This window comes from Acyrthosiphon pisum, chromosome A1 (assembly GCF_005508785.2).
Source record: "Acyrthosiphon pisum isolate AL4f chromosome A1, pea_aphid_22Mar2018_4r6ur, whole genome shotgun sequence".
Classification (NCBI taxonomy): Eukaryota; Metazoa; Arthropoda; class Insecta; order Hemiptera; family Aphididae; genus Acyrthosiphon; species Acyrthosiphon pisum.
In genome coordinates this window covers 141,648,969-141,717,892 of record NC_042494.1, presented here as the reverse complement: position 1 = coordinate 141,717,892, position 68,924 = coordinate 141,648,969, and the positions used below count along the sequence as shown (strand labels likewise).

General features: G+C 28.6%; 3 protein-coding genes across 5 annotated transcripts in view; all 3 read right to left on the bottom strand.

The window, feature by feature from the left end:
• Positions 1-12,315: 12,315 nt before the first annotated feature.
• On the bottom strand, positions 12,316-30,283 carry LOC100167279 (eukaryotic translation initiation factor 4B). Its single transcript, XM_001948930.5, has 12 exons — positions 30,037-30,283; positions 25,550-25,660; positions 24,685-24,866; positions 19,849-19,959; positions 19,428-19,590; positions 18,447-18,932; positions 17,957-18,236; positions 16,388-16,630; positions 15,976-16,307; positions 15,846-15,906; positions 15,754-15,787; positions 12,316-13,177 (listed from the first exon to the last, which is right to left on the bottom strand). Exons 1-12 carry the CDS (start codon positions 30,041-30,043, stop codon positions 13,130-13,132), a joined length of 2,058 nt encoding a protein of 685 aa, XP_001948965.2. The 5' UTR covers positions 30,044-30,283; the 3' UTR covers positions 12,316-13,129.
• Positions 30,284-35,946: 5,663 nt separating this feature from the next.
• On the bottom strand, positions 35,947-40,259 carry LOC100169431 (ribokinase-like). 3 transcript variants are annotated; one of them, XM_016807592.2, is made up of 7 exons: positions 40,010-40,259; positions 39,787-39,860; positions 38,128-38,260; positions 37,916-38,039; positions 37,625-37,798; positions 36,339-36,628; positions 35,947-36,265 (listed from the first exon to the last, which is right to left on the bottom strand). In XM_016807592.2, the coding sequence occupies exons 2-7, from the start codon at positions 39,831-39,833 to the stop codon at positions 36,071-36,073; spliced, it is 963 nt and encodes a 320-aa protein (XP_016663081.1). In that variant the 5' UTR covers positions 39,834-39,860; positions 40,010-40,259; the 3' UTR covers positions 35,947-36,070.
• A 10,790-nt stretch (positions 40,260-51,049) lies between these two features.
• Positions 51,050-68,924, bottom strand: part of LOC100165346 (carbonic anhydrase 2) — a 32,689-nt gene continuing 14,814 nt past the window's right edge. Inside the window, exons 2-6 of the mRNA XM_001945697.5 lie at positions 63,824-63,892; positions 60,678-60,842; positions 53,492-53,630; positions 52,447-52,780; positions 51,050-51,746 (exon numbers count right to left, since the gene is read on the bottom strand). Of these exons, the coding sequence (XP_001945732.1) occupies positions 51,525-51,746; positions 52,447-52,780; positions 53,492-53,630; positions 60,678-60,842; positions 63,824-63,892 (929 nt within the window). The 3' untranslated portion in view covers positions 51,050-51,524. The remainder of the gene's footprint in view (positions 51,747-52,446; positions 52,781-53,491; positions 53,631-60,677; positions 60,843-63,823; positions 63,893-68,924) is intronic.

The window sequence follows — 68,924 nt, the reverse complement described above, 5'->3', positions numbered from 1 at the left end:
TATTTTTTGAAGTACAGCGCGATCTACCGGAAAAGAATATCGGTGTTAGACTCCTCTTTTTAGGGATCAATGACCGATAGTTTGGCTTCAATTCTGTTACGTGCCAGTGATAGGTAACGCCGCCTCTATATTACTCTATGACCATACTGCAGTGCAAGGTTTATAGATAATAAAGGTTGCCTCATAGTCACGTAAACAAAGCATTCCCCCCGCAGCGTCTTATTATGCATGACGTCATCCGTAGGAGAGTTTCGCGGGCGGCCGTGGTGTCGTATATTCATGCAATGCTTAATATTCATACTTACAGCTATACTTGTCTGCTAATTAATGTAAATTTGTGATTTATACTTGTTTATTATTATGTTATTAGTGTACCTACCTATAATATCTTAATCATATATTAAAATATTTTCTATTTATGATAGTACAAACCTATAGTATTATACTAATATACTATGATGTAATATATATTCAAAGAATACTATTCATAATATACTTAATACAATTTACAAATAAATTGTTGACTTATTATAAACAATAGTAATTATTACTAAATGTGTACAACTTTAAACCCAATATTAAAATATGATACTTTAAATTCATTGTATATCATTATATTAATATAAACTAATTTTTAAAGTTTTCAGTTTTCTCATGAATGAGAAATATATTCCAAATCATAATCAAAGTCAGAATCAATAATATTATTATTTATTAGTAATATATTATAATACATAATTTTACATTTTACATTATTTGATAGGTGCTTCAAAAAAATCAATGTTTTAATACGCATATAACATAATAAATAATATTATAAACAGTTTATTAACATAACATTTTTTTATCGATACGCAAACAATTTACAAAATAGATTGTGAAAACGTTAAACATTAGCAAAAAAATTACAAAATTCGTAAAAACGCATGTGAAAACAATATACTTCAGTATAGTCACTAGTTGTAAACAAATAATGTCTCCTACGGGTGACGTCACGGTCCGATTTCTCCCACTCCTACTTTTTCAGATTTTCTATAATGAGGCAACCTTTATTATCTATAAACCTTGACTGCAGTGTTGTATACTATCGAAAACCACTACAATACATTGATAATAGTCACATGTCTTATCACAACACACAGAAGTATTCAAAATTCCAACGGTGGGCCAAAGTTACCACCCGGAGACAAAGTATAAGACTTCAATTTTATAAAAGAAAATTTGAATAAAAAAGTATTTCCAAATTTATATTTAAAGGTACAAGTAGCCATTACTTTGCCGATTTCATCCACCACATCAGAACGCTCTTTTTCAGCTATGAGGAGGATAAACACATATTTACGGTCCACAATGAACCAAGATCGGTTTAGTAACCTATCAATACTCCATATTGAAAAAGACATTGAGATTTCAATTGGACAAATATTAAAAATATTTATTGATAAAAATAAAAGAAAAATGAAACTTTGAATAAATAAATAGATTTTGTTGTTGTGTACTTGTGTTATTATATTTTTTAGTGAATTTTTAGGGGGTATGGGGGCATCGCCCCCATGGGTTACTTTTCATATAATGTCAGGTGGGGGCTACAGCCCCCCAATATTTTAGCCCTAGTTGCGCCACTGATTATATATATTAATCATTGACAACATAATTTATTATTGAACCAGTGTATAATAAATTTCACGTCATTACGAACTTACTAATATAAAATATAATAAGTACGCGGTCAGGTATCGACTATCGACTGCGGGCCTGTCGATAACAAAATTAGCAGGCGACCGTAGACGGGTCGTTCTGCATACACATATATATGTATTATATAATATACAGAATTATAAGATAGTGTAGCGTGTGCGTGTTTGGTCGGTCAGTACGATAAGATGACGACCGAAACAGTCGCACAGCTGTACATAGAATTTTAACGAAAAAATAATATAAGAATAAATCATACAGTTCGGCCATACTGACATTTTGTTCGTCTCGAACAATCATAATAATATATATTATCAGTAATGGTACCATAGCAAATACCGACGTAAAAGTAAAAAAAAAACAAATAATTATATAGTAATACATGTGATACAAATAATAATATTAAATAATAATAAAAAAAAAACAAATTTATACAATGACAATTTTCCCTAATTAAATTTATTTAACCCATCTTTTCATACGATCTGGTCCTATAATGCCTTCGTACGGACGTCGCGTGACCTGAAAACCTTCAATTTCACTCACGACATATCTATCCCGATCTAACACTTTTTTATAATATACGGTCCTCGAAATTTCGGGATTAGTTTTTTATTACGTCCGACTGTTACGTCTGTGTTGGTGATCATTACATAATCGTTATCTTTATAAATAGTTGCCTCTTTATGTTTCGCATCATACTGTATCTTATTTGCTTCCTGAGATTTAATAAATAATACGATTCGCTGCGTCCGTCCTCATACTCTCGAAATCGATTCCGTCCTCAGACACTATGTTATCCAACATTCTACGTATTTCATCGTTCACTTCGCCTATCTGATTTATTCCAAATAATAACATACTTGGACTTTGTCCCGCGGACCTGTATACAGTGTTATTAATGGCAAATTCGGCCTTGTATAAAACCTGATCCCATTTGTTTATAGAATCTGTTAGCTTAGCCAGCATAGGTACGATGGATTTGTTTACGATTTCGACCTGGCCGTTTGCCCTAGGAGTGCCCGACGCTACTAATATCAATTTTACCGATTCATTTTCAACAAATTCTGAAAAAGATTGTGACGTGAAACACGTACCTCGATCACTTATTATTCGAAGTGGCTTGGAATATATTCGAAAATAATCGCGTAAGTGTTTAATTACTTCGTCAGATTTGGTAGTACGACACACATAAAGACGGACGAACTTAGTGAACGCGTCAATGACAACTAAAATATACTTATTTCTGGATCCTGTTTTTTCTAATGGACCCAAATGATCGATATGTATGGTTTCGAATGGTTTTTCCCCCTTTGGAATATTAAAAAGTAAACCTTCCTTTTTACCACTGGGACTTGAAAATTCAATACACTTCAAACAATTATCGATAAAATGTCGCACTTTGGCCTTCACACCAGGAAACCAATATATACGCGAAATGTTTTCAATTACTTTAGATAATTCTACATGGGCCATGTCGTCGTGACAGGATCGTATAACATTAGTTTCCATAGATTCCGGAACATAGAACCTAATGTGCTTATTTTCTTTCCGATAAACTACACCATTACGTAATTCGTAAAACTTATCGTCGCCGGTTTGTAATTTATCTTTAATCTTGACAATATTTTCGTCGGTATTTTGTCTGATTGCGAGTACCTGTTCGAAAGTATTTGATTCTAAAATTAATATAGCGTGACAACGACTAAAAGCGTCAACATGTTGCATATTTTTATTAGATCGATGAAAAATTTCAAAATCGTAATTTTGTAGGAATAATGCCCACCTAGAAATGCGTGGATTAATATCTTTCTTATTTAACGTGAGTCTAAAGCTATCGCAGTCTGTCATTATCTTAAATGATATACCTGATAAATATATTATGTGGAACCGTTTAATTGCGTACACGACGGCTAATCATTCGAGTTAAAAGCTATGGAATTTCGACTCATTAGACGACGTACGCTGGCTGAAATAGAACACGGGTTTCATTTTATTATCGGCGACAGCTTGCCCTTGAAATAATATTGCACCAAAACCGGTCGAGCTCGTATCACAGTGCAACTCGGTATCGGCTGTAGGCGAATAAATGGCTAATACAGGTGATTTTGTTAGTGCCGAATTTAAGTACTCAAACGCGTTCCGTTCCTTTTCGCCTAACGAAAAATCGACGTTCTTTTTACACAAGATCGTATAAAGGTTTTGCGATTATTGAAAAATTTGAAATGAAACGTCGGAAATAACTTGCCAATCCGAGATTGTCGGACTTGTTTCGAACTTTTTGGTACGGGGTAGTTTAACATAGCGTCAACATGTTTCAAGCTCGGTCGTACACCATGTTCATCAATTAAATAACCTAAGTATTCAATTTCATAATAACCAAAAAAACATTTATCTAGCCGAAATTGTAGACCATATTTGGCAGCCAAAACGAAAACTTCTTTTAAAATTATAATGTGTTGTGGAAATGTTTCGGTCGCTATTAATAATTCCCCCGGCTAATTAATTCTCGAAAAATGAGTTGAATAAAACGATTAAATACTCGTGGAGAATTTGTTAAGCCAAACGGCATTTTTAAATACTCGTACTGTCCCAATGGAGTAACAAAAGATGTGTATGGGACAGATTTTTCATTCATACGTACATGCTGAAAACCGTTCTTTAAATCTAAAGAGGTAAATATTTTTTTGTTTTTTAATCGATCTAGCTGATCGTCAATTAGTGGGGTCGGAAAGTTATCTTTAATCGTAATTTTATTTAGCTCTCTGTAACCTATAACCACCTGATTTCTTACGGACCAACACTATCGGACTACTGTACGGGTTATTGCTTTCTCTGATAATACCTTCAGTCAACAATTCATCAATAATAACTCGTAAATCACGTTGTTCACTGTAGGACATACGTCTGGGTCGAAAGGTAATTGGTTGTTCGTGTTTTAAAATTATTTTCATATCAAAATCAAAAACCTCATTACATAACTCTTTATTGGATATATAATCGACATCATATAATTCACTAAATACATTCCTCAGTTCTAAATTTAGTTTGGGATTCACATTCAACGCTGTATTATCGTTACTTTTCTCGGCACAATCATCGTAATCGATACACAATATTTCCCTAAAATTAATATCGGTTATGTCTGAATTCCCCGTGTTTAATTTTATTATGTCTACCGTATTATTCTTAAATTCGATTTTAAATCCTTTCTTATTCAAAAAGTCCCTTCCCAAAATGGCATTCACTTTCATGGTATAATTAGACACAACATACAATTTTAAATACATTTCAAAATTATTAATTATTACGTTCGTTTCGAATATACCGAGTATTTCCAACCTCGCACCGTTAATATCACAAAAATGTTTTTTACTCACCGTTTGTGTGGTATATAATATAGTTGGAACTAACTCACTCTTGATTATACTGATTGGACTTCCTGTGTCAACCACAGCGTTGACATTGACGCAGCAAGATTCTGACTCTTCTACTGGAACATTTCGCCACCAACACTGTCCTAAATGATATCGATATGCTTGAATTTCCACATTTAGGAATACCTTTCTACATGCTTCACGAGCGCTTATCTCAAAGTCTAAATGTAACTTGCGAATAACAAGTCTTTTGGAAATTAGTTTTTCACTTAATTCTTGAAGAAATATCCACATGTCAATGTATGTTTGTTTGGATTTTTCAGGCAAGAAAAAATAAGCCGACGACTGGATTTTACCGTCCGATTTTTATATATAGAGTTCGATTATGGTAAACTGACAGTACCGTTTTTCGCCGGCATTGGTCAGTTCACAAAGTACGCCAGGCGTTGGCTCCGGCATACTGCGTTTGGAGGGACCTTATGGAAATCTGGCAACATTGCACTAAAATCTTGGGTACAAAAGGTACGGAATCGTGTGCCTTAAAATGTGTACGATTCCGTACGCTGATAAGGACTGTACGGAATCGTGTTCTGCCCCATACAGGTAAGTAACCCATTTTTTTGAGAGATAACAATAACTAAATAATGAATACATATATGTAGAGCCGTATAGAATTAAATATATTACATATTAGCTACTATATAAAGGCCCAAAACTAGCACATACCCGACCCAACAGCGGTCCGCTAATGACAAGGGGCGGGGGGGGGGGGCAAATGCCCACCCTGCCACCCCAAATGACGCCACTGTCAGTAACGAAATACAAACCAACGCGAAGTAAATGATTCTACAACAATTGCCTTATTTACAAAGCAAAAATTCAAATAGATTAATTATAGGTACCTGTGGAAATAGTTTATTGGAGAATTGTATGCGTCGTCAATTTCTTGCAATATTTCGACTGTTTCGAGAATAATAATTGTTGATGTGTATCTAATACGGGTATTTTATAAAGTGGTAATACATACAATACAAGGAAATGTTTAGTTGCGTGGCGGCGAGTTTCTGAGCGCATGACCGCGTCCGTCACCTAATTTTCAACTATATTTCATATAAATATTTTTTGTCACCGAAAGTTTGGTTTTCGACCACGGTTAAAGCGTTCGAAAGCAACCTTTTTCCGTCAGGCGGGCGGAAAAGAGGAAATCCCCAAAAGTGCCGGGCGCCGGGCGCGTATCCCCTGCACAACCAGAAACTAAAACGTGTACCTACCACGGTCCTTCCAAAACATAAACTTTTGGTTACATCTTAAATTTATAGTATAACCTTGCATGACGCATTAACATTTAAACATATTTTGTAGAATAGTCTATAATTGTTGCATAGATCCCTGCATAACCTATGAACGCAGGGGCGTGACAAAAAATAGTATGTGTGGCTCACTTCCCGCCCTTACCACACAATATACTATTGTTCACGGGAAAAAACCCATGTCCTTGCGTGACTACATAAATCGGGGTCTGCAAATATGTAAGAATTTTTAGTTTTCTTTTTTTTTTTTTTTTTGGAGAGGTTCTGAGGGGTCTAGCCCCCCTGAACCCCCCCACCATCGTAAATACGCCACTGAAAACACGTTTAGCTTAACTATAGGGAAACTATTCATTACTTGTCGTCAATTATCAGGAAAATAGTCATCTTATAAAATCTCTATATATGTAAATCACTCATACAAAGAGTATACTCAACATATTTTGATAAGAATATGATGCTAAATGTGTGTGATTTGATCAAACTTAAAATATTGAATAGTTGTTATCTCGATAAGTTGCCCTTATTTTTTTTTTTTTATTATTATTGAACATGCTATAAGAAAGGATTTTGAGATTTACGATTGAAATTTTTGTTTAAAAATGGTTTCTAATGGTTACTGCAGCTTACAGTAATATTATAAGAAATTGTTTTAAAATATTTAATGTAATATTATAATATCATTTATATAAAAGATTTTTAAACTCAATTTCTAATTTAAGTAAAAGTATATAGAGTTGGCATTTTACTACTCACTCACTCACTCAATAATCGCTAGGTACCTCCAAAAACTACAAAACGTAGGTACGAACTTGAAATTATGAATCGTGGTCTTTCTTATGGTCTGGTTGTGTAATAAGAAAGGATTTTCCGATATTCAAATTTTAAAGAGGTGGTCAAACACGGATCTTGAGATTTGCGGTGGAAATTGAAACTTTTTTTTGTTTATATATGGTTGCTATTGGTTGCAGACTGAGGCGGATCTCCCATTAGGGCAGCTGTCTAGGTCGGAAAAGTGTGTAATGCTTTATTAAAACACATCAAACGTATAAAAACAAATGGAGATTAATTGCCTACTCTATATTTTCGAAATATAATTCAATAATAATGATGCCCCCCCCCCTCTCAAAAACTGAAATGACGCCACTGGTACAAGCATGGAATCAAATTTTCGCGCGTAATAATAACTATAATAATACCTTAAAACCAAACGTTTGTGTGTAGCTTAAATAGTCAAAAACGACTGAATTGAATTTGACGAAAATCTCAGAGATTATTTTTAAAGATGTCAGAAAGGTTTAGTATGCATAGTCACAGGGGCGGATCTAGGGGGGGGGGGTCAAGAGGTCAGCTGACCCACAGTTAATATTTGCCGATCAAATTGGCCTCTTTTCAGATATTGGGCAGTTGGACACTTGGCCCCTCGGATTTACTTAAAAAATGAATAAAAATTCACATTTTATCAATTCATATGTATACTTATCGTTTTAGTAGAAAGTTGAGTAAATCATATTTTATTATGTACGACGTACCCCGGATACCCGATACCCATACCATCACTGCGTTAACCAACAGACGACAGTGTTTTTGTTTAATTGCAAATCTCAATAAAATATTATATTGATGTTTTTGGTCACGTGAACGCATAGTAATTACCTAGTAGTTTACCGCGGTGTTGTGACCATTATAAAAATTAAATGAGGTATATTTACCCACTAAATATATATATATAGTTATATATTATAGTATATTATTATATATAATATATTTAACAACAAGATAGATGCTTTTTCTGATAGTAATAATTAATAGTATTTGGCAATAATTATGTAGTTATAACTACTTTTTTCAATTAATTGATCCTCAACTTTAGTCAAAGAATGTACCACCTAACAGTGTAAGAACCATATCTACATACTTACGGACAAACGACTGCAGATATTATTATGTAAATAAATCGTTTATTGCAATTTTCATATAAGACGAAATATGTAAAACGTATAAATACCTATATATTATAAAACTGTTCAAAAACTACAGATGCATTTTAGATATTATCGGTGATACACTGATACCTATTTGCACTTTATCGACGTCCACCGTAATAATATTATTGTCGTAGCAATAGTCAAGTTTCACTTGGCTCGGACGCCGTGAGCCCGTGAATAGTACCTACCATTGATTATAAATACTATTATTTATAAATTTATAAACAATGATAGTACCTGCCTATATGGCCATATATAGGATTTGCCATTTTGCCACAAAAAAAAACTTTCACTCGGCCGATCTGTCGAAGATATTTAGCTAGTTATAAATTTGTTATAATAATAGTAAAGACGGAACACCTAAAAATTATTGTATAGAACAGCTTATATAGATTTCAATTTTAGAATAGGTAGGGTATGGGCATGACATTTTACTCTGTAGGCGATAAATGATACCTAAGGTATGTGAATTATATACAATTTCCTGCCAATGCCTGGTGTTTGGCAGGGGGGGGGGGGGGCATGTCCCCCGGGTCTCTGTGGTTAGAATTTGTTTAGGGGCTTCTGATTCGTCCATTACTTTGTTCGTTATAGGCTGCATAAATCGCCTAAAAAAATCGATGATTATTTAGCAAGGAAACAATTTATAAATAAAGTGATACATTATTCATTATTTATTGCTATATACCTAATATCTATATATTATATTTATTATAACAGCCAATTAACAGGTGCCTAATATTAAATAATATTAATATTAAGTACCTATACATTAATATTTTTTTTTCGTACAGGGCGGGGCCTCATTTAAAACGTTGGCCCCTAGGCCTCAAAATGTCTTAATCCGGGCTTGGGCAGAAGGCATCAGGCATAACACATAGGCGTTGTAGGAATAATCACATTCCGAACAACAGCGGGAGGACAAATTATTTTTTTCAAATCAATATATTCATCACGGACTAAGATTTATACGCGTCTGTGATGGGCGATGGATACCTATTAATAATCCGATATTATTATATCAATCATTTGAGTGATTTTGTTTTTTTGTACTGCTCCCACGTTTTATATAATATTATAAACAGCTAGCGACATTCGGTAAAATACTCATACCGAATACAACATAGATCAATAAATCTATTGACATCAGTGGCGGATCCGGGAGGAGGGCAGAGAAGGCATTTCCCCCCGCCCCCAATCACCGTAGTTTTCCTTTGTTTTACACTGTGTTTAGCCAATTTTGGAACTTTTTATACTTTTTCCCCTGATGCCCTTTCCAAAATTAATCCCTGGATCCGCCACTGATTGGTATTGGTTTGTTATAGCCCCGACTGAGTTTAAACTTTATAGCCCAGTCACTATTATTGTTATCTCCCCGCCATCCATCACAATAAATTATAAATATATCAGAAAAAACGGCCAAAATAATTAATTAATAATTAATTAGGTAATAACAACAAATAGTATATGAGTGGTAATAATAATTCATTTTTTGAACGCGTATTAAATTTTGTAAACATAATAATGAGAGTATGAGGGATGATAATCCAAAACGACGTTTTGAAAAGTACTATGCCAAAATCGAGTTGGATATCGATTCTTATGCGAAAAACATCCATAAATCAATATTGACGCCATCGATCAAAACGTAAAATGTCCTGGTCAAATCCACTATTCAAAATGACTAGTTAATCCAAAACGAACATTTTCCATGCATAAGTGATATCTATAAAATCAAAACATAATGTTTCCACCTATGTTAAAAGAAAAGGTACCAATCATTGACCATACAAAAACGCTTAGTATTTTTTTTATGCCAAATGGACACGTCCATTTAAATATCTCGGGAGCTGTATTGTTGGATTCAAAATGATACGTATATCTATAAATTGTTTGTTTCTATTGGAAATGTGTTAGCTGGTTACAGAAAATCGCTTCTTCTGAAAAATTAGTATTTTGCCAATAATACCTTTTTTTTTTCCAAGAGAAAACCTCTACACGAGAACCGTACTGCTTTCACATTGCTTGGCCCCCATGCAGCATCGTTTATTAATAAAAATATCTACAACTTTAAACTTGAGCTCTCACGGAGGAATGATGCACCTTCCTCAGCGATGCTGGTGTGTATAGTGCACCACGACCCCATGATGCCTCACAATAATGTACAAGTGGCCGAAGCCGCAGTGGGGATAGTCGGGACAGGCCCCTCTCTATTCCCTCTCGTGAAAATATTTAGTATTTATATTTTTTATTTCCCCCTGTTTACATCTTTGGAATGGGCTCAAACGGGGGGATGGTACACTTTCCTCAGTTACTAATACCCCCATGGTGCCTCGTGTTATATTGTGCTTAAATTTATTTCCCCTATGGTGACTTCGCGGGCCGACAAGAGCCCGCCGCAATAGTACCTACGTTCTGGATTTCCACCCTTCCTCATAAGATATCAAGCGATTACAATAGAAATAATAATTGAGCACTATAAAATAATTTTCAAGATAGATACAATTAAAAAATTTTAAGATTTCAGCGATTCCTGCAATTTTGGAGTTTAATGAGATAAACACCGGTTGTGGTAAGTAATTAGTAATAGTCCGTTTTTTCCTTAAAATATTAGATAACTAACGCGATACATTTAGTATTGATGGAGTTAAGATGACAAACTCTAACAACGTGGCTACAAAGCTTTCAGCCGGCCGTCGGGGCTAACCTAACCAGTAGGTACCAATAAATCAATAAAGTGAAAAGGAAATAGGTATCAGGAATGAGTCGGAACATTTTAAATCTACAAATTAATATAATATGTTTCAGATTCATTCAACATAATATTGTATTTAACACCTTTTATTCAGAAAACTCGCAAGAGAATTATTTAGTATAGTTTCATGCCAAGACGACAATAACAATTGTGGGAAAAAAACGATAATATATTCAACACTTAATCACACAATGTTTACAAATAAATAGGACTAGCACTAAAAAATGTCATACATTAATATATGTATATATATATATATAAAATACATAGAGTACCAAATACCATTCTGCTATATCAGACGATAATTAACAATAAATTACATAATTTTCTAATCATAAACAATTATATAATTCAAATACAATTATTATTATATTGTCGTATTATATTTATTACATTTGTTTAAATCGTTGCCATTCAATGCAATACTTACAAAGTTAATTCCCATTTCTATTATTCATAAAAAAATTTAAAAAGCAAGGGAATAGTTTTTAAAAACTAAATGTCAAATAAAATACTATATGAAAAAGTTTATTACACGCAAGATTAAATAGTTATATTGCACGACCAAAAACTTGAACTGGAATCAGTTGATATAAAAAAAGTCCCACAATATATGTATGTATAAAAAAATTGATAGATAATATCACATGTATTTCCAAAAATAATCCATAGTAAACCAATGTTTACAATATTACAAATAAAGTACATACATTCAAAGAATCACTAAGGCAGTATAATGTATTGTCCAATTATTACACATTTTACATTAAAATTTTTATGGAATAGGTTTTTGTATTTCTTTTGAAAAACTAACTAAATAACAATAATTTTCGGTTATATACATAGGTTCAACAAAAAATTTAAAAAAAAGGGATACTAAATGTAATAACCAATGAACAACACTTTTATATAAATAATGCACAATAATAATATTATAGTTAACCTAAATATTTAAACTGCTCGGGCAGATTCTATAATCAAAGAATACAATAATATCGATATTGTAAATTTAAAATATCTACTAGAAAGTAAAAATATTAATTTAATATTTTACAATTTATTAATATTTACATAATACAAATGATTAAATGAAGTTTAAATCATATTTTGAAACTAAGTCAGTATCAAAAATTAATTAGCTCACAAACTTAAACATTTAAGTATTTTAAAATTAAAACAAAAAAATATAATAAATACATCACAAGACTGCATACGTTCAAGAGACAAAATGTACAATTATATCTAATATTTCTTTTATAAATTATAATACTTACTTAATTTATGAATATAATATATAATATAATAGATATATTTATTAGTTAAAATCCAATAATTATGTAATAGTCTGTTGATACACAAATCACAAACAAAATTTAAAAATGTTCACAAATTAAGATGCTAAAAGAAAACTTGGCAGTGGCTTGTCCTTGGTCAAAGTCTTGTTAACATAAATAATGAGCGTCTGTTATCATAATACCTAATATTTATATATATAAATACAAAAAAAATTATAATTCACTTATTCAAGTAAGCAGTCTTATGAATTGTTTAGACGACAAATTGCAAAATAAATAAATAAATTTAAATCACAAAAAAAAAACGTATTTGTACTGTGGCATATAATTGTGCAAGCCACAAAACTTTAAAAAAAAAATGATTCAACAGTTAAGTTAAGATGAAATTCTTAATTTGTATCACTTTAAATTTGTATGGATGTAGTGTAACAACAGACGTCAAGTCACGTTCACTGTAACTTAAAATGTGTAACATACGATAAAATTACATTTACTATTAAACGCTTTTTTCAGACATTAATGTAATGAATATAACATAATAATGAGATTATAAAGAAAGATAGAAGTTGGCTGTCTTGAATTTTACATAGTATAAGAGCTCTATCTTTCTCTATGTATATATATATATATATATATATATTCTTAAAAATAAGTAGTATAACAATTTAATGAAAAATAATTAAAAAATAATATTAAACATGAATTGTATTTTCTATTCATTGGAACCATCATCAAGAAGTGCAGCAAATTTATTACTAGTCTAAAACAAAATAAAGTAAATTCATATTTATAATAATGAAAATTGCAGGTCATGAAATATAAATATGATGTAATAAATAACTATAATCTGTCGAGAGTACGTGCCAATTCTGCACAGTGCACACCCTAAGCTACCTTCAAACCCTGCCATAATGAAACTTATCTCAATGATTAGTAAGCGCAGATGAACCGATTTTTATAGGACCATGGCACGTTTTTCACTGGACAAATTATAGATATTTTAATAATGTTTTTATAACTATTAATTTAATCCAACATTTAATTGTATAAAGTTTATTACTCTGCCACCGGGTTAACCGTCCATTGTACTAGATATCTTATATCTTTTAAATACTGTTACAATACTTACAAATAAAAGTAAATAATAGAATAATTAATAACTATTAACTACACGTAAAAAGATAAGATAGTTAAACTTAAATGTCGCACATTTTATTTAATTAAAGGAAACCACAAATTGAATCAGTAGCGGTAAAATTAATCTGGACCCAAATTACAGCCACTACGGCAGCAAATGAAATTTACTGGCACTACTGCAGTGTGTGGCGTCTTTAAGAGGACGTGATACCCGCATGTGTTGTCTCTGTCTTACAAGTGCATAACATAGCAAATTATACACAAAGCAGAACACGTGTAGTAACTCTGTTAGCTTAAAAATTAAGAGTGAATTGACCTCTTATAAAATCTAAAGGTAAGATTATTACCTAGGGAATCTCATGGACTTTTCATTATATTATAATTTTAGAACGAATTATGAGTATTTTAAAATTGTAAATGGTTTGTACATCTTAAAATACTGATAACTCGCTCGAAAATTAAAATATAACAAAAAGCTTAGGAGATGCTCTAGATAATAATCTTAACTTTATATTTTATAAGAGGTAATTTCACTATAATTTTTAAACTAACGGAGCTAAACATGTTCTGCTGAGTGTACAATTTGCTATGTTACGCACTTGTAAGACGGTCAACAAATGTCTGTATAGCGTCCTCTTAAAGATATATTGCGAGAAATTACGCATTAAAATGTATTTTTAACAACATTTTAAAAATAACCTAATAACTTTGTATTAACATACAATATAAAGACAATAAATTTGACTACATACTAACATGATTAAAATTTAATAAAATAGAATTTCAAATATCATAAGTAGTATTTACTAGGCTTTTTCTATGATATACTTTTGAGTATCAATATAGTCTTGTTTTGTGTGATATCAAAAAAAAAAAAACAAATTTAGGTATAGATATCTCAAATTATTGTTAACTCGAAAAATGTGTTTAAATATATTATATTATACAAAAATTAAATTTAAAATTAATTTTGATTACAATGTATTCCATATTGTACGATAAGTTTCGATTATCATAGTATTTTCAACGTGTTTTTTGCCAAACATTGCAATTGATCTATTGAAGCGATTCTAATTCTGATAACAGATTTGAATTTGTTGTCAAGTATACTTCAAATCAACTTTCCTACATGTTTGATATTATTCCCCAAATTCCTATAAATGTCATTTTAAAAAAGAGTAGTTAAAAAACCGGTAAGTGAATGTCGCTCTGCTGTACAGTAGATTGCAAGTGGTTCATTGTATAATGGATTGTATTAAACTTGAATTCAATGATATAGGTAATATTGTTGTACAAGAAAAACGATTCTGAGTAGAAACGGTTTGTCAGTCTGGATATTTTATATTGTTATTATTTATTATTTCATGCAAGTTGAATTAATATTATAATAATATTATTATTATTTTATTTATTTCTATGGTGATAAACAAAGCATCAGAAATTAAAATCCCATTTTTAGCGGTTTTTCATTATTTTTTGGTAGTTTTTCCCATGGCATTAAAAAACTATTGACTATTAACCTCTCTAAAGTAGCATTTTGATCCAATTTGCTAAAAGATAAGGTACAATATATTGAAACGAACTAAAGCACTGCTTCTGATACAAGATATAAAAAAATTTTTTAAAAATAAATAGTAAATACCATTTTAAAACCACTAGCTTCCTCGCGCCGCTCAGAATCTAAAATTGACGTATTTTTATTTTTGAAGAAGTTAAAATCAAAAAATCAAAAATGTGGGAAAATCAATTTCGAGTAGATTTGACGACAAATTCAAACCAGTTTTTAGAATTCTTATCGCTTCATTAGATCAATTGGTATGTTTGGCAAAGAACCAGTCTAAAATCCTATGTCGCGTGTGTGTTAGACAAAAACTCAAAATCACGGTAACGAATTCCCTTAATATAAATTTATATATTTAAGTTAGGAGTTTTACTAAGGTGGTATTTTAACAGTGATATCAAACTTGGAAGTAATTATAAATAATTGTTGAGGAGTGGTTAAAATAACACATATTTAAATTTTTTCAACATCCACTCAAATTAAGTTGAGTTAGGAAACTTAGAAAATTATATTTTAGGAGTACTAATTTATTGATATTGCTGTACCTTATTCTACACAAAAAAATGTTAATTGTTAAAAATTGTATTAAATTATATGATGATTTTAATTTTAAGTACTAATAGAATAGTAATACTTACAGATTTCTTCAGTTCCTTGGTTATAACAGGATCTCTATAAATTATATAAATAATTAGTATATTAATTATTACATTTAAATTATTTAACTTACTTCTTTTTAACTTCTATTTCTGGTAATTTTTTTATGACTTTAGGCTTCTTTTTTGATTTATCTAAAATTTAGTTAATATTTTATTTTAGTGTATTTGTTTTATAGTAACATTTAAATAATAAATTATTACATTTATCAGAACTATTTTTTCCACATTCAATAAATCCAGAATCATTTGTATCTTCTTCGGTAACTGGTTGATCTTTCACTACATCAGGTTCACTAGATTGCCCATCAGGGTCAGTTCTAACATCGATTGGCGCTTCTACAACTATGGATTCAATAATTTCTGACCCATCAGCTGCTCTATCGGGTATATTTTTATCTAAATCAGGGACAGTTTCAACTCTAATAGGTTCAGATTCTTCTGTACCTATTACTACAGTTTCTTCACCTAAAGGAGTTTTTTTACGAAGATTTGGTGGAATGTAAACGTTTGGTCTCGGTTTTTCATCTTCCACTCTACAAATAAAAATTGTTAAGCATATTAATATTGTTATTAAAAAAACATTTTGATTAATGTAAATGTTTTAAGTATGTACATTGACGGGGTTCCATTGCACACAGTAGTTTCTTCGGAAGACAAGGATTCTTTAATTAGAGAATGTTTTTCCCAAGCATTTTCTCGTGGAAGTGGAGCTTCTTCATATCTAGGGTTACGTTCAGGAGAAACTCTTCGCCGAGGTACACGATCATCATCACTTTGTCGACGTGGGCTCCTGCGCCTCCATGTTTCAACTGGTTTAGGCTGAGGTGGTGGCTTGACTTCTGTTTCTTCTTGACACCTTATATAATAATATGTTTATTATAGGTCTAGTTTAATAGATTCACCTAATACGGTTAATTTAAAATCTAAAATATTCCACAGCTAATTTCTCAAAACTCCACTTAAATTATTTTTAATACATTATATCCTTCAGTTGTTACTTAAGAATTAAGAACATTTAAAATAAGTGAATTATCCTTTTTTAATTTATCGTGCAAATTGGAGGTCAACTAAATAGAATTAAATTTAGCTAGTACTATGATTGCTCTTATAATTTTGGCTAAATGCTCAATCCAGGTAATAAAAACTATATTTCTGGTCTATCAAAAATCAGCCTTGTTCAACTTTCAGTTCCTAGAATTAATTTCCTCTAAAATGAAATACACTTTCATGAATTTAATTTACCTACAGATTTTACAGATATTTGTTCTCATCATATTATAATCATTCCTGACAACAATTTTCTAGAAAATCATGTCACAAAATAATATACGCATTAATTTGCTTAGTTGTGAGTTTTTGTAAAAGAACTTTGGATAGAACAAAATATTTAGTAATAAATAAATTATAAATTTAATAGTTGACAATAGTATAGGTAATACAGTATATAATGTGGTGTTAAAACTTCAATAGTTAAGTTCATTAAAGTTTCATGTATTTTATTTTTTTTTTTGAATTTATTGAGCAAATTGGAGGTCAACTAAATAGAATTAAATTTAGCTGGTACTATGATTGCTCATTTAATTTTGGCTGAATGCTCATTCCAAATAATAAATAAATTACTATTTTTGGTCTATCAAAAATCAGCCAATTTTTAGTTTAAATCTTTAAGAAGTATTCAAGTAGACTTATCTTCTTTAGCAATTTTAAAAAATTAATTATTATATCTCTAATGTTTTATCCTCAATTCACACCATGCATTGGAGCATGATTTATTTATTTATTTATTAATTAATTAATTTTTGTTTTGTTCTTTAAATAATGTTCTTATAAAATACACATGGATGTCTAAATAAATAAAATATTAATTATAATCTTACAAGAGCTAAAATATTATTAAAAAAATAATATCAGGAACACTTATACCATTAATACTTGAATAAAAAACCTAGGCGGCAATCCCTTACACCCTTTGCTAACAATTCCTGGGATAGTCAAGTCCCAACTTGGTCTGCCCCCTGGCAGCTTTTAATACGTTAAAAAATATAATATTATTAAACAAAACTTTTTTTCATAAACTATGAGAAATATTTTAATTGGTTGCCACAGAAACTATACTATTATGTGGAAAATGTAAAAAATATACAAAACTAGTTCATTTATAATATAAGAGATAAAAACTTACTTATTATCAGAAGTCTCATTTAAACTGGTTTCTGAAGAAGCACCAGACAGTTCTGTTTGAGGTTTAGATAATTCTGGTTGGGGTTTGGATTCATTTTTGGCTAAAAGTTTCTCTTCAATTTCTCTTTCTTTAGCTGCCGTGTCTACAGGTTTAGCTCCACCAAATATAGATGGTGCAGCTACATAGCTAGGTGCTTCAGTCTTAGGTGCATCAGGATCAACAGTCTTTGGTTTGAGTATGAGCTTTGGACGTTCTTGAGGCGCTGAAGTATTCTCTCCAGCTAATAAATAAATGTTAAATATTAGTTACAGCTTATTAACTATAAGAACAATGAATAATCGCAATTTTTAATTTAAGAGTATCTCATTTTATATTTTGAAATAAAAAAGTATAAAATATTTAATTAAGGTGAGGTAAAAATGAATTCAAACCGGATATTAATGAAAATTTCATAAATGTGGTAACCATTTAAAAAATAATTAATAATTACCAATTTCGGGTAATTCATCATCTCGTTTATTGAAACCAAATCCTCTTCTAGATTCACCAAATGGTTTTCGTCCACCCTCAACATCATCACGGCGCTCACCAAAAGGTCTTCTTCCGCTGTCAGAATCATCATAACGACGATCACCAAATGGTCTTCTACCACTATCAGAGTCATCTCCTCGACGATCACCAAATGGTCTTCTACCGCTCTCAGAATCATCTCCTCGACGATCACCAAATGGTCTTCTACCACCTTCAGAATCATCTCCTCGACGATCACCAAAAGGTCTTCTTCCGCCCTCGGAGTCATCACTTCGCCGATCACTAAAAGGTCTTCTTCCACTTTCAGAATCATCAAAACGACCACTAAATGGTTTACGTGCCACATCATCATCAACATTACACCTGGCACTTCTCCAAGGACCATTATCTCGTTCACTATCATGGTCTTTATCAAAAGCACCACCATCTCGTCGCCTAGTAAATCCTATAAAATAATATAACTTATAAGATTATTGTGGTAAGGTAATAAATTAGGGCTCAGAAGTTATGGAGATCAAAATATATAAAATGTGCATGTACATATGCAAATAAAAGTCTTCAGTTTGAGAAGAAAAAAATGTATTATTTAGTTATAACTTGTAACTTCATAAGAATAGTAAGAAAATGGTGTCGTAAGTGATCTACCATAATTTGTATGATCTAAAATTTGTTTTGATAACATTAACGACTAACTTGGAAGATCATTTAAAACACTGGCAAACTTTTGTTGATCGCAAAAATTATTGTAGATTACTTACAATACCGTTACCATTCGTACTTATAGACCATGGTAATATTAAATAATATTTTTAATTAAAAATGAATTACCTATGATATAAGTGAAATGTGATAGAAGTGTTAGGACAATAAAAATAGTACATTGTTATTTAAATGTACTCCTACAACTTACAAATTCTACTAAGATACTTAGTATAATTACCTCCTCTGTCATCAGTTGTAGTTGAAGTTCGGTTAGTCGATCTCCAATCACCAGGTTCATCGCCACCAGGAAAATCCATACCCATGCGACTGCCTCTTTGAAAAGCATTTCTAGAATCTTGCATTCCACTGGCAAGTTCAACTCGTACACGACGTCCACGAATCTAGATTAAGTAAATATTTTATTAAGACCTATTTAATATACAATTAGATAAATCTACTAATTAAAATAAATTGTAACACCCTGGATTGAAAAATTGATTATTCAAATCAATTTTCCACAAAGAATGTAAAATTGCTATACTTCCGTTGACGACCGATATATTTATTTAATATACTATATTGGTGCTTTTTTAGAAGATGTTTTTTATTTAAATGATCAAAATAAGTATACATTAGAGATGACATATTTTTTAGCTTACCAAATTTTCCATTCCAAGTGCAGTAATAAGTTCTTTTCGCTCTTCAAACTCCACATATCCAAATCCTTTATTACGTCCATTGTCATTGCGTGGTAATTTTATGTTGTTTATCTATTTAAAAACATAGAAGCCAATTTTCAATAATTTAATGTAATAACAAATTATTTATAGTTGTACACACATAAGTAAATAAAAATATATCCTAACTACATTATTTGTATCCATAAAGATAGCAAAATCCCAATAATATTATGAGATAAAGCAACTTTTTGATCTTAATAGTGACTCCCCACTTAAAAACAATGTTTATTTATACTTAACGGCGTTTTGATATAATCACCAATTGTAGTACAGTGAATATATTATTACAGAGATAATCTAAGATTATCTAGATAATCTGTGCGTGTTCAATACAGATTATTAACTAAGGAACGCACTAGTGAAGCTTTTAACAGAAACCATTTTTAGACAGATGATACTGGCACAGACTATGTAGAGGTCTAAGTATTTTGAAGAGAAAACAAACAAAACAATGAACAATCTGGCAGACCCACTACCTCTATAACAAACGGAACCATGGTTTGGAATAACTACCATCAAACATCTATTAGAGAAGTAAAAGAAGATTTCTTGTCAAAAGATATGAACCAATTAAGGTCAGGAAGTTAAAATTAATTCTTTAATACTACATCATCATAATAATTGATGCTCATTCATCCAATAATTCCAAAACCCTCTCACACCCTTAAGATTTATGACCTCAAACAAAATCTTAGTGCCAAACAGAAGCGTTTTAAAGTGGAAGAAGATGACATCAGTATAATAATGCTTCCCATATTGCTTAGAAAACTTATTTAAAAACTTAAAGGTTATTTAGTAATTGTTCTTGGTTAGTTACTTGAAAAAAATATTTATGTAGTCTTTAAGTTATTAATAAAGCATAGACTAGAAGAATTAATAAAATAAATAGATAAGTAGAAAAATAAATACGAGGTCGTTCAAAAAGTAAGTTGCATTCCACCATATTTTTATCTCTCAACCATTCCTCAAATTATTGATTGCTGAATGTTAGTTGTGGAGCGGGTCAGTTATCAGTTGACAATCATGGCTATTGTTATTTTCTTGTTGTTCAAGATTGAAGTTAACGCAGCAATTCGATTTGAATGGTTAAACAAGTTATAAGCCAGTACAAATTAATGGACAAGTGCTTAAGTACGTGAAGCTTACAGCAGTAAAAAGTTTGTATAGTGGAAATGCACAACTTCCCCAGACACAAAAAAAAGCTTTAGTAGTTGTATCTGCTGGAAAACTGATGTTGACACTTTTCTTTGATTATCAAGATGTTGCTGATCTAGAATATGCCTAGAAGTTAAACAACAATCAACTCAGCTGCCTACTGTGAAACCATTAAAAAATTAAGAATGACAATTAAAGATTGATGACCAGGGAAACGTAACTCCATTTTTTAGGAAAAAGAAATAAAGGCAGCATTCTTTAGAAATTCAAAAAAATAAGGGAACTTCCTGCATATAATCTTGAATTGTCCACCCCGTGATAAATTAAAATAGCTGGTATAATCATATTTGCCAATAACAATCAGACAAATAAGTGATAGGTGCCACACGCGACTTGTTAAAAAACTGGAAGAGAGTTTTTTAAGATAGGCATTTCTTCTTGGTTTTTTTGGATAAGTATGTTATAATGTGTTAACTTCAATAAACGATGATTTTCTCAAAAATCTTAGTACTTTTTGACCATTATGCAAATTACCTTAAGAATAACCTTTGTTGTGTTCTAAAATCATTTCATTAAATAAGCATCAGAATTTTTGAATTATATACATAACATTGGTTCAACTAACACAAACATATTGTGAAAGGAACTCCACATGCTAATATTCGCCTTAGATTCATCATGATTAAGTTGAGCATTACATTATGAAAGGGTAAGTAAATACTAATGTTACCCAATATCTTAACAATCGGGAAAAATATAACTTGTATTAAAGATTATTTCAGCATATTTCTACTTTAAAATTAAAAAAAAAAAAAAAAAAACGTGAAAACACATTGTGCTATAGGTACGTAGGGTTTTAGAGTACCTTGTGATTGAGGTCAGTGTCAGCCTCTATTTCTAAAAATATTTAATAATTTATTTATGTTACTGTAATTACTAAATTACTGCTTATTTATACATTATATTATAAATTATAATAATTATTAAACCTGCTACGTACGGACCCCTCTACTCCGCCCCTACACATAGTCATAATACACAGTATCGATGTCCTATGGTAACACGTAAATAGTTAGATGATGTCACCGCTGTACATAAAACCTTGGGGGAGCAATACTATAAACGTTAGCAACAGTCTCGGCGTCTGCCAACAGCCGGATGACAAACCCGAACCGTTAAGATATCTGTGAGACCTACTCGGAGCGCAGTAGATTCTACGAATCAGTTATTGGCACTATGACAAGACGGCTGCGAGTATACTTGGTCATTTTACGACACCCCGCACCGACCAAAGGCACATCTTGTAGAGCCCCTGACTGTGAGACCAACGACGTAGTCCGCAGGGATCTGGTAGAGAGGGATAGGACTATATAGGAGCCCTGGGAGTGACCAGTATTCAGACTGATTTCACCAACCGGTACGTACAACACCCTGTACCTCTCGGTATGATCATCATATTTTGTATTACGACTTAGATTATTTTCGTTGACGACGTATTATCGGGACTTAGAGAATATTCGAGCAATCGCTTATTTTCTAAGACACTGGTTTTTCTTCGTCAATTTGAATAATCTAATAGTATTTAAATTAAACTTGTTTATTATATTTTACAATTTTAAATAAATAATACATCAACCACACACTGTTGATCATTTTGACGCTACTACCATCATCCCATCCTGTCACCATCTCCTGTAAGTCGGGTACACGCAACAAACCATTAGGTATATTATCATACATTTTTTTTATTAACAATACCATATTATCATTGTAAGATCACTCCACTCAGAATTTAAAAATGATTTCAATGATTTCAACTTATTTAGTCGATTTATTATAAACATTTGATGTATTAAACACCAATAATTAAAAATTGATAAGCATTTGAATGTTTAGTTAACCATAATATGCATTAGTAGTATTACCATGATAAGTTATTTTCTAAAACTAACTTATAATCAAAAATTTTAATTATCAAAATTAATTATGAGTAAGTTCAATTTTCAAACAGGACAGGAGACAAGATTAACTAAAAAGTACATCTATTAATATTTAACTAACTACATCAATTATTTATCATATCTAACTTAGTTGAATATTCATAAAATTTTAAATAGACTCAAAATAAGTCATATAAATTCATAGAAAGTGTTATAAGTAGCATATTTTAACAGAGCTACATTTCAAATATTAATATCTGTCTTTTACTTTGCGACCATTTTAAGTATTTATTAACAGTAAAATAGTGTCTAAAGAAAATTTGATCTAGCAAAGTTTCTGCAAATTCTTATTGATGGCAATAAGATTATCAACTCAATGCATTTTTTTTTTTAAATTAAGACAGCCTTATTTAAAATCTATAAAAACTGTCATACCTTATAACAGTAGCTTATTAAAAATTAACAATGTTTCTAGGATCTGTCTTTTACTTTGCGACCATTTTAAGCATTAATTAACAGTAAAATAGTGTCTAAAGAAAATTTAATATAGCATAGTTTCTGCAAAATACTTATCGATGGCAATAAGATTATCAACTCTATGCACGTTTTTTTTCATTAGGTTCAGTGTAAAATATAAATTTTAAATTTATAAAACAGCTTATTTTTAAAATATTAATTCTAGGAACTGTATTTTTACTTAGCAACCGTTTATAGCATTGAATAGCAGTAAAAAGATGGTGTCTAAATAAAAATTTAATATAGCACAGTTTCTGCAAATATTTATTGATAGCAATAAGATCATCAACTCTGTGCAATTCATTATATTATGCGACAGGAAAGAACATGACCGTTTTGTCTGACTGACAGCAGCGACCAATCTGAGGCACAATTATTATCCCATTTTATGCCATGATAGTATAGGTTAAAATTTTAGAGTCGAGCGTTACCCAACGTACCAAACATTAATGAGCCATTGCCGTTGAGTGGAAAATGCACGGGATTAGACACATGGTGGGGACACTGTAATTGTCTCTCGTGGCGCAGAGTATAAGCAAAAAATGATTGAATCATTGAATCATGTAATAAAACTTTTCTTAACACGTTGAACACCGGTGTCAATCCGTAGTTGACACGAGTGAATGGATGCCCGTGGCCGGTGTCAACTATGAGTCGACATAGAGTAACCTATTTTGTATTCAGTTTTTTTTTGGTGGCTATAACTGAACACATTTGAAATTTCTATCGGACATTCATAACCATATTGAGAATTCTGTGAAATCTACTAACCGACGGTTGCCTGCAGGTCAAATCATGTCAACCCCTGGTGTGCACATTCCAAATCAAGGTCAGCGTTCAACATGTTAACTTTTTAAATTTAGAAACTACTAATGTAGTCAAACATAACAATTTACGATTACTAAAGCTGTTTAACAGTAAAAATTTTGTTCAATTCAATAGCAGAACACTACACTCGGATGACATCAACCACTCCCCTAAGAACCTTAACAAAGCCACTCTTCATAGCGTACTAGTTTGCTACCGGGTAGTGATCTCATTTTGAATAGAGAATCAGGATTAGTTCATAGATTTACCAGATAATTATCGTTTTCCAGAAATATTAAATATTTTATGTTTAAGTAGGTATTTAATTATTATATACCTTGAGTCCTTTAAAATAATTTGTGATATCATCTTCATCAATTTCAAACTGCAAATTTGACATATGAACCAAGAATGGACCTTCTTGAGGCACAGTGCTTTCATCTATAATAGATTCACATGCTGCTCTTGGTGCCTTAGGAAGGTTTAATGGCTTAGGTTCAAATCCAAAGCCAGCAAATCCTAAAAAAATATTATTTCAAATATGATTTTATTTACACAAATGTCAAAACTAATCTAAACAAATTTGTTAACAATAAAAGCATTTTCATCTCTTTCGATTAAATATTATAAATGTTTCTCAGTAAAATAAAACTATGTTATTTATGAATAGTCACATTAACTGAAACATTGTAGGGAAATTATGTGAAAGTTTCACCAAGTATAATAAAACGCTATGATAAGTCATATATAAAAAGCCCTCAGATTTAGAGATAAACAGTCAACAAGAGATTAGTCTGAATTGAGTTACACTAGCATAAGCTAGAACCTTGCAAATTGAACTAAAAATGCGAATCACAGGAGGTTCCAACAGTAACCAAGATTGTAGTCTCAACCAGAGGCATCTCAGACCCAAAAATCTTAGAACTGGACCAATTTCTGGTTCTCCTGCCCAACTTTATTAAGAAGGCCCCCGGCTGGAGGGTAAGCGATTTTGCCTCAGACCTTCCCGGGGTTATAAAGTAACAAAGTACTCAGTGTGTGAACCCCTGAAGCAAGATTCTTGTTGACTGATGTTACTCTCGTTAAGAAGCTTAAACAACCAAATAAACGAAGGTAAGCTCTAAAACATTCATCATAAGGCATGTTTTGAAACAATTATGTCTTAACAAATCTTAAACTGTACAATGAAGAAAGAGCTGTACCATGTTTTCCATTATGTTCTTTTTCTGCTTCATCTGCCCAGCATGTTCCACTAGCAATTGAAATAACTTCTGTTTCTATCGATATCCACTTCTGCTTTTTATTCTTTTTGCCTGCAATAAAATTTCAATAAAAATAATTATATTTAATAGGTAAGTACATTTAACTAAATTATAATGTATGCAGTTTTATGATTTATACTAGGTATTAATAATTTCTTGATAATAATGATCGAGAATATTATTTATAACAATCACTACAATATAATATTATAATGGCATAAAATAAAAACCACAATTAATAGACAACCAAAATATAAATGTAACATTCCGGATTGATGGACTTATCAAAAACTATTAGTCCCTCACTAAAGAAAGTCATATTTTAATTTACTTCCATTTGACGGCCAAAATGACAATACTAGTACAATTTGGTGCTTTTAGGAAGATGCTAATTACCTATTAACAACTTAAATCAAGTAGTTTTTAATTCTAAAATAAATCATAAACCTGAGTACCTATATTGAAACAATTGAAGAAATGTAACATTCCGGATTGATGGATTAATCAAAATGGACTGATCCCTCACTAAAGAAAGTAAAAATTAATTTACTTCCATTTGACGGCCAAAATGACAATTATAGAACAATTTGGTGCTTTTAGGAAGATGGTACTATTAATAACTTATATCATAGATCAAGAAGTTTTAAATTTCTAAATAAATAATCCATTTTGTTCTGGTTAGAAAAATAATGAAATTAATGTAACATTCCGGATTGATGGATTAATCAAAATGGACTGATCCCTCACTAAAGAAAGTAAAATTCAATTTACTTCCATTTGACGGCCAAAATGACAATTATAGAACAATTTGGTGCTTTTAGGAAGATGGTATTATTAATAACTTACACCATAGATCAAGAAATTTAGAATTTCTAAATAAATAAACTATCCAGCTTGTTCTGGTTAGAGAAATAATGAAATGGATGTAACATTCCGGATTGATGGATTAATCAAAATAGACTGATCCTCCACTAAAGAAAGTAAAGTTTAATTTTCTTCCATTTGACGGCCAACATGACAATAAAAGTACAATCTGGTGCTTTTAGGAAGATTTTTTTAATAAGAGGATGCTACATAGATATTTGTTGTGTGTAACACAACAAATGTACGCTCAGCATGCATCTGCAGATCACGTTTAGCTCAGTTAGTTTAAAAATTACAGTGAATCAACTTATTATAAAACTTGATGGTAAGAACATTATTTGTGTTTGTAGGTAATGTGGGTTTTTTACAACAATTCAGATTATAAGTAAGTTGTGACTATTTTTAATTTTCGTTATATTATACATGCAAAACTTACTAAAATATATTAGTATCATAAAAAATCCACATACAAACACGGATAACATTCTTACAACGAAACTATTTAATAGGTCGATTCAATCTAATTTTTAAACTAACGAAGTTATATGTGATCGGCTGAGCGTAAATTGGCTATATTATGCACTTGTAAGATGAGACAACAAATACGAAGCTCCCTCTTAATGTTTGGTCCTTAAACAATAATATTATATAAAACCAAGAAAAAATAATCAATTAACTTAATATTGAAAGCATGAGAGTTACATGTCCTAATTTTAATACCTAAGTTATAAATACTATCATCGTTTTATTGTAAATGTAGATTATACATAGGTAATTGCAAGAATGTATATGAATGGATCACGTTATAAAGTGCGGGTGGACAATGGTTTATCAGAAGAATTCAAAGCTATAAAATATGCTGTGAACAGTGCGATGCACTCTCACCACTACCTACTATTCAACATGGCACTAGAAAAAATGATAAATAAAATAATTGCAAAGTCAATACTGGTGAAAACTAAGATTTACAGACGATCTGCATATACTTGAAGATAGAGAATCAGTAATACATAGCACGACACTAATAAATAGACCAGGAAAAAATTGTACTAGTGATAAAGTAATTGCCTAAATTTATGATAATACACAGTATCTTAAGCATCTAGGTGCAACAATTACCGGGAATAACGATTGAAGCATTGAAATAGGTAATGGCATTAATAAAAATAAAAGGGCATACATTGCACTACTTAAATACTTTAAATCAAAACTCTTATCTGGAGGTATATAGTAGGTACACCCAATAGTACGGTATAATTATTTACGGATGCGAAGTATTGCCCATAACAGCAGAGATAAACAAAAACTAAGGACCTTTGAGAACTAAGTACTAAGAATAATATGCGGATCCGTATATGATAATGTTGAACTGGTGGCAAAGAAAAAAGAATGCAGAGATAAGATAAATGACAAAAGAGCTACTATTGAATAGCAACCAAAGGGGATGACACCAAAGAATTGATAGATGGATAGCATACCACAAAATATAGACTGGAAGCTACAAACTATAGTCGCGGCAACGAAAACCGGCCGGTGGCCCCCGTGACCCGCCCGCCATCTCGCCTAATCCGCCCACCCGGAAATGGCCACTAGAGTCGCGATGGTCACCAGCCAGTTTTCGTTGCCACGACTATAGGAGGGAATGGTTCAGGATCATGAAAAAGCCAAAGTGACGGTTTGAACATTTACAGTTATGAAACCATATCTAATGTCAATGATAATATAGGTAGGTAATAGTTTTTAAATAAAAAATTGGTCAACAACGAATAGTAATTGTCAAATACTAGGTAACAAGACAAAGAATAAATTTACTAGGAATTCACATTAGGTCCATAATATTATTAAATATTTAGGTGCTATTCAATAATGACTGACTTTTTTATAAATGAGTTAGCAGATAAATAAGTATTATAGTTTACATAAAATATATTATCATTATAAAACATTTTTACAAAGTACCTAAATATTATAGATGAGGTAATATTTAAAAATTTTAATTAATCAATTATCCAAAGCATAGACACCATAGAATTAAAGGAAATGGGCATCTGATGTAGGTATTTCAAAAAACCAAGATTTTAGGATAATAAATGTCTAAGTAGGTCAAAAAATATAAAAAATTAGAAAAGGTGAAAATATGAAAAAACTCATGTCTAATTTAGACATGTATATGATTAGGCCTTAGGTTTAACGGGAAAAGCACTCAATCATAGAACAAGTTTTACTGATCAGTCAATCACCAATATTGATAGAGAAGAGTATCCACTAGCATTAATTTATATTCACTGGATCGAGTGTCTGCCATCACCAAAATAATATGATGTATTATCAAGTACTCAACACTCAGCTGACAACTTAGGTGAACACGAAGTACAGTATAATATTAGATATCTTAATGATGGAAGTAACCACTCCGATCAGCGAATAATAGCTGTTTTTATCTGCTTGTCCATGCACAGACCAAAGATTGTACTTTGTGTTTAGATTGGTTACTGTCTCAATTGAGTGCTGATCCTATGTTAACTAGGATTATGGATTATTCGATTTGTATAACATACAGACGAAATATCCTATACAGGACCAATTTATTAATTTAAAATATCGACAAAAAAATGGCAAAGTTAAAATTAAATGACGGGAACGAACAGAGTACAACAAATGATCGAAGCATTCCTATATGTAGGAAACAAACTATTGAACACCAATAGTAATTTAAAAAAAAACAAACAGAAAAACCGACCGGTCCCTCACCGTTGTACTAGGAAGTATGGTTCAGAGACAAAACAAATACCATACAATAGATAATAATGCCTAAAATGAAGGTATTGATAGATAACAAAAAAAAAGGACAGCCTCGATAGACGTACGGGTGAATGGGCGGGGTAAGAGGTTCGAGAGCTGCTGGTAACGGTCGCTGGGCCCCCACCACGGCGACATATTCCGTCACCGCATTGCGATAATATACCTACCTACAATATTAATTTACTATTTACGTCGCGCGCGCGCGCGCGACATTGACCGGCGGCCACTGGACAAGACTGTAACGGGGGCGCCCTAGGGGGGGGGGGGGGGCACTCCCTTGTTGACCGACGCAGAAGAGACGCGAAACGCACCAGACGTGTAGGGTGGGCGCAAAATTCCCGGAAGCCATTGACCCGTTATCATCGGACGTGTGATAAAAAAATATCGTATGATGCGTGTAAAACACGTGAACGGGACGACGATTTCGATCGTCAAGATACGGATTGTTGAAATAATATTTTAGCAATCACACGAGGACGACGGAGACTCCGGTGGCTGAGCGGCGGCCGGTCAGGACTCTGGTGAGGGTTCCCGGACAAAACGTGGTCAGGGCCGCGGCACGAGGCTCAGACCTTAAACGCGCGACGACCGTGAAGCGCCGCCAATGCCACCGCCTTTCGGAACGAAAAACTCGTCGTCGCCGTCGTGTGGTGGACGTGCGGGCGACCGACGGACATCTTATATCGTCAATCGCCGTCAAAAGGCGAAGGACTAGATGATAAAAATGACCAGAGACACGGAGAAGAACAAGAGATACTCACTCGACATGATTGTTTGCTCTGGTTGTGCGGACGACGTGTAGTGTACGGCGGATCGGTTGACGAATGGTAGACTCCCGGGTTGGACGGCGCCGTCTGCTTCCGCAAAACGATACGAACTCGTGAGGACGCGTTCTTACCGAGTTTTCTCGTTCGAACGGCTATGGCAATACACCGTCAACGCCGTGTGAGATGAAAATGAACGAGGCGGTTACGAAGTGCGGACGTCGGTGTGTATGTGACGCACAGGCTCGGTGAAACTATCGGGACGGATGTTAGTGGGGGTGGCCCGATGGTGGGGGGTGGGGGTACCTGTCCTGCCGACTGCCGAGCGTTGAGCAATGAGAACCCACGGCACCAAATCATTGCTTGTTACGTAAAACGTGTTCGCGGTGACCAAAGAGGTTCGGTATTTCTCTACGAGACTCTTTGGTCGCTAAACGGCGGATCAAAAATGACGTTACCACTTATGACGGTACCGCAATGGTAACCAACATATCATTTTCGAAATTTTTTATTTTTATTTCATGAATCTTTTCTCTATGACATTTAATAATATAAGATTATTTAGCATTAATTATAAATACTATAATTTATGAGTAATTATAACCATTGAGCATTGACATATTTTTACTCAACCGAAACTAGGACAAAAGATAAAAATCCTTGAGAATGATATAGCCCCCGGCCCGCCCACCACCCACCCTTTAAATCAATTTTAAACTAAACCACGAATATACTGGCTATCAAGTTCACGGTTTTAGAAGACCACAAGTTGGCGAATCAGCACACCTTGGAAGATCTATTATCTCTATTTTAATAATGTCATAGTCCATATACCTATTTATAGGTCTATGATTCGGCTATTATTAAAATAATACCCATTGGCCATTATAGTCATAGATATTATTCTTATTATTATCTATGATTATAGTCTGTAGATATTATAATTATAATTATGAGATAATACAAAATGTAAAAGGTCGATGGTTTAGTTCATGACAAAAAAACAACAATAAACAATAAATCTTTTTGTTCTAATGGTTTAAGAAAGAATTTTTACTTAAAATTCATGAATAATACTTAGTTATATCATAGACCTTATGCTATTATAATTTTTAACTTATAAAATTAACCCGTGTCCCGTATATACTATTATAAGGTATAAGGTCTATTAAACTTATATTGAAGGTTTATGGGTTAAATGGTTGATCCAATTAACGTAAAGCACTCATTATTTCTGAAAATATTTAAATACAGACATATAGTTTTAATATATTATTATATTTTTTGTTTTAATTTTAAAGTTTTTATTATTTTGAGTGACAATATTATAATACATTTTTCATTAATTCATATTCTGAAGCAGAACATTATTCAGAATATTTCGGAAAGTGTTTATAGCATCGTCGTGTATGATAATAATATTATATTAGTTGCTATTGGGGGTAATCGGAAAAAAAGGACAATTTACAATTTTTGAAAACTACATTTTAAAACCGAGAATAATCATTTTAGTTATTTTGTTGTAATTTTATAATTAATATGTACATTATAATATATTTTTTGGATATTATAAACAATTTAAATTTAATAATAGGAGAAATTACCTTCATTACAAATGTACATAATATTATTTATACGACCATCATGTAAACAGTATACACACAGAAAATTGCCTATATTATTCTTTCAGTGGCACCTATTCCGCTGTCAGCAAGCAGTAAACGTTTGTGGAATGGTTTTCCAGTTGTACCTACACCAATCGCCAATCATCTTAATAAATATAAAGTACAATATTATTATGTTATAATATTAACATTAGGAGTACAAACATGTTTTATTTTTGTGTGACTACAACATTTGATTTACCCACCTGCATCATTAAAGTCAGTACTATTATTATTAAACCTATTTTATTTTATATTTATAATTTATATCTTGATTTTAGACTCGGATTTGTTCGCAAAGTGATTATGTCCTATTGTCACAGAATGGTTCGTTTTCAAGATACTAGTCTTTAGTATTGCAGGACAATTTGTACTATTGCTTTTTGAACATCTCCATGTAATATGATTTACACCAACTTATTTAACTGTATATGTGTAGCCTTCAAAAGGCATTTTGTCACCGCCTTTGTTGGATTTAAAAACTTCCATTTCAAATTTTTATATTATTTAAAACACTTTAACACTTCAGTGACTGTCAACAGACTAAATGTTGTTCACTAAAATAATAGCATAAACGTATGAAAATGTCTACATAGGTCACTGTGATCTCTGCATAGGGAATTTCCAGTAATAAAAATTTATTTTACTCTATATTATTATACCACAAGTTATATTGTATTTAATATAGTAATATAGAGATGAAGATTTGTATTTTTAAGGGGTTCAATATAGGCAATTTTCTGTGTGAATACTGTTTACATGATGGTCGTATAAATAATATTATATAAATTTGTAATGAAGGTAATTTCTCCTTTTATTAAATTTAAATTGTGTATAATATCCAAAAAATATATTATAATGTACATATTAATTATAAAATTACAACAAAATAACTAAAATGATTATTCTCGGTTTTAAAATGTAGTTTTCAAAAATTGTAAATTGTCCTTTTTTTCCGTGTTCTTTTTTTCTGTTGGTCTTTTTTTCCTTGGTCTTTTTTTCCGGGATTCGCTATTGGGTGGCTCTCAGAGAAATTACATTTGGTTCACGAAAATTGAAAATGTTTTTGTTTATACATAGGGTTGTCAATGGTCACAAAAATAAAAAAGACGTTTAAAATATAACCTATCAAAAAATCATTTATATAATTATATGTGTAGCTTAAATTATATACTTGACCGGGTTGACCGATTTTGACAACAATTTCAAAGATTGTTCTATGAGATAGGTACCAATGTACCATACCAGGAAAGTCTAGATAATTGGTGTTCGAATACATACAAAGTGCTATATCCAATCCACCATGGACGGACAGACCATTTTGGTCGAATTAGTTACAAAGTTAGATACACCAACGCTGATTTGCCAGTGAACTAAAGTACACTTGTACACTAAAACCGAGGTAGGTACACTTATAGCGACGTAATTGGTAGGTACATTTTTTATATTACATTTTTTCAGAGGGAAGTCAGATATAATAAATCATAATAATATGCTATATCAGCGTTTATCAACCATTCGACCCAATTTCAGGTCAGAAATGTAATTTAGAATTGGTCACCCAAAATTTGAAAGTTGATTTGTAATAAAATGCATAGGCGCAAATAGGGGGGGGGGTCTTATATTGGGGCTTAGATTGGGGGTATTAGCACCCCCAAACTTAAAATTAGCACCCTCTAATAATTTATGTGATATGTGTCAAAACTTATCTTTACAACAACAAAAAAAAAACCAAAAACAGTTTATCATCAGACATGAGGGTATCAGAGTATAATGAATGAAACAATGAACTCGAAAATTGTCATTTTTTTGAATTCAAATCTATTTAGAACATTAATCATTATTTTCCAATGTCTATTTTCCCGGTCGTTGGGGTCGGTTATATTATTATCAGTTGTCAAGTTCAGAAGCGACTCAGCGCTATGACAATAGTATCGCGAGAATTTACCAATATAAACATTCCTGTGTGGGTGTGCCCATATCTAATTCGGACAAAAACCTAATTACGATATACGAATCACTTGTCGAATCACTTGTCAGTTGGTGTTCACTTATGAGTTACAAGTTTTCGACAGTCTGTGTAATTGTGTATGCCGTATGGTATTATATAGTATAATATCCTATACAGGGTGTAATAAATAGAACTGACTTTTGAAATAACTTTTGTTCTAATCAATATTTAAATTGTTTTTTTTATATACCAACAATTTATAGTCACTTATTTATAGTTTCAAATATATTATGCAAAAAATTATTTTTATATTTATTTAGGTACTTATTTTTTAACATTGAAAATAAAAAATTTTTTAGATATATTGAAAATAGCCAATTTGTGAATCTGATTATAAAAACAATAATTTTGATAGTAAAAACATTTAACTAAGTCAAGTAGTTTATTTTTAGAATTTGTGATATATCAATATTTTTTTGATTTAATAAATTTGGAACGTATACGTAAGTTATAATAATAACTTCTTTCAAAATATTTTTTTTGGAAATTTGCTGACATGAGTATATTAATTCTTAAATTATTTACTAATCATATAATTTTAACAATTTTTGTCATACGTTTAAGTAGCGTCATTTTTTTTTTTCGTCGAGTCTTTCTTTTTTTCGGTTACACCCAGTGGCGCAACAAGCGAGGGTGTTGGGTGGTACTTACACTAGGGCCCCAGAGTACCTGACATTTTTGAGGGCACCATTTGATGTGTTGTGGTAACGGAAATTCCCAAAAATAATATTTAAAAAAAAAGTTATTACGTTCTAAAATAATTTACTCAAAATATATTGATATTATGGAGCGTTGTTTTATATTTTCAATCCTGTAAAAATTGAACATTTTATACATTTTTGACTACAAATACAAAATAGAAATAAAATTTAAAATTTGATAAATTTTGTCAAAATTCGAACATTAAATGCTTATAAAAAAAAAACAGTGTTTATGTATTTTTAATATTTTTTAACTGCTATTGTACCAATATATCAGGAGCCTTGCATTAAATTTTCACGCTTTTTTACGCAACAAATACAGTTTATTGATATTTACAGAAAAAAAACTAAAAAAAATTGAAAACTGACAATGACTGTAAACAGCTCAAAAAGAGTTAAAAAATTTCCAAAATGTATTATGGTGTGTGGAAAATGAAAATATCAACAATCAATGAAATTTTCATGTACCTATCTATCTATAGTAATTCGTTTTTGAATAACTATAAAATAACAAAACCGCTATATGAGAAATCGAATGAATATATAGTAAAAATATGAACTTCCAACAATCATAAAAATTTAATTTGATTTGCATGTAGACATTTTTTTTTTTTGATAAAGGTAGACTTATGAGGAATCTTGTATTACAATTTAAAAACTTAGATTTAAAAGAAAATTTTTCATGAATTTTCAACTCAAAATAATTTGTATATTTTCGTGATTTTTCCGTATTTTGTCAAGATTTGAACTTTAAAGTTTAAATGCTTATAAAAAAACTATGACTAAGGATTTTTAATATTTTTCAATTTTCATCAACTAAATTCACTTTCCCATCGAACGAGATACTGTTGAAGAAAATTGAAACAGTTTTACTGCCCTAAACCGTGATGACAGACACAAAAAAAAAAATAAATAAAAAAAAACATACGTCATTGTAAAATCAATACATTCGTCGTTCCACTCAGAATCTAAAATGGGTAAATATCTCCAGTTGCCAACACACAAAGATTAAGAACCACTGTGCTATACATATATTATTTTCAATTTTGATAAGTCAACACTTATGGCCGTTCTTACAATGTCCGGTTAAGTGTCGGTTAACACTAACCGACTGATAACAGATTTTTTTAACGGCAGATTTCGGCCGGTTAGGTGTTGGTTAACTTTAACTGGACATTATAAGAACGGCCCTTAATACAGAAACGAGAATACTAATAGACTACAAGTATATATAAGTACATTGTACTTACAAAGTCGTCAGGTGAATTATTACTTGTTATATTGATATTTTTATGAAATATTTGAGATTAAAATTTATGTTCAAGAATTGAATAATTAATGAATTAATAAGAGAACGATTTAAAGTGAGAAAAACAGTAGACAGGTAATGAATGAAAATTTAATATTGTATCTTTAAATAATATGCTATCAATACCTACGACTTTAGTACCTTAAGTAAAAATCTCACTATCTATTAGGTATTACACATAATATGGTTTAATTTTGTTTTAAACTAATAATATAGACATTCATTGACAATAATATCAAGTATTTTATTGGGATAATTTATAATATGTTGTCATTTAAGTCTTAAAAGTTATAAGAAATAACATAATTTTAAAAATGTATAAAATATAAATAATAATTATGTACTACTATATATTTATATAATTTTGATTGAAAAGTTCTTCAGGTAAATCATGTTTTAAAGGATAACTTTTCTGAGTTCCTTGAAATTGAACTGTCCTAGTAGCTATAATACATGCTCTTCTAATTTGTTCATATAAACTCAAATTTGGTGTATGAACAATGAAATAAGCCAGAGATCCCAAAAACGCATCACCAGCGCCCTGAAATAAAATACAAAAATGTTTCAATAGAATTTAATGATTAACAAAATTGTACTTTATTAATATTACTTACAGAGGTATCAATAGGATTTTCTATTTTTGGCACTTTAACCCACTGTGGTTCTCGTTCATCTTTAGATGCAAATACGGCACCTAGAGATCCTAATGTAATTATTACAATTTTACATCCTTGTTTTAAAAGTAATGATAAAACCTCATTGGCTGTTTCAATACTATTAATTTTCTTTATACAATTTGTATAAACTTCTGCCTCAGATTCGTTAACACAAAATATATCAGCTAATTTAAGTATATTCTGATAAGAATTTGTATAAGCTGGAGCACCATTTACAATTTTACAACCTAAAAAAAATAATTAGAATAGTTAAATTCTCCAATATAAAATTAATTCTATAATTGAACAAAGTCCTAATATTTATTAGTTATTATAAGTTAATAAGAATTAATTTATATATTTTATGTTAATATTACAACAGTTTAAAATGTATAGACTCCAGCAAACTAGAATTGTAAAATAAATTGAAAAATTAAAATTAAAAATATGAGAATGCATGATATATCTACATAGTACATATTATGTTGATAATATAAATATAGTATAAGTAATTCAAAGTAATTAACTCACCAATATGTAACATAAGTAGGTAAAATGGTGGGTTAAATGAAAATAGTTAATAAATTCTACATTTATTGTACGGATTAAGGTTAAAATATTTATTTAAATGATAATAGTTTATCATAATATTTTCTTAATACAGTTTAAATTTTTTTAAATAATAATAAAAGACATAAGATGCCTATACTTTATATAACAAGTAACAACTATGTTATGTAATACAGCGATGCTATTAATATTATGTATGGTGATTATTATTAATACTATTTCATATTTTAATTCTTACAATAACTAGACTATGATTATTTATGTTGTTACCTATTTAAATTTAATTTTGCTATTTTGTGAACATTATTTTTAAATATATTTAAAACTATTTGTTTTTATACTATTAATTGCAATATAATTTTGTGTTAAAAAAAATGACTAATATACATGTAAATTTAGTATGGAAAGAACTTGAAATCATTGATATACAAAATAATTATAATACCTACAAACTAATTAACATATTTAAGACCTTCCAAAAATGAATACAAATATAATGTACATAAAAATAAGATGACCAAACATCCCAATTTTTAAATATGTGTTTGCTAAATTTTGTGATCAAATGGGGACTGTAAAAAGTACAAACTTTCACTAAACATCTTTTCAACAACTGATTATTTTGTTGTAATATCTAAATTATAAATATTGGTATGTACTTAAGTATGATTTACATTTACTGTTGGCTGTAGAAAGCTTATTAAGTATGTACTCTGTTGTTTCCAATGGTGTTTCAAATTGAAATAGTACAACACTAGTCTCCTTGAGTAATAAATCATATGCTTTATCCACATCCTCTTTTTGTAATGTGCTGTTAGCTCCAGCTACTATAATGATATAATTCTCTCCTGAAATATAAATAAATTATAGTGAATTTTATAGATAGTAATTATTATATTATCAGATAACTACTATGGACTTTTGAGTATTTTAATGTTCCTATAATAAACATTTAATATTTTTACCGTTATCAGTAACATTTATTTGTGCTACTCCTGTATCAACTGATTTTTTTGTTATAAATTGAGTGTCTACTCCCCATCGTTCAAAATTACTTATAATATCTCTACCAAAAATGTCTGATCCAACCTATAACATACAAATTAAAAATTGCGATTGAAATTAAATAAATTAAATAATATAATGCAGGATTTGTTAATGTATTATGACATCTTACACAACCAATAAATACAGTATCAGCTCCAAGTTTCTGTGCAGCAATACATTGATTTGCTCCCTTACCACCAAAGTCTAAAGTAAATTTTTTTCCATGTATAGTCTGTCCAAGGTTAGGCAATTTTGATGTATAACTGTAAACAAATAAAAAGTTTGGAAAAATAAAAATAGTTAATCATTTAATGTTTTGATAAACTAATGTTATTATATTTAGATCACGGACTAAGATATATCTTAATCCGTGATTTTTGTTGTTTTGAATATAATGTTTGTTATGTTATGAGAAAATAAGTGATATAAGTACAACATTTTAATACCTAATTAATAATTTTTTATGGTGCCATTAGTAAATTTAATTAAATTATTTTCAATGAGTAATTGATATTTATATTAAAGTAAATTATTTTATTAAGAATATAAAGGTAGAATAATTTAATTTTTGCCAGAAACATTACATTTATTTTATTATTAATGTTTAATTATCATTTATTATAGTGCTAAATATTTATATGATTTATAATTGCTATTAACTTTTGAGTCAATACCACCTTACCATAGAGTTGTATGAATAGGTTTGTGGTATAAATAGGCAATAACTCAAAACTAAATGTTTTCAAAACACCACTGTATATATAAAATATAATAATGTACATACAATTTTAAAGTCTCCGAGAATAATATTTTTGAATTGCATCAAAATAATTAAAATTGTTATCCTTTGTCCAAATTTGGACTTCAAATGATTTTTAAAAATTTGAGCCGATGTATCATAATTTTTTTGGAAGTTCTTCAATGATAACTTAAGAGGAACCTCATACTAAATTTTCAAGCTTTTTACTAAGCAAAAAAATGTTTAACGGTAGGTAGTTTTTAGTCATTTATTTTCCTGATTATTTTGATAAGTACCTTTCTGGGTATTTTCAATATTGACCTCCTAAAAGTACCAACTAGATCCAATTTGCTACAAGAAACTACATTTAAAGTTGAGATTCTAAAATTGTACCTATGAAAAATATTTTAAAACACTATAGTTAATACAGATAGGTTACTACATAGTTCATGATGCAGTGGCGTAGACTCGTAGACATGATTTCTGAAAGGGGGGATCAAAAAAAAGAAAACGACATAGCTAAATAGGAGGGGAAAATTGGAAAATCCACCACCCTCTCAAAACTTTTTACTAAGGTAATAAGATGCCAATGGGGGGAACTGACCCCCACATCCTACTCTTGTCTATGCTACTGACATGATGTGGTACCTAACGCTGTTCATCGAGAGATCGCTCCGCGCACCGATCAAAACTGCCATAGAGGAACTGGTTTAGATACCAAGTGATACGGGAGGATGCACAGAACCGGTGGTTTCTTTTGCTGAACAGAGTATAGTACTTACTGCTATTTGTATCAATTATCATTTTACATTCTACAAAAGAAATAACAGTTAATAACTGTAACTTTATTAATGATCCAATATTAATTAATACTTAAATTAAATATTTTTAAACCTATGTATTATTATATGCATTAGATTAGCCATCTACATACATTACAATTAGGTATTTGATAAATTATTTACTAGTAATTAATAACTATGTGGTAGACGGTAGTTACAAAATAATTTAAAATATACATGTATAACTAAAATACATTTACATACTTACAAGAACATATCAGTATTACATGAACCAATAACAACAATCTTGGACATTTTATTTGTTATGAAATTACCTATAATCTATTAAAATTCAAAATTATAGAAAACTGATGTAGGTATAAGCAAATAGTGGTTTAATTCTACTTATGAGTTCTGATATAAGTATTTTGAGAATAAGTCCACAATTATTTATACTTTTGTACAATAATAATTACCTAATTAATATTTACCAACAGCTTGCTGAAGAATTACAAATATTAGGCACTAGTTAGGACGTCGGGTAGTAGGTACTAATTAGTTAATAGTTTAATAGTTAGGTCGAGTGGTCTGTGATTAGGTGATAAAATGATAATCATAGTATCATAGTATATTATATAATTTATTAAAGTGAAACGTATTATTTTATAAATTCTACTATTAATCTGACTATAGTGACTATTATAAATAATAAAAGTTAATGTATTGTACATCTCAATATTACTACTATTCTAGTAATCTAGCCCCAACTGCTCCCTAGGTCCACATGAGTACATGACCATGCCGCTGCATCATGGCCATTATAGATAGTACCACAGAAAATAGATAGTATTATCTACGGCGGGTCGTAGATAATCTAAAAACCTTGGCGCCGGCGTGCACTGTGTGATTGATATCACCATAGAACAATAATACCACGATCCACGAGCGCTTCCCGATTCCCCGCTTCACCATAAATATTTATAAAATATATAAAATAATAATTATTATTATAATACGGAAATGTTGGTGTTTTCGCTAGTGGAAGTGGGTACCCACTTTAATCTCTTTTCTATGTGGCCATATGGGTACCGTTTGCACTTAGTAGTACAGTAGTTGTCACTTGTCGAGTAATTACCTTTGTCATTGTAATAGATGTGTTAAATTTGAATTTAACCATAAATTATTGTTTACTTACGAAAAACGGTTTGTAAACGGACGGTGTGTCAGCCAAGAATAACACTACTTGAATAAATAATTAAAAAAAAAAATAATAACAAGAATCGAAATCACTCATGGCTATAAAATATATAATTAACTTTACTATCCAGTAAACTTTTTTTTTTTGTTAAAGCCTAAAGTAGAAAAACGTATGATTAACGAGGAATCTTCTATTCAATTTTCAAACATTAGCTATATAAAAAAAAAAATTTAATGAATTTCTAACTGAAAAATGGTCACACTTCACGATCTTGATGTATTTCGTCAACATTAAAAACTGAATTTTAACTTACCCATTCATAACTTATGCGGAACTTTGTACCATAATTTCAAGGTTTTTGAAAGAGCGAAATATTATAATATTAATTAAATAATTAATAATATTTTAAAAAATTTTAAAAAATCTAAAACTTCTCAAAATAACTAGAGCAAAATAGCTCAAAAGTTAAAATATTTTGATAATTATATAATTTATGGAAAATATTCATATTGACATTTGCCAAAAATTTCAAACATTTAGTATCTACGGTTATACCAAAAAAAGAAAACTTTTAGAAATACCTAGTCATAATTTCCTAAATGGGCTAAATGTCAATATTTCTGGTAACATATATTATAAATTATTATATAATATGGTGCCATATGGTCATCATGATTTAAGATTCATTAAAGTTTATCTTAAACCATACCTGCCATAAAATAAAATTCATTGATAACCTGAATCACCGCTGTGATATACTGATATCAATGATCAGTCAATCATTTTTATGTGAGTGATATTTTGAACGAATTGCGGAACAAAAATCCCCGACCATAAGAAAAAAAATCTCCAGGCTACAATATTACTCACAACCACATGCAAATGGTTGAACTAATATTTTTTAAACATTAATTAGTATCTATAATTATTACATTATTACCTAATATTTGATTACAAATATACGTATATCATATTATATGGTACTTTATTAATCATTCAAAAAATTAATATATATAATATTATAGATAATTTTCGAAAAATTAACCTTGTAATTTAAAACAAAATATAGGTAGGTAATATTTTTGAATGGTATAATATATAGTTTAATATTATAAAATATAAAATACGTATTTGTAATTAAATATTAATAATGTGGTAATAATTTTAGACGCTAATTAACGTTTAAAAACTATTTGATCAACCATTTGCATGTGGTTGTGAGTAATATTGTAGTCTGGGGGTTTTTTTTCCGGAGATTTTTATTCCGATTACTACTCTGAACCACGTGTGATTTTCCATTGTTCTAAATTGTAACAGATTGTAAATTGTATTATATGAAAAAGGTGGGCAAGTGGGTGTCGCTCTGCTGTTACAAGTGGGTCACTGTAATGGATTATGTTTAATTTGAATTCAATATTTCAATGGTATAATATCATTGTATATTATTAATACGTATAATGTCATGTACAAAACTATCAAATTAATTGAAAATTAAACACAATAAAGGCATTTATAAGTGAAAAAGGCAAAAGGCAAAAAAAGCAACAAAAGAATGTGGGAAAGTGGGTGTTGCTCTGCTGTACAGTAGGTTACAAGTAGGCCACTGCAATGGATTGTGTTTAATTTGAATTCAATGGTATAATATCATTGTATAAGTAAAACGATTCTGAGTGAAGACGGTCAATCAGTCTATGATATTACTAAATACCTACCTATATTTGATTATATTATTATTGCGAATAAAGTAATTGACATATTACTATAACCTATTTACGTGGAACCCTGCATGTTTTAAATTTTTAATCCTTAGCCATAAAAATTGAACATTTTATACATTTTTAATTTCCAAATAATTTTTAAATTTTAGATTAAATAAATTTTGTCAACATTTTAACTTTAAATGCTTCTAAAAAATATGCCCATATGCATTTTTAATATTTTTCAAACGCCATGGTGACAAATATATTAGGAGCCTTGCATTAAATTTTCAAGCTTTTTTAGCCAATAACTAAAATTTTATTGACATTCATAGGGAAAAAAACTAAAAAAAACAGTTAAAAACAAATCAAAATATTTTGAAAATTTTATCAAGTATAGAAAATGCTAATTAAAACAACCAGTAAAAATGTCATGTATCCGCTGCCATTTGTTTTAGAGTTACACCAAAAACCAAAATCGATTTTGTTGAAAACCGATTTTACGTAAAAATTCCCGTGTTTCTTAATTTTTTTATTTTTCCCGGCGCTTGTGAAAACTACTGGGAACAGTGAGAACTTTAAATTTTTCCCTCTCAAAAGTACCAACTATATTCACTTTCCCAACGGAAAAGATACTGAAGTTGAAAATCGAAACATTATTTCGACTACTTCGGTACACAGATGCAATTATCGAATCAATAATTTGAATTCAATGATATAATATTATCATTGTATAAGAAAAACCATTCTGAGCTAAAACGGTCAGCAGTGGCGCAAATAGGGGGAGGGCTTAGCCCCCTCAAAACCACTCAAAGCTCCCTCAAAATATAATAGTATACCATACTTAAAAGTATGTACCTACCTATAAATTATAATTTTTAAAAAAATTTGTTGGGGCTTGAGCCCCCCCCCCTAAATATTTTTTCCTATTTCCGCCACTGACGTCAGCCTGTGATATTACTAAGTATATTTGATGATATTACGCTTTTTTACCCAACAAATAAAATTTTTTTGATATTTATAGAAAAAAAAACTAAAAAAATTGAAAATTGACAATGTCCGTAAACAGCTGTACCTATACAATCAATTGTTGTATCAGATGTTGTATCAAATGTTGTATAAATACGAGTATAAATATGAATTTCAAACGCTTATAAAAATTTAATTTGACTTTCTTGTAGACAATTTTTTTTTGAAAAAGGTAGACAAACTTATGAGGAAGCTTCTATTACATTTAAAAAACTTAGATTTAAAAAGAAAATTTTTCATGAATTTCCAACTCAAAATAATTTGTAAATTTTCGTCATTTTTACGTATTGTGACAAAAATAAAAAAAAACACATATCATTGTAAAATTAATACATTCATCGCTCTGCTCAGAATTTAAAAATAAATCCATAAAAATGTTTCCATTTAAATCTAAAATTTTAAAATTGAATACAAGATTCCTCACTAGTTTTACTACCATTAAAAACAATTATCATAAGTAGTTTATATACTAACCAAAAAAATCTGGAATAAATATATAGGTACAAACAAATATTTTGTATAGATATTTTAAGTACATATTTAGACAAAATTCGATATTTGAACGGATATTTAAAGATTTTGATTATTTTGTTGTGATGTAAAATTATTATTTGTGAATAGGTACTTAAAATTTTTAAAATATATTAGTATGTATTGTATATACACACAATGTCACAATCAAATTTTCAAATACAATATTTTAGGCAAAAATTAATTCAACTTACTGTATTTTTAATAATAAAATAAATTAATTTAATAACAATCAATTATATACCATACAATATGTAATATGTTTAGTAATATTATATAGGCAGATAGGCGGACGACCGTCATCGCTCAGAATATAGTATACATACTATTATAATATGAACCAACAATATTAATGTGTTAACTGTTAGGCATACTGAATGATACATTTATAGTATCATTGGTACGTGCCGTACGTATAATATTATATATTTATTCCTATTGTCTAATATTTTCAAATATTTTCATAAATACCTATCTAAATTATAGATGTATATTTTTGATCAACTGAACTACTTGATTCAAATTCACAAGCAATTATTAAATTGTTAAATATTCAAAATGGTACAGTTTCAACAAAAAATAAAAAAATAAATTTGAGAAAGGCTAAAAAATAGGTATAAGTTAGGAAATAACAAAAGAATCAGAATTCAAATGTTTTTTATAAAATGTATAATTTTTGTGTCAGAATTTTTAACCATTTTTATTATGTTTTACCTTATACCTACTTATTTTTTTTTTAAATTTTTATTGTTTCAAGTAAGTACTTAGTTCAGTTGATCAAACATATATATATTTACAATCTGTTATATTTATGAAAATAAAAACTATTTTATATTTTTTATATTTTATTTAAACAAAAGATGTCATATTAAATAATAAATAATATTATATTATTCAATTGAATATTTTTAGTCAATAATTGACTTTAAAAAAAATAGGGGGGAAATGTCCGCATCAAAAATATAATGGTGGGGGGGGGGGTTGGAGTGGTAATTTCCTAACCGAAAACAGTCGAGAGGGAAATGTCCGGGGGAAAAATGTCCATTTACCGTATTTAGTAGGTATATACTTTACTGTGTGTCTAATACCAAATATATTCGTATATTACTCTATTGTCTATTTGTATTACTAATAAGTAATAAATTAATACTTTTTGTGAGTACCCACAACCTACAACTTACTAAGTAGTAGGTACCTATTGCCTCTTGCCTATTATACACACTTATAATAAACAATAATTTAGTTTGGTACCCCTATATACCTAAATATTATTATACGGTAATCGGAATAAAAATCCTCAGGAAAAAAAATCCCCAGACTACAATATTACTCACAACTACAATGTCATGCAAATGGTTGTAAAAAATATTTTTTAAACGTTAATTAGTATCTATAATTACCATATCATAATTATTTAATTACAAATACGTTTATTATATTATATTATACTATATTATATGTATATCATATAATAGAATATTAATGATAATATAAATAGTACCTATTTTGTTTTAAATTACGATAGTCGATAATATATTATGTGTCATTCAACTTTACGACAACAATTTTCAAATTATAATATTGTAGTTTAATATTTTAGAAAATTATTTATAATATTATATTTATATATATATAGGTAGGTTACTTACTGCCTATTGTTCTAATCAATCATATATTTTTTAAGTGCATAAAACAGACGTTCAGTACAACAGGTATTATTTAATTAGTGTAACTATAGGTACTTAAAAAGTTAAAATGTAAAATTAGGTATTATTTTATTATAATGCTTTATATGGTGGCCTGTGAGTAAGGTAAATTGCAATTTGCAGCTAACAGTAAACTGTGCCCAAATACTAGGAGCACATGAAGTCCGGTGAATTATTACTGGGGCCGCAATTCACATTTGCCTAAAAGGTTATCGGACCTGAATTCACAAGTCTCCGATGTCGTAAACTAACTGGCCCGCCACTCACCCAAAGCCATACGAAAAAGATTGTGAGAATCAAAGCGAAAATGCTCTGTCAGCCTATACTTCCAAGTACCTATTTTATGATATGTACGACTGTTACGACTGTACGCCCTACGAGTATTTATAATGCTATTAAAGTAATTCATTATTAGTTATCAGTATTATTATTAGTTTTATTAGAATCTTTATTGCCTACCTAATAAAGTAATATACGGTTTGTATTATACAGTAGGTAGGTAGAATTATTTTTTCCAGGAATATTGAATTTGAAAATGTAATTGTGTGTCCTTATAGGCTATAATGCTATAATATAATATATATACCTACCTATAAAATATAATAAATAATAATATACCTACCTATGTTAAAAATTATAAATTTCAAGTTTCCATGAATAATATTTTTGATTTACAACAAAATAACTAAAATCATTATTTGTCGTTTAATAGGTAAGTTTTTAATTGTGTCCTAATTTGAACTTCATATGTTTATAAAGAAAAATATGTGGCTTGAAATTAAATGAAGGGTACAGTGCAACCGGTGGAGAACGATTCCGCAAATTTCATAAGTACATACACGATTCCGCATAATTTTAAATGCAACGTTACCGTCCCGAAAACAAAATATATATTATTGTAACATAATATTATATTACAAATCATTTTGCAAGGCTGGGAAAGTTAACGATTTTTTTTAAATCGTTAAGTTAAGTTATTTTTAAAATAATTAAGTTAAGTTAAGTTTAAAGTTACTTGTATATTTGTCGTTGACTCGTTAAGTTAAAAGGTAACTTTGAAAAAAGTACCTAAGTAGTTAATTAATTTAACGTTTTAACTTTTAACTTAATTTTAAGGTCCAGCCTTGTCATTTTGTGCTTTTAAAAATAAAAATAATATATATTTATATGTTATATACCTACTAACAAATTTTTGGATTTGTATAATTAATATCTGATCATTTTTTTTATATTTAATGAATTTTTCAAATTATTATTTTAATTTTGATAACTTTCATATTATTATAATTTTTATATACACACATCATATGTATGATATGAATAGTGAACCAAATATATTTTTTACCTTGCATTTAAAATTATGCGGAATCGTGTATGTATATCAATGACTATTAAAATGAACACGATTCCGTAGATTCGAGATAAGTTCACTTTTCAGAATTGTTCAGGGTTTTAAAACCTATACCTACTAACATAATATATTATTATTTGTTAGATAGGTAGACTAACCGGTGAATTATCATTTATAAATACAATGTATATAAAATCCAAGCTTAGTTTTATATTATATTTTATAATTTGTTATTGTTAATTATTGGACCTTCCCCTTTCACCACTGTATTAGCACCAAAATCCTAAATGGCTAAATATGTATTTATACGACCCTTATTGCAGGATTACTAGTTAGTAGTTATTTTAAAATTGATTTGATTTCAGTAGGTAGGTATGTAATTATGAAGAACCTTGTATTAATTTTTCAAGCCTTTGATTAGGTTAGATTTAAAATTAAAAAATTGAATATTTCATACATTTTTAACAACAAAATAATTTGCAAAATGTCTTGATGTTGATGATGAATTTTGTCAACTTTTAAACTTTATATTCTGAATAAAAAAAACTGTGACACCGTCAAAGTTTAAGCATAAAGCAATTTTACCACCCCAAAAAGTGATGACAGACACATGCACACACACACAAACTTCAAAGATACCTACGTCAAATAAATGTCATTGTAAAATCAATACATTCAATACTCCGCTCTAGAACCTAATAAATTACTAATATCAATATTAACACAGTGGCGTATTAAGTATTTTTTGTAGGGGGCCGGGCGGATGACAAGAATTTTAGTTTACAGATTACGATTTAACAATTATAATATAATAATAGACATGTATTTAAAGAGCCATGGGGGCGAATTTGTCCCCATATCTGGCCCCGTAAATACACCCCTGTATTAACATGTATACTGTATGAATCCCGGTAAAAAATCCCCAACCCCAGGAAAAAAAATCCCCAGACTGGCCAGACTACAATATTACTAACAACCATAGATATATACAACAACTAGATAGCCGTCTTAATACTACAGTTGTGACCAATATGTTGAAATCGGCCGCCATCTATAAAGCAGGCAATGTTTACATTTATTTTACATTTATTTATATACATATATACTATGATAATATTATTTTGTAAACATTGCCTGCTTTGTAAATTGCGGCCGACTTCCATGTCAAGAAGGAGACGGCCATCTAGTTTGTTGCATGACAAAATTTTGTCATGGTTTGTTGTATATATCTATGCTCACAACACAACCACATGCAAATGGTTGAACAAATATTTTTTAGACGTTAATAATTAGTATCTATAATTAATATTTAATTACAAATACCGAAATACGTATATTATATTATATTATAATTTATATTGTTAAAAAAAATTATATATTATAATTTATAAATAATATTTTGTTTTCAATTACGATAATATAGTACGTGTAATTCAAATTAACTAACTTAACAACTTCACAAATAGGTATAGCTAAATAGTAGGTATATACAAATATTTCGAATGATCGATACGTCAAATAACAGTTAAAAACATACTATACAAAAATATTATTCAAAATATAGATAATAATAATAATATAAATAAATAACTATAAATAATTTTCGAACAATTAACAATGAAATTTTATATTACTATAATAATACACATTATATGTTGGTATAATTCTGTAAAAATTAAATCCTCGAAATAAAATATTATGTTTTCAAAACTTAAAATGTTATATGTGATTGTTCTGTGTCACCTACTCACAGTAAAAAATAACATATACAAATATTTAGTAGGTACCTATACAACAATATTATATGAAATATAGTTGGTAATTATAATATTAATTATAGATACTAATTAGTAATTAACGTTTAAAAAATATTTATTCAACCATTTGCATGTGGTTGTGAGTACTATTGTAGTCTGGGGATTTTTTTTCCTGGTTTGTTAGTCAGGGGATTTTTTTTCCAATTATCATACTGTATACTGTATACCTACCTAATATATATATATATGAATGTATAGTAAAATATCCTTAGAAATGTAGCCATACCTATAGGTAGGCTGACCGACGACAGACTATCTCCGCTTGGAATCGTATGTCGAGTGCAATTATTTGTCATAAATTCAAATATTTAACACATATATTACAGACTACAGTATTATACTATTACAGTGGCCTACTCGGGTAGGTACTAAATTACAAGGCACACTCTACACTTACCTTCCTAGTGCCTATCTGAAACGGCTATAGACCCTCCGAACATTTTTAAATATAGGTACTTAGTTTTTTTTTAAACACTAATTTTACAGTTATTGTGTTTTTTTATTTGTAATATAATGTGTACCTATAACTAATTAGCTCACTCCAAAAAAAAAATACGGCCACTGACCCACTGCTACTTACTATTATATTGCAGAGCCATTTCTTCGGTTTTTTTTACTATGAATATTATTGGAATTCAGAACTATATGGTTTAATTAGGTACCTTTGTTTGTTTTTAAGAAAATATATACTATTTACATTATGAAAGGTACTGGACTGACAGGGTTGGTTAAAGGGTAGTCCATTATTGTCACTATTATTCAAAATTACGTATACTGGCTTGACTATAGTTTGTAGGTTACCTATTTTATCTACCTTCTATAAATTAATAGGTTTGATAGATTGAAAGTTAAACTATCTGTTTATGATTTTTTCTAAGTTTCATGTTGCACTTTTAGATAAGAAATTGAACACTAGGTAGGTAGGTACCTCATGGCTGGTACCTAATATAATATACTAATATAGTAGGTTTATTAGTTAGGTACCCACTCCAAAACTAAATTTCACACTTTATGTATAAATGGTTAATGTGTTATTTTTAAAGTTATTTGCAGCCTGCAAATATTGAAATACATGTTCAGAATCCAGTAGGGATCTCAGGATTCTTCGTTTGAGGGGGGGGGGATATATACAAATTAATTGAAAAGTGAGCCATGGGGGGGAGGGGAAATTAAGCGCTAAAAAAGAAGCCATGGGGGGATCTATTCCCTGTACCATCCCTCCACCAACATAACCACACTTCAGAACACCCATTTCAGAATCTACTAACACAGAAAATATAGGTATTGAAATTTTTTTCATACAGTTACGTATTTATAAATTGTCATACATATTATATTTATTTTTTATATTTATAAATTATAGGTTCACAATCATTGCAATATTATGTATACATTTTACATTTTTTTTATCATTTATGGCAATATATATCATTAAATAAAAATAAATAATTAATTGTAATACTTATACAATTTAAGATAAAACTATAGTTATAATTAAAATTAGTTGTCGTATAACAGTATCTTATAATACCTATATGTACTAAAAAATGTTAAATGTTAAATACATTTTTTGTGTTTCATAATATAGAAAACATATTTTCTTAAACTAGGTATATATAAATACAAATATCATTAATTTAAACTTATTTAAAGCTAATTTATTTCTTATAATATATTAATTGGCTCTACAATTCTATCTTGGCGAGGCAATTTTTAATTTTATAATACTTTTTTGCTTTCATAGAATAATTAATTTATATTTTACCGTAGTATTATATATCAGTATTTAGTATTATACAATTATAAAATTCTGATTAAATATGAACTTTTATAAAATATTACACAATGAAAATTGTTGTAGTAATGTTTTTAATCAATACAGAAAATTAATTGTAATGTATATACCTAAATAAATTACATAATTAGGTAATTATTTAAATGATATGTCCATATTATATTACTTGAACATTATTTTATGTTTTATATAATAAATTTGTTTTGTTGGATTAATCGTAAAAATAAAATAAATAATGATAATTTTATTTGTTGAATCAGTAGGTACTTTGTGTAACAGTATTTATTTTACATTATCGTTAAATTAAGCCGTACAAAAATATATCATAATGCGAGACAATTATTTAAAAATACCCACTATTCTAGATGTATTTAGAATGGTTATACAATGATCGACAAAATTACAAAATTTTGCCATAATTTTTATTGAATACAAATCATATCATTTGCTTATAAAAGTGAAAACTATTGTTCTGTTATGATACAATTGTTTTTAAAATATATTTCAATGATATTTATTCAAACCAAATAATTCACAAGAATTAAATATAGGCATTTAAAATTGTTAGTATAAAAAATAAATGGTAAAATAATAAAATTATAGGTAAGAAAAAAATCTTAGTACATAATTTTTACGAAAAATAATAGTAAAATACTAAAATACAAAAAATGTTTCATTAAATAGAAGTAAAATACACAAAACGTATAAGACTAATAAACTGTTGAGATCTATCACATAAATATAGTTATACAATTTTTATTTTATGTATATTATATATATACATATTGATTAATATATAGTGTAATTATCCTTTTCATGGACCATAATAATTTAACAAAACTCTGTTGATGGTTGAAGTTGGTTTTAAATACATTAGAAGAATCAGAATAGAGTTAGTGTAGCGAGTTTGCAACACAATAACATGAAAATTTTGGAAATGGCAAGACCAAATGATGCAGCGGTATTTTTTTGAATAGTTGGGGTATTCAAAGCCGCAAACCCGCCTACGTTATACCACACAGGTCTCCCTGACAACTCTTGTACAGGCCTAGAATTGTGTGTTAGTTGTCCATGTTTTGAACGCAACATACGAAAAGCTTGAACCTGCAAAACAACATTTAATTAACATTAAATTAATTAATAATGTGAAATTATGATACTTTATGGCTTATGGTATAATGTTAATAACGTGTGGACGTATGTAGTAGTTGAAAGTGAACGAAAACCAATTTCTAACAATATTTTATACTTAGATAGAATATAACTACCGATTATAATTTATACATAATATACTTTTATAATGTAATTCATAGTTATTATATTTATAATAAGTACCCACCTATTAAATGCAATTTTAATTTTAATTTGTATTTATCTAGAAGCCATTCCCTGTCCGTTTCTTTATTTCTTCAATCACAATTTTTAAGAAGCTATCAATAAGTTTTCTATTCATTCACCCTATCAAAGATCTTGGGTTTCATAAATTAGGTCCACCCTTAACTTAGATTATTACCAAAATGTTAACTGATTTTAACTGCTATCATATACTATTGATTTAACTTAGACTCTTTCCAAATTAATGAAAAATCTTTAAAGTGCATTAAAATTATGTGCAGTACAATAAATAAAATGTATGTCATTTTTGTAATTATGCTATTAGTAATTGTAGTAATAGTAAACTATTCAAAATATTTGGCCCAGATAATAGGTATTTTGAGTTTGACGATGCCTGATTTACAGACTAAATACTAATCGAGAGTTAAGAATATTAATTTAGTAATAACTATATAGGTATATATATTACTTGGTTATGAGATAGTTGAATCGGATGTTTGAAATCTATCCATGTAACGACTTCCAAGCAAGGCGGTGTAGTTAAGGAACCCTTGTATGTGAAATAGAGTTCGGTCGATTCGGGTAACATGGATCTAATGGTGAATCCAACTAGTAAATTTGATGTTTGATCAGGCATATTTATTTGACCCAAGGTGTTGACGATTTCTGAGTATACAGGATTGTCTTCTTGGGTTATTTCAAAGAACATGGCTAAAACAACCAATCCATCATTTTTTGTTAAGGCTATTTTTTCATCATCGTAATCTGTGTTTGAAAATACCATATGCAATTCCATCGGATAACTATATAAAAACCAAAAAATCATTAACATTTAAAAATTGTATTAAATAGTTTGATATTTGAATTATTAGTATAATAATAATATATTATATTATATTATATTAAACATTCATGCATCAATTAATGGTACATCAATTATAGGTACCGTACTACCGTAAGGTCTATTTCATGAAAAAAAAATATATCCTGTTTTGTTTTAAATATTGTATCTTGGTTTTGCATAAAAGTTTCACATCAACATATTTTTTATCTAATTCTAGATTGGTTAAGTTTTAAATTTTAATAATAAATGATAATATAATATAATATGTAGGTAAACCTCGCTAGTCTGACTTATATAGAACCAGTGGTTATCAATGGTAAATTTATAAAACAGCATAGTCTTCTGTATAAAAATGTTATCAAATGCTTTATTCAATTATTAAAATATTTAATAATGTTTAATTTTATTGATTTGAATCGGATTATATTGAATATGTAGTTTAGAAATTAAATCTATCACAAAAAAATGTAAATTTATTACCTAAGGGTTTTAATTTTTAAATTATGTTTGTACATTTCTTAATATATTATTAAGTTGTTGATAATTGTTAATTACTTACCTACATAATTTTATTAAAATTAAAATTAAATTAATAGTAGATCAATATTATATAGGTAGTCGATGTGATCATATTTAGTGTTTGCTTTTATTTAAGTGTACAACTACATACCTATGGTTGTTAATGAGGTCTTCACTGCCCAACGAGTCATTAACACCCCAATGGAAATGTAGTTGAGTAAATCTGTAGGTTGGAGTCAGTGGTCCTCCACTAATCATTACTGGTGCAGTATAATTCAGTTGTAATACCACTGTAAATATAAATTAAAAATAAATATTGTTGTATACCAACTACTGTTTAACTTTTATGTAAATTATTAACTACAGGTACAGGTAAAACGGTATGTCCCTATATTCAGTTAAACATATTATACATATCATTTTATTTAGGATATATTTTCAATAGGTAGCAAATAAGTTATCCATATAGTACCTACATGTTATAGGTACCTAATTAGCCCTAAGTAAACTATTATTATAAATTCAAAAATGTTACATTGTCGATATTATGTTGAATGATGACTGATGAGTAGGAATAATTATTTAGTTGAACACCTATGAAAGCGAAACTATAAATAAATTAATACGATACAAGTATAGAAGTATTGGGTTACAGGCTACATTTTAAAGTTTCTCCAGTATACATCTTGGAAAATATGTTTGAATAAAATTATAATTGTTATGTAATTTTTTGTATCATGTCTTAATAAGTATACTAATCAATAATCAATTGTCAATAGCACTTTTTATGTGAGGTAAAAAAAATCTGAGTCTAAGTATATTATTATGACATATAAAATAATAACTGAAGTATTTTACTCTTATAATTTAAACCGCCCAAATAAAAATAATAGAATTTGTATAAATCTTTGATTCTCTCTGATAATGTGTGTTTGTATGCTATCTTGAATTGTAAAATATCATCTATGGTAAAAATGTACACATAAAAAGAGGTTTAAATCTATGGTATGGTAGCGTAGCCATTATATTATAAAAATTTTAAACAATGATCAATGATTTAACAATTTTTATTATAATAAATTAATCGTAAATTTATTATCGTTCAGTGTTTATTCTTAAATTGTATTTTAAGAGGAGTTTAAAGTTGTCTTAGTATTTAATTAAATATAACTGTTTTAAAAAAAAAAAATAATGGCCACACCAAGAGATATTGATGACACTTGGGTAGAAGAAATATTCGCTAAATCTGAATCTGTATGTTAAATTAATTTAAATCAATGATTATAATGAAGACTAACATATTATTACAATTTATATATTGATTACTATATAAAGGAATTATATGCATGTGAAATATGAATGTTAGTACGCAGTGTACTAGTGTATGCACACATATAGGAGTTTGAAATGTCGACATAATATATCACACTGAATTCAAATACCAAATTGTATAATGCATATCTTGCATATTTGGAGGATTGTTGCATATTATTTTATAATCGTATACAACATGCATATTTAATGTATACCTATTTAACAAATTTTCAAATTCAATTTATAATAAATCAATTTTACTGGAGCAAAAATTGTTAACATTGTTTCTCAGAGGTATTTTGTTGAAATATTGTCATGTATGCCACACTATATGACCAAAAAAAGAGTTCAGAGTTCTGAGTTCTGAGTTTTAAATATGTTATTTTAAATGATCTATAATATTCAGAGTGGATTTTAGTTTTTTTTTTAAATTTTGATTTTATTCTTTGATTTTATTCTAGTGATTTTACAATGGTGTTTATTTTTTTATTTTTTTTTTATCCTGTATACAAAATTTCTACCAGAAGAAGTGCTTCGATTTCAACATATAGTACCTTATATTTTAGAAAATTGGATCAAGATGGTACTGTAGAGAGGCCATTTTTTGATTTTCTCAATAATTGTATAATGCCACAGGAAAACTACCGACAAACTACAAAAAACCACTAAAAATGGGATTTTAATTCCTAACGCTTTGTCTATGACCATAGCAACGAATAAAAAATAATAATATTATAATATTAATACAACTCACTTACAGTCTATAATAAATAATAACAATATAAAAAATCCAGACTGACAAACCGTCTCCGCTCAGAATCGTTTTTCTTATACAATGATATTATATCATTGAATTCAAGTTTAATACAATCCATTATACATTGACCCACTTGTAACTTACTGTACAGCAGAGCGTCATCCACTTAACCGCTTTTTTATATTTAAATCTGTTAAAAATGTTCTTAATTTTAATTACCTATCGAAGCATTTCTTTGTTTCTTATAAAATGTGTAATAGTTTAGTATCCTTTTTAGAGTCAAAAAAGGTGGTATTTTTAAAATTATTTTTTAGTTAGTATAATAATATAATGCGTATAATTGCATATTTTACCTTTTTATATCATATTCAACAATTTTTAAATGCATAGAATTTCGGGCTTTAGGTACCAATGACATAAAGTATTATATTGATGTTTGTTTTTTAAATTGGCAGGTAATATATCAGAAAATGCAGAATATTATAGAAAAAATGAAGTGTGTATTAGAGTTAAAATCAAAAATTAGTACTTCTGAAGAACAAGCAAACAAGTTACAAGAATATATAAAAATGTTAAAAGATATGATCCATAAATCAAGCAACTTCCCCACATTGATTTCAAATGTTAATAGTGAGTTGAATACAGTTTAAGTAATATAACATGATATTATAATTTAAGTATAAATATTTAATATATATTTTAATATCAATATAATGAAAACTTTTATTGTTTATACGCACAATTTTATTTAATGAAAATTAGTTTTTGATATTGATCAGGGATCTTAACTTTAAGTATACTAATTACAGTAAAAACTTAAACATTTCAAATCCTAAGATCATTATTTTTTTGATCATTATTTTTTCAAGACAAGTTGGTCAATTTTATTATAACAATATTATAAATTATAATACCTAGAAGAATTTATTTTTCATAATTATTTTTATCATAAACGTTTTATAAATTATATAGGTGCTATTGATGAAGTGGAGAAATCATTATTAAATATTAAAAAGGTAATTTTATTAATTTATCATAGAAAAGGGTACATTTTTTTTTTTTTTTGATACCTATATAAATAGAAAAAATGAATTGTTTTAAATTTTAATGACTCTATTAGAAAATTAATTTTATTAAAAAAGGCTATTGCTGAATTGGAATCGGAAAAAAAAATTGAAATAAAATCAACTGCAGAAAACGCAAAATTAGGTGAGTATGATATTCTTGTCACGAGAAAAATAAATAAAAAGGTTATGGATTATAAGTATATTATTATAAATATTTAATTTTTTTTTTGTCATTGCCTGACCTACCTACAGGTGAAATACCAACCAAAATGTCTTTTTTTAAATCCTTTCTATATTAATATAATAGAGAATAATAATAATGTTTCTCTTAAAATTATTAATAACATTATATTTTTTCCTAGTATTGAGTATGAAAAAAGTATTATCAGAATTATATAATAAAAATTTTGAGTTACTGATACAAAAAGAAAATAGATTGCTTGAATTGAAGAGTCAAATAAAAGAATTTAATGCCACATATAATATATCTGAGGTAAAAATATAATTGTCGCTCCTCTCAGAACCTAATAAGTATACACATACATAATATGTATATAAATATATAATATATTAGATAGGTAGAACGTATATAAATAGTTACATTTCAACACAATATTTTATTTTCATTAGGAGAAACAGAAACTAGATTGTTATATAAAAGAATATAATTTGCTGAAAGCCAAAAATATGCATCTTAAAGAAATGATATCTTTCAACATTGAACATTAAATTTAAAATGCTTGTCACTTAATTCAGAAGATAATACATTGGCAAATATATAATTATTTTTGATATAGATATTTTTAGTACCAATATTTCACGTGTAAATCAATTTATCTATTTCAATTAAGTATAAATATATTATATTTGTTTTAAGCATCATTATTAATTGTATATGCATGATTTATTTTGAGATTCTTGTTGGAAAATGGTTTTTGTGGACTGGAAAAATTACATATTAAGCAGTAAGCAACGATGCAGTGGGCAATTGTTGGTCTAAACTGTATACCTTATGAAGTTTAGATACAATCATTGATGATACAAGATAATATTTATGATTATCTAAGAGATTCATAATAAATTCTATACTATAGTGCAGGGGTCACCAATTAATAATTTTGAAGAGCCAGATTAGGAATCTTTGAAATTGTTGATGGGCCATAAAAATTGCAGACTTCGGTAAAAACCAATGAACAAAAGTTACAAATTACAACACTATAATATAGTATACATGAATAATATTAATGGTTTTTACTTTTTTTTGTGTCTACGGACCGGATAAAATTTGTATGTGGGCCGCCATTTGATGACCCCTGTTATAGTGCGTACCTACTATAACCATTTTTGTTTTATAGTATAATATTTGTCTTTTTACATTTAGTTAAGAGTTACATAACCTACATACAAATTGTAAGCTTATTTTTAAATACCTATGTAGTGTAGGTACCTATTGTAGAGATAAAATGTAATATTTTAATTAATGTTTGCTCTATGTATAAATGTATAATATATAGGTATGGATAGTTACTAATTAGGTGAATACTACCTAATAAGGTAGATAATATTAATATTAGATTCAAGCGTGAAAATTATATAAATTATCTAGAGTACCTACTAATGTAGAGGACATAGGTACATAATACACATAGGAAGTGCACTGCATGTCATAATACTTTTATATACTATTCTAGTCAAGTACAAATGTGGTCAGAATACAATAAATTATTGTTACCATTTAAACAGTAGTTTAACAGTTCAAAGTGAGAAAGTAAAGAGAACAAATTTATGGTATTATTTTAAGATAAGCCACATAAGATAATTCCGTATTTATGTATGTCATTAAGTTTGAATAGTTAATGTAGTGATTAATTTCTTTATTAAGTTTTATATTTACTCTATCATTAAGAATATAAGAATCATTGAAACACTTATATTAATCATTATAATACAACTATAAGTTTTATTGTAGGTACATAATTTACAAAAAGAGTATTTATTCCTTGACATATAGTACCTATACAATATATATTCCCTGTAGGCTGTGACATTAGACCTTGACTACCTATATTATAATAAATACATGTACCTAATAGGTACCAGTAATACCTATAGTAATATAATATATATATATTTATTATAATAATATAATATATATATATTTATTATTATTACCTACTACTGTTTAATTCTTAGATTGGTATATCATTTACACTAAGTTAGTAAGTTAGGATTAAAACCACCTGATAAAAATATATTTAAGTAATAATAAATAAATTATCCAACAACTGATTACCTATTGGATTACAAGTAGGTATGTATTTTTATTGTTAATCAATTTTAAGTAGGAAGTTATTATACTTTGGATTTTTCTTCTATTGTACATCAGTATTACTACTAATGAATTAGCATTACCCATTAGTTATTTTACCTATAGTAAAAAAATATAATAACTGTATTTTCATTTATTATTTGTAAATTATGTTTTCTATTTTAAAATATCTGTATACATGCGTGTTCCACAACTGGAATCATCCTTAATGTTGGTTGGGAAATATGAATAATTCTACACTTGAGTCTTGTATGCTTCAAGAATAGTAGTTACCTAGGGTCTTTACTATTTATTTTCTTATCCAAGTCGTTCCCAGAGTGTTTTCATTGAAATTCGAACATCAAAAGTGACTAAGATTAATAACTATAGTTTCTGTTGGTAAGATATAGTTAATAGAGAATGTCCTATTCATAGTCTGTTAATGACAATTACTTAGTTTCATTTTATAATCGTATGTATTTTTGACAATATGGTACAATAAATAATAATCCAACTAGGCTTTTAATAAATTTCACTAAAATCGAGTATATTATAGGTACCTAGATATGTAAAATATGATATTTTAAATAGGTAGAGATGTAGCCGCCATGCAGGTAATAGGTTTCTATTTTTTTTTTTCTGCTTTAGTTTATTTCCATTTCATGTTTTTCATAGGTAACCTATTATAATATGGCCAAGGTTCTATATAGGTAGTTGTAATTATTTTGTTTTGTGTTTTAATTTTTTCTATGGTTTTATAAAATACTATTTCAAGTTAGAATATGTTTCAAATGTATTTTAAATGCATTTAGCAAAGCATAGTATGCTGTGAAATACTGAAATGTATGTTTCTCTACCAATTGGTAAGCAATTAATAAATTAACTGACTCACATGTTGTATAATATCATTTGTGTATTGTTTAACATATTGATTTAGATATATTAAATTACTATAGAAGACACTAGACAGTAGTACTTATAGTTGTTCTTTTTCCAGGGCTTGTGTTCGACCCATCAAACATTTAACATCTGTACATACATTAGGTAGTCTTATTTATTACATATAATGTATATATCTATATCTATTTGGTGTTACCTATAAAACTAAATCAGTAATCATTTAAACGCTTTTTATCGATTTTATTGATATTCAATTTATTTGGTCACAACTCACAACTGTGTACAAAATAATAATAAGGCACACAGTAATCTGCCGATATACAGTTGTATATACTTCCGTTACACCTTTGAAATTCACTACACTTCTACCCATTGTATACACTTTTGTAGGCATGTACCTACATAATATTTTACATAAACTGGTTAGTGGTTTTATAATTTATTTATTGATTAAAAAAAAAATATATTAATGAATACCTATAATAATTTAATAATTAAAATAAACGATTGATAATTTTTACTAACCTCTACCGGCCCTACCTATTGTAATATCATAAGTTAAGTTATTTTCTTAATAAAGCGCATTAGTATAGTATGTGATAGATATACATTTATAACGTACATATTGTTTTATTATGGAAATTGTTTAAGTATCATGGGCTTATCTCCTTTATGACATAAATATAACATATTTGGAAAAACTACAGCTTTAACATGTATATGTATTATTCAAGCCAACTGTTTAGAAAAGGGTAGAATTTTTTCACTATCTATTGAATATTGTAGAACTTGAGTAACTTAGTATAATATTATTTAAATGTAGGTATTGTTTTGTTCTGATATGCCAACTATAAGTGTTATAGTGTCATATACATATGTAATAGTATTTCATTGTTTTTACTTTGACTATTGTTGAACAATTTGATATTTTATAATTAATTTGTCTTTTAAAAATAAATAAATAGGTAGATAATAAATAAATCAATGTTACCTGTATGTCCATTATTTGTTATGGTTGTTGATGTGGGAAGTGTGTCAATATTGTGAAAACGCAAAAGTGGTAGATTTACTTTTGTCACAAGATTTTCCTCGATGTCGATTGGTGATTGATATTTTCCTGAACATGTTTTATACTCGTTTGCCCAATGCGAAGGATCTAAAATAAAAATGTTTATTATTTATGTAATTTAGGCTAAGCTGCTAAGAAATCTCATTTATTATTGTTATTTAAAGCTTTTAATAAAAACACTATCAAACTTAACATTTTTTTTAATATTTTACAATATTATATGAAAATGTCTAGATGATATCATCAGGTATATTTAATTTACCTAGGTATGTATTTTCCACCACTCAACAAGTTATAATATAATCTGTACGACTGTACTACTACTAACAAATATATTAAATATTGTCTTGGATTTTTTTTCCACGTATATGATCATTGCACAATCGCAGTATTTGTTAGAAATATTTTAGTATTGCTATTAGAGATGAATATATTTTATATGTTTTGTATGGTTATTATTATATTAATAAGAAATACGTTTTAACTTAAGAAGGTACCCACTTAAAAATTGATGACTACCTATGAATTATTATAATTATTTTAAATATTTATTATTTGATAATACTAATAGCTAACCTAATCTAACCTAACGCATTAATTGTAAGAGTTTTATATACAAATTTTATGGATACATCAATGCTTATTGCTTCTAATAACACAGTTTTATGTTAAAATAATATTAAATTATGGTATGATACCTACTTTGTTTATTCTATTAGTATTACATATTATACCTAATTATTTTATGAAGCTAGTTTAATATTTAGGGTACCTTCTAAGTATACCTACAGGCTAAAAATATGATTCTCTCTTGCCATGGTCAACTTGTAAACTTAATTATAACTATTATTTTGTGTATTCGTGCATATCAAATTACCTAACGAAATTGTGGTCATTGATACATTACAAAGTAACATGGTTATGAATATGTTGGTGTTGCCAATATTAGTGGTTGTAAAATTTAAGGTCCAAAAAATCCATAGTAAATTCAATTTTAATCTTTGAATTTTGATCAACCTTTAAAACATTGGTGGGATATTATCGACTAAAATATAAAATATTTAAAAACAACAAACTAAGTAGGTACCTAGCATAAAATTATTGATAATATTTCTCAAAAACACTTCTTTTTAATTGGATGTACCTAAATGTGATTCAAAACCTGCACACTATTTACTATATGTATATCATGGATATAAAGTTACTAACATTTTAATGGAATATAAAGTTTGCAAAACTATTATAAGTTTTTAAATGTAAGACTTTATTTTTAAAGAATGATATGAAATCATGAAACTTTATACAACATTTTCAAAATTATTGGAATTTTTCTGCAAATGGTTATAATCAGGGATCGAAATAAAGCTCATAAAATAATCAAAATAAGTGCTTAAAAGTTTATAAGAACGAAAATAAGCAAAAAATGGTACCCCTCCCTCAAACAACAAAAATTATAAAAATAACGTCTCCATTCAAAAACTTCCATGTTCTTCACTTCTTCCTCTTACACTATAGAATAACATAGGTATTACAAAAATAAGCACTTTAAAATTTCATATTTTAAACCGTGGTAATATGATATAAATTTCGATAGCACTGGGCTACATTTTGTCAAACTAAAAAAAAAATTGCAAGTCTGCAGGTTATAAATTGTTATTATAAATGCATCTTTAGACATTATAACGAGGTACCAGGTACGGTATACTTTATACCTACCGTATTGTGTAATGCGTATATTTGTATAATGTTTTATTAAAACATATCAATATATAAAACTTAAACGTGACATATCAGCTTCTGTCATCGTACCTCTGTCGACTGTCCTCTAATAAATTTGAAGTTCAAATTACGATGTAACGTATACAGCACCTACATATTTTAGATTCTGATCTATACAGTAGCAAGGAATGTATCAGTTTTACAAATATCTGCTCATATTATCTATGTCATCGATTTATATGTATCAGTGTACCTAACACTTATTTTTGTTTAGACTATTAGAGGCAGTAGTTAAATGTGCATAAAAAACCTATTGATCATAAACCATATTTAGGAAATAGGTACCTTCCTAGTATGTTTCTTTTGAGTTTGATTAGGTAGGTACCTACCTGCTAAGATTAAAAAAAACTCAAAAACAGTAGAATACGACCCGCTCATATTTTTGGAAACGACGAAGAATTAATAACTTGACTTATTAATTGTCTATTATTCTTATATTAGATATATATTTAATAATATTAGGTACTGACGTACTGTTGTTTAATAGCGACCTAAAATCAAAATAGGTAGGTACCTACCTACCTAAAGATTTGTATACCTAATGGAACATATTTTTTTGTAATTTGTAACTCGATTATGTTTGATTGATATTTTATGTTCTAATGCGTGTAGTAAATAAATAATAACTCATATGTGATTGAATTAGGTATCCATTTCACATTTCTTAAATAAAATGTCTTAGAAATAAACAAATAATAGTCTTTAAGAGGGCATAGAATTGTATGAATGAACTTATAAACGTAATATCAACGCAAACTGTAATCGAGAAAACTTGCGACGTTTGGTTGAAAGTATGGAATTCAACCAGGGCTCATTTATGAAGTACCTACATAATTAAAGTGATACATAATCCGTGTGGTATTTATTTCAAGCATATTAATTCTTCCACAAATTACGTAAGAACATGTACAATGTACATGCTATATTGCTTTATAACGAACTAACTACGATGTATTTTACGTTATGCGTTTTAATTAATATTTAGTTGAGCTAGCGACTTCATCTTGCCATTAATCAGATCGATTTTATAAATAATATTATATATAGGTAGGTACTATTCGACTCTGCACTTGTAAACTATTTTTTCGTATAAACAATGCTGTAATCGATAATATTATAAAATAATTCATCCGGATTTTATTAGTTTATAATTGCACTTAAATTTAATATTATATAAAAGACTCGGTCATCAGTTAAAAAGTTTTACCTTGACCTTAGAATTCTAAAGCTCAGAAATCTAACCACACGCGGTAATTGTTATTAATTACGTTATGAATTATTATCCTTACCAAGCTCTCCAGAGTCGTAACCAAATGATTGTTCGTTTTCTCCGTGACTTGGTGATCCACATGCTAGACCTGTAATAAAAACAGTCGCTATAAATCTTTATTATATATATAATATTTGATATTTCCTTTTATAACGGAATTGTGTAACGATTTTTACTGACAAAACTACATTAACATAAAATGACAGTAGTATTTAGATAACTTTAATGATATATTTATAATATATATTCATATATGCAGATATATAACATGTATTTTCATGTAGGCACACATATTTTACAGTAAAATATTTATCCACTTTCCACTAGGATTTATTTCAACATTTTAAGTTATAAAAACATAAATAATCTAGTAAGTTTTTAAATAGTTTTAATGATATAGGTAGGCCTATTGTAGAGCTTACTATAGAGATTATATTATGTGTACCTATATGTTATCTATATATACAAGTGCATTCTATTAAAAATTGAAATATACCTATTTACTTACAAATAATTTGTGTACGACATGACCTACCTCTATATCTTTTCAATACGACTTTCACATTATAAACTTGTAAGTATATATTAATAAAATCATTATAATATTTCATAGGGTTCGTTGAACGATTTGACATATTATTACCCTATAATTTCAAGACTCGCGTTAAAATGTTATTAAAAGTATCTATCTCAATATTAAATACTTTCAAAAATATTTTTTAATTATTATATACTTTGGAGGTACCTATACACGTAAACGTGTTTGATTATCGTAAGTGAAAATTACTCGATTATCAACACTTTCAAAAAATATTTACAATGTGATTTTTGATATACCTAGGTACCTACTATTATACGTTTGAAAGTTGGTAGTAAATAACTAAATTCGCAAACAACACTCCTTTATAATTGTAACTGCAGTATAGGAAGGTAGACGTAGATATATAATGGTTTAGCGCACGAGTGTTGAATTGTCCATATTTAAATTTTAAATTGTATTGAACCAATTTAATAATTTATTATGGTAATGTTTATTAGTGGCGTCCGATGATAATACGATATGTTGACGAGTGGTCGTAGCGAATATTATTATATTATATATATACATATATAATATATTATATATCGTTTCATAGTAATTGTTGGCGTTGTGCTCGTTAATAAATTATATCTGTAAAACATTTATTGCATATTATCATATAGACATTAGACGCCGCGTAGAGTAAAAAAAAAACGCGATAAAAAGATTGTAGTCTGAGCGAGTAATTTTGAATTTCCAAAATGACCCTGTGTCGCTTTGTAAATGACATAGCTATATAGCTGTTATTGTATTTATTGATCGATCGCAATATGTGCGTATAATGCACATGTACGTACGATGGGCAAACATCGCGGGGTTGAATTTGAATGAAAAAACGTGTAAAGTCATGTACGACGAGTTAGTGGGACAATGAGGTTAGCCGAGGCCCAAGGGCAGCACTATGTCGCAATCTTAGATCGAGAAAACAACAATGATTGATAGCTAAAGGATAGGTACTTAGACACTTACTACATAAATAATGGCGTATAATGTATTAATTTTACGGAGACAAACTCTTGCGACGTTGTTAGTGTGTACACGTGCGTTTTTACGACCTGCATAAAATCTATGACATTAGATAGGTATTGTCGTCAGTATAGGTACTGTACAGGAAGTTGTCAGGATAATCACTAATCAGTAAAAGTTACTATTTCATGAGGATTTTTATAATAGTTCTAACATTTGATCGTAAATTTGAGAAAAAATGCTAAAATTGCGATTTACGATTGGGCTAAATTCTTGTGTGATTTGACCACACGCTTTCTTAACTAAAAGAAATATACCGTTTGGACGTTATAGACTTATAGTTGATCTTATATTATATTATAGTCTGATACACAATTACATTGATGACAGAATACATATAACATCAATAAACATTATTATAACTAGTAGGTATATCATCGTTGAAGTTAAATTTATAAAAAACTAAGACTGTTATTTATCATCAATTTTTTTACTATGATAAATATTAATTATAAGCCAGGTATTACCTAATACAAATTATAAACACCGATGGTTTACAAAAAATATTAAAACATTGCTATATTTTAATAACGACAATTTATGGTTATATACCTATATAAGTGTTTAAAGTTTAAACAAGACAAATAATAAAGGGATTAAATTGTTTAATAATAAAAATATAACAAACCCATTTTATAAAATGTATTTAATTAAGACCTATAATTATCTTAGCTGAAACTTCGCCGAAAAAATTTAAAAAATGCATAAATGAATCCGGTGAATTGTTAACGGATGAAATATCTATAGTGATTACTTATTAGTTATTAGATAGGTACCAATTTCCAATCTAATTGTTCTGTGTTAAATGACTGCATTAAATCAACTGGAGGTGTATGAGTGGTTCAATATAATATTATTGTCATTGACACTAATTATACACTAATAAACGATTTAATGATCCATTTAATGAATCATCAACTAAACACACACGCGCGCGGGAATGGGAGGGGAGGGGAGGGGAGGAGGTATTAGCTAGGTAATACTGCACGTCTTCTGGGTTTTCGATACTATACGAATAATTCTTTCAGTTTTTACATATGATTTTAGAAATATACTAAATCAAACGCTGTTATGAATATCCAATAGAGTTTGCACTTTTGTACCAAAATAAATTGAAATAAAACAATTTATTTTACATTTCACACGTACAATTATTGATGTATAAAGTAAATATCCCGTTATAATAATATATATGGGTTAATTTGAGATCATAGCTATAATTACATACTTGATTAAAAATTAATAACTACATGTTTTAATACAAATCAATTTCGTTAACTATAATTTAGTATTTGGTTCCATTGAGTATAATATGTAGGTTATTATTATAGTGTATGAATTGTACAATATGTATATAATACTCACTAGCGTATTACTAATAGAATTGTCCGAGTTTATCTAAATTAAACATTTTGGTATATTTTAATATTAATTGAGTAAAATATATATGTCATACTTAACCAAGGATATATTAATTAATTGCAAAAACCCACAATATTCACATGACAATGATTAATACATGGTTATTAAAATGTAAATGAAAGTTTTAATTTTAATTTTAGATTCTGAGCCATTATTGTATTGATTTTACAAGGATAAGTGTTTTTATTAGTACAAGTTTTATAAGTAGTAATGTAGTAGTAAAAATGGTTCGATCTTCACTTTGAGGGTGTTTACTGATAGAAAATTGGATATATAGTAGTTGATACTGATAGAAGGTCAGAATTGACTATTTCCAGTACGTACTACACTATCTACCTATTCAAAATATTTTTGTTGTAATTCAAGATATACCTTAGAGACTTGAAATGTTCATTAAATGTTAATATTATCTAGCTTTTGTTATAGGTATACAGTATAATTTAAGAAATATTTTGAGTAATTTTGAGTTCTTTTTATTGACATTTGAACTAATAATAGAATAATGTTTAAATATCAATAATGTTGATACAATTTGTTCAGATTGTCAAAAAGCTTGAATTGGATGCAAAAAATATTTCTTACCAAACACGATTTTAGTTTTTTTAAATTCAAAAATAATTAGATTTCAGACCCAATTTATGCTATACAAATATGATATAGAGGCATTTAAATATTTAAATATTATGCAAAATCAGTTTTCAGTGTTTATTTTTTTGTGTAACTCCAAAACGAATAAAATAACCGTATACATAGAAACTTTAAATTTTCACCAAATGTCTATATAACCATTTTTCATACATGATAAAATTTTCAAAATAATTTGACTCTTTTTGTAATATTTATTCTTTCTAGGAAAGATAAATTAAAGAATTTTTTTAATTTTTTTAAAAATTATTGTCGATACATTTTATTTAATACATTTTTACTTGGTCTAAGAATTAAAAAAAATGTATTTCAAGGTTCTCCATAAGTTGTGTTATTATTTATTAGTGTAACTAAAAAAAAAATGTTGCCTAAATTCATAATCATTTTTATGAGTGTCTGAAGAAGTTAATTTTAACAAAATTAGTCAAAATCACGAATAATTGAAAATTATTTTGAGTTAGAAATTCATAAAAAAATATCTTTTATATCTAAGATTTGAAATTTTATCACAAGATTCCTGATAAGTTATTCCTCCTTTAATACAAAAAAAGTTTACCGTGATTTAATTTTTTATGAGCGTTCAAGTTCAAATTTTTACGATATTGGATATTCATCAATAAACTAACGATTTCTCATCGAATGATTTTCTTATTTAGTTGTAATTCAAAAATTAATAACCATGGATACTTGACTTTTTCACCAAATGTTTATTTTATCATTTTCTATATAAATAATATTTTCAAAATATTTTAACTCTTTTTGAGCTATTTTTAGAAAATTGAAATTTTACATTTAGTTTTTTTCTAGAAATATCGATGAATAATTTTTGCTGGATCAAAAAGCTTTGACATTTAATCATATATTATGTATATCATAGGTATTTAAAATAATATGTTACTATAGTTTAGAAAATATATTTAATGTATAGGTACTAAAATAGACTGTTCTTATTATTCAACAATTCAAGTACTATAGAGTAAATACAATGTATGGAAATTGAAAATTAACTTTAGTTATAACTTTAAATACAATAAGTAATAAGTTATAGCTGGATTGTATATGTATAGATATAATTAGTTAATATACCTACATTATACTCGACTCCAGGAACGAAGAAGGATAATTTGAATTTGATTTAACAATAGATTTTAAACGTGAGAGAAGAAATAAATAATTTATACAAAATACAAATAGTGCTTATTTTGTACTAAGTACGACTTAAGTGTTTATAATTAATATTATACTTATCAACTGTGTAGATATTTATTCAATTTTTTGAAATTAGTATTTTTTTTTTCTTAATACCATTTATGTCGAGTTAAGTAAATTAAATAATGATAATATTATTTCATAAATGGCATATTATTATTATTTTACGTATACAATATAATACATTATACACGGAAACCACTCTAGATCGATATCGTATTCTTTTTATAATAATTTT

What these genes read in the sequence shown, in the direction of transcription:
- LOC100167279 (XM_001948930.5), bottom strand. An exon ending in ATTATTTTAAAGGACTCAAG is followed by an intron (nt 19,960 to 24,684) that starts GTATATAATAAT and finishes GTTTTTAAATAG; the next exon opens with ATAAACAACATAAAATTACC. An exon ending in CACTTGGAATGGAAAATTTG is followed by an intron (nt 19,591 to 19,848) that starts GTAAGCTAAAAA and finishes TACTTAATCTAG; the next exon opens with ATTCGTGGACGTCGTGTACG.
- LOC100169431 (XM_029486142.1), bottom strand. Translation starts at nt 39,434, where the DNA reads ATGGCAGTTTTGATCGGTGCGCGGAGCGATCTCTCGATGAACAGCGTT. An exon ending in CTCTCGATGAACAGCGTTAG is followed by an intron (nt 38,261 to 39,384) that starts GTACCACATCAT and finishes ATTTGTTTACAG; the next exon opens with TTATACATCAAAATTGCCTA. An exon ending in ATACTGTATTTATTGGTTGT is followed by an intron (nt 38,040 to 38,127) that starts GTAAGATGTCAT and finishes TGTATGTTATAG; the next exon opens with GTTGGATCAGACATTTTTGG.